The 72,089-nt window shown below is 40.2% G+C and overlaps 1 protein-coding gene across 1 annotated transcript; it reads left to right on the top strand.

Moving 5' to 3' along the window:
* Positions 1-13,119: 13,119 nt before the first annotated feature.
* Positions 13,120-50,212, top strand: BPNT2 (3'(2'), 5'-bisphosphate nucleotidase 2). Its single transcript, XM_027608412.2, has 5 exons — positions 13,120-13,776; positions 30,831-30,993; positions 32,077-32,172; positions 41,972-42,133; positions 44,214-50,212. Exons 1-5 carry the CDS (start codon positions 13,387-13,389, stop codon positions 44,480-44,482), a joined length of 1,080 nt encoding a protein of 359 aa, XP_027464213.1. The 5' UTR covers positions 13,120-13,386; the 3' UTR covers positions 44,483-50,212.
* Positions 50,213-72,089: the final 21,877 nt, after the last annotated feature.

Below are 72,089 nucleotides of genomic sequence, written 5' to 3'. Positions count from 1 at the left end.
ATACATTTTAAAAATAGGCAAAGCCTCCTAAAATAAAAGTTTATTTATGAGAAATCCATAAATACCCCAATAAGTATGTGAAAATTAATAAAGGGAGGGGCGCCTGGGTGGCTCAGTCATTAAGCGTCTGCCTTCAGCTCAGGTCATGATCCCAGGGTCCTGGGATCAAGCCCCACATTGGGCTCCCTGCTCCCCCAGAAGCCTGTTTCTCCTTCTCCCACTCCCCTTGCTTGTGTTCCTTCTCTCGCTGTGTCTCTCTCTGTCAAATAAGTAAATAAATTCTTAAAAAAAAATTAATAAAGGGAAACCTCACTAAGCTAGAGTCCGGACTGGCAGGGGGAGCCCTACCACTCAATGTCAATTATAGGAAGAATTGTCAATTACAGACTCCAACAGAAGAATCCTCAACAGGAAGAGATGTACACTGCATCATTTACAGGAAATGGACTACCCCTGCAACTCAGTCAATAGGGAATAGTCTTTACCCTGAACCCTCACTTTTATTCAAAACAACCCCTCCCAACTTCCTCCTTCTTCTCCATACCACTAACATTTTTTTCCTTTGTTTGTTGGACTTGCCTGTGGTTTTGTTGAATTGCAATTCCCTGCTAGTCCTGAACAAACCCACTTTGCTGGTAAAATAACTGGCTGTTTTATTTTTAAGGTTAACAAGTAAAAGGATTTTACTTTAGGCATTATTATCCTCTCACGATTTTTCTTATGTGTTTATTAATCTTATGATTAGTACTGGACCGTCCAGAAGAAAAAGATAAAGGCCCTGAACATTTTGCATTATTTAAAAATTCAAAATATCTTTACTTTTCCCTGATGACCTGGACCTGTCATCCTCACCTGCCCTTTTTCTTGCTTTGCCACTGCATCTCACAGCTGTGGGATATCATGTTTCTTTCATGGAGTTCTGGGTTTGTAGATTAAGACTTAGTATGCCTCTCAAAATATCTTCCAATATTGAGGTGAATGAAATATTTAGATTCATCAAAGTGTTACAGAGAGTGAGATGGAAAAGGAAAGAAACCTCAGTTCTTTTCACTGCCATAGTAAAAAATTATGGGAAGGGGAAATGAAAGTGAAACAGAGGAAAGTTTTATTAAAGTACACTCCAATGGGGCGCCTTCAGCTCAGGTCATGACCCCAGAGTCCCGGGATTGAACCCCACCTCAGGCTCCCTGCTCACCAGGGAGTCTGATTCTCCCTCCTCCTCTGCCCCTGTTCATGCTCTCTCTCACTCTCTTTCAAATAAATAAAATGTTTAAAAAATAAATAAATAAAAATAAAGTACACTCCAAGGGAGGAACAGCCAGTCGAGAGAGAGAAAAATCCCAGAAACTTTGGGGTGTGGGCTTATTTTTTCTTTTGGGTGGGCCCTAAAGTCCCAACATTTGAGTGACATGTCTAGATTATATAATAATTAGCCAACTCTGCATGTCTTTTCCTAAAATGTATTTAAAATACCTGCGTGGGGTAGGAAATCGCAACATTATTTCTATTCTGGGGACATAGGTCATATAATAAGAACAAGCACACAACAAACTTTTTTTTTTTAAGATTTTACTTATTTATTTGACAGAGAGACACACAACGAGAGAGAGAACACAAGCAAGGGGAGTGGGAGAAGGAGAAGCAGACTTCCCACTGAGCAGGGAACCCGATGCAGGGCTCGATCCCAGGACCCTGGGATCATGACCTGAGCTGAAGGCAGACGCTTATCGACTTGAGCCACCCAAGCACACAACAAACTTAACTCTTCCTCTGTGGGGATGTTGTTAACCTCAAACTGAACGCTAGATGGGTAGAATGGGGTGGTCCCTCTGCAGTCCTGGATGGGAGCTCTCCAGCAGGACATCTCAGGACAGCAGGACATCCATCCTCCTGTTGCTCATGCCTAGCTTCCTACCTAACAAAAGTAGTTATGTTTAAAAACTACAAAACCACGTGCAAAGTCATGACTGACTTTGGTAAAGATGACAATTAGATCCTGCCCACCTCAGTGATAACCATGTCAAACAACTTGCTGGGCAGCACAGATTCCCCCTCCCCCCCGCCCCACTATCCAAAAGCCTAGCGTTCCTACAAAACCTTTCATAAGCCGAAACAGCCATGAAGAGAAGGAATTGCCATGAATGTATATGGAAAATTCTTGTGAGCGCTCCCAGACTCAAAAACTTAACCTCTCTTAGGCTTTGCTGATACCTTAGGACACACCTTGCTAACAGATGAACAAAATAAATGGAGGTGAAGCACAGATGCTCACAGACACAACTCAGAGCTTTGGCGGGTGGATGCTAAGATGCTGAGTGTGGTTCCCGGGGAAAGAGTTTGGCGGGATCAGCCTCCCTGCTTCAGGTGCAGGCGGCCCCCAGAAAGTCAAAACAAATGCTGGAGGCTAGTATCGCTTCTCGCCTTTTCTTGTAAAAGCAAAAGTCCTCTTCAGACTTCCTTGGTTAGCAGAAACAGGTACAAATGGAGTAGGTCTGTCGTAAAAGTCAAGTGGCCTCACATGAACCTTTGAAAGGTGGGGGATACCCTGCATCACCGTAATACACAGTGATACTCAAGCCATTAGTTGAACCCACAACCCTGAGACAAACTCTTGCCTTCTTGGCCATTTCAATTTCCCATTCTTTCTCTCCCTCAGTTTTGTTTTCCATTCTTTTCTCCATATAGTGTATATAAATGTAATGCATGTAAATCTATGTGTTTGAAAGACATCCCTGCTGTTTACTTGTTATGTGCACAAAAAAGAAGATGCACGTCCAAGGAAGCACTTCTAGGAGTTAGGTTAACTTTTTTTTTCTTTTAAGATTTTATTTATTTATTTATTTATTTGAGAGGGAGAGAGACAGAGAGAGCCTGCACACAAGCAGAGGAGGAGCAGAGGGAGAATGAGAAGCAGACTCTCTGCTGAGCAGGGAGTCCGGATGCGGGACGTGTAGATCCTGACCTGAGCTGAAGGCAGACGCTTAACCAACTGAGCCACCCAAGTGCCCCTAGGTTAACTTTTCTACCCCCAGACCTTTGAGGCTGGCCTCAGACCCAGACACCTACAGGGAGAAGAGGGAGGCTCAGGTGGTCTTCATTCTCTGCCCACTCTCTCGAGGCTCAGGGAGGAAAAGCGGTGGCATACAGAAACATTTATATGCTGGTGTCATAATCTGGCACTGCTGTCCTCGGGATGGTGGAAGTCCACATTCTGGCTTTTTCTCTCCAGGGGTACTTTTGGGGTTTCTGTGAAGCCTTCTATCACCAATCCCCTGCTAGGTACCTTCAAGCTCAATTTCGGGGGGATTCCTTGGGGTGAGTGACACGCTCTCCAGTCTGCCTTGGAAGCTTCATCTGCCAGAGGCCTACATCACAGTCACCTTGGTGTGGCCAGCAGGCAGTCCTCGTGGACAGCATCGCCTCAAGAGAGCCCCAGCCTGGCTACTAGCTGGACGACTACTTTGTCTAGGACAGAAAACCCAGCTGTTTGTCTTGCCTGATTCCGAGCCCAAGCCACTCCATGCAGGAAAACCTCTTATCTTTAGACTTTTCTACCCCCTATGCCCTCACAATCAAGGGCACACAGGTGTTTTCTCCAAACAGTTCCACCCAAACCCCTCTCATTCTGTCTGAGGCAGAGGATGGGGCATGGTCAAGGTAAGAACTGCATTCAGCAACTAGCTTTAAATGGATCCTCGCTCATCTTTCCTTTCTGATCATGCTCCTGGTCTATGTGGTGGTAGAAGGGAGGGATTGGCCCTGTTCCTCGGGGGTCCTGACAACAGTTCTGGGGAGATGAGCTGGTAAGCACCTCTCTTGAGAATGTATCATTTCTTCATTGTTCTCAGCTTTTGAATCTCAGTGAAAACTGCAAGACAATGAGAAAACTTATGTCTAGCTTCCCGTTGCATAGGGTTGATGCAATTGAGAACCACCCTTCCCTCTCTTTTTCCCTCCAGGCACAAGGCATCATATAATCAATCAACCACCATACCTGGCCAGGTCTATGCCAGGGACCCAGGAAGTTATAAAGAAAAACTAGATTACAAGCCTTTGAGAACTAATCATCCCAGTAAATAAAAGAAAGGGTGTCCATTTAAAACACAACACATTGAGTCAAGAGCAGACCTGTGCCACCTGGCACAGCCCAGTTAGGCTGGTCAGACCAGGGATAGGGGAGATGCCTCTGAGGGCCCAGACCTTGGAGGGGTATGGAGGGAGGTGATGCCCTCCATGGTCATTGAGTTTTCCTCAACAACCACAGAAGAGTGGCCCGGAGGTGAGAGGCAAGAGTCATGGGAAGGGAGAGGGCACAAGGAGGGGAAGCAGGGGGTAGCCTGTACCTGCAGGATAATCTGGAGAGTGCAGATACAGGATGCCTCCCTGTCTCAGCCACTCCAGGGGCCCACAGGCAATAGAGTTCCTCGTCCTCAGGCTAAGGGCCTTCCTCAGACAGAGATAGCCTAGGAGAGCCAATATGTGCCCAGCAACTGAGGAAAGCGAGCAAAGCATGTACTTTGCAGTGTATGAGAAGTGCAAGTCAAGAATGAGAATTTGAGAGAAATGATCCTTTGGTTGCTGGGCTGTGTTTCTTCAAGCACAAGAGACTAGACCATGTTGATAGCGCATGAGGAATATTATGCAGAAATAATGAGGAAGGCCGTGCAGTGCTAAGCTGAACAGGAAAGGGTAGGAGCACAGAAGAAATTCAGAGACTGAGCTGCTGGGAGAACACTGGGGAGGGAGGAGGGACAACTGCATGGGGCTCAGAGGGTGGTGGAGATTGGGCAAAGCCCAGAAGGGCAGGAGGATGCACCAAAGAAGGGGAAACAGCTTCCAAGACAGAAACATCAGCCCTTACAAAGCGCACACGGTCATTAAGGGAAAGCAAAGGGGTTTGCATCTTTGTTCCCTTTGTAGTCTCAGCCTCAGGAGCCCTGTCCTGGTTATCAAAGCTTTGGCTGAAGTCTGCCCCAAGTGCTCTAGTTAGGATGCAAGCAGAGCACCCTTCCAGATTCTTCAGCATGCATTTGTCTCCTCCTTCTATTTGGCTGGAGCCTTGCTGTGATTGATGTAGACATGTGACTTCACTTTCAAATGTTGCCCTAGTTTTTCTTATCCAGGTCAATCTTTGAAGGACCTTAGGTCACAAATCCAGCCAGACAGGGAACTTTATTCACCCTCATAATTTACATTCATGTGCTGCATGCCCCTTGGAGAGAAATATCAGTTTGCCCCCTCCCCAGTCATCTGAGTTCTAGTTTGACTAGCCAAAGGGCTAGCTTTTCTCCTTCGATTATTCTGTGTTTATTTCTACCTGCACAAGTCAGTGGGAAGAATGAGCTTGCAGATCATGCTAGACAAGAATAGAAGAGATTTCTTATCCTCTTAAGACATTACATCAAGACAATTTTGTTGGAACATGCGGTTATAGTGTGATTAGATGTCAGCTCCCCTCCCCCTGCCCTATTTTGTCTCCAAAGAGGTACATTACTATCACATACAGGATCTATTTCTTGACTTGATTTGTTTGTCCTTCCTTCCCTCCTTCTAAAAAATCAGTGTTTTGAGGTATAATTTATATACAATAGCATTTGCCAATTTTAAGTATTTGTCAATTTGCTGAATTTTGACAACATATAGAGTCAGGGAACCACCCTTACAGTAATAATATAGAATATTTCTGTCACCCCAGATGTTCCCTCAGGTCTTCTTGCTATCAACCCCCTCCTCCTAACCCTGCCCCTGACACACTTGGTCCCTTTCTATATGAAGAGGGATGTGAGCAGCCTAAAAAGAGCATGGTCACATAAATATCCCCTGAGGCTCCTTGTTCTTAATCTACAGAAATTGCATTTTGCTGGTCGTTTCCTAACTGGCATCCCGAAGAATCAGGTATCATTAAAATCTGTCCATCTTTTGCCACTTATTAGAAGCTAGACTCATTGTGTGTGTTGACTTGCTCCATGAATATCATAGATAAATTTGGTCCATGTTTCCAAAGAGATGGCACTGTAATTGACATCTGTCGGGGGCTGACAGAGAGCTGGCTGAGCTTAAAGACAAAGAAATGCACATTGAAATTAAATGTAGTAAACTCTCCCTCTTACCACTCTTCTTATTATCTTTTGGTTAGATTTTAGTAAGATTTTGTGTCTGAGAGATTATTATCCTTATTCTATTGCCCTATGGGAATAGGAAGAGATAAGAAGTAATGAACAAAGCTAATCGAGGAATACCAGAAGGGATAATGGTGGTGTAAATGTGGTGGGGTGAACAAAATGCATTATAAACCACTTGTTGGGCATGCATCAAGTATTCCAAGGGCTGGGATACCAACCTAGAATGAGCTGTGGGTCTTGTCTACCAGGAGCTCATGGTTCAGTAGGGGGGGCAGGCAGGTAATCAGGCAGTGATGAGATGGTGGGATCAGGCAATGACAGGCAATGCCGTTGGCTACTGGAGCACATTCTTCCATCAGGGAAGCCTCCTGGAAACTGTGGTATCCAGGCTTCAAAATCATGAAGAGTATAAAACCTGAGGACTTGTTTCTCGGGGCTGTTCATGGTAATAAGCAATTCATAAAGTAGAAACTGGATACTATTTAAAATTAAGTGGTATCATGCAGAAGCATGCAAGAAGCGAGAAAAATTAAAAATGCAACCCGAATCAGATTATATGCAAATCTAAGGTGATTCAATTGAATTCGAAAAGAGAGAAAAGGAGGGAGGGACGGAGAAGGAAAGAGAGAGAGAAAAAGAGAGACAGAGAAAGACAGAGAGAGAGAGAGTACATGCCACGCCATGGAGCGGTCACTGTGGCAGTGTCTGAAGACGAGGGCTTTGCATTTGAGGGGCTAATACTCTTGCTGCCTTCCGAAGAAAGGATATGTTGCCCATACGTGGGCATTGTGTGGAAATCGTGTTGAACAGGAAGTGGAAAACCAGGGTTTCGATTTGGCTTAGCTCTGGGGGAACTCAGCTTACTCGCCTACAAAATCAAGAGATGGAGCAAAATGATCTCACTAGTGTTTTAACCTCTAGACTTTTCTGATTCGATGTTTACCTGGCAAGTGTTTGTAACTTTGTAATGAGGCATAAGGATGTTAAGATGTTACTTTAGGCACTAATAGATGGTCAATGATGGCTATATCTGCCCATGGCCCTCTGCAAAGGAAAGCAACATCAGGTTATTCTTCAAGTGGCTATGGCTTTTGCCATGTGTGTGGATGTCTAATGAAAGTAACCCTGTTTATCCTGGCTGGAATGACTAGACCAGAGCCAAAGGCACCCAGGAAGATGTATGTGAGAAGTACCACATGACAAGTAACTTGGCGTGAAACGCTGCCAGTATGAGTGACTTAATCGGAGCTTTTCTTGCTGGTGTAAACAGGATGCATGGAAGAAACATGGGTCCCTGGAACTGCTTTTGCATTCTACAGGACTATGAGTCAATCTTGAAGCACCTCATAATCTGAAGAATATTATAGTCATAGAAGCACTGAGACACAGGATGAATCTAAGTTGCTGAGAATGTTCCAGGGGTTCCCCATTACTGCAGATAGTCTTACAGAAACCCTTCTCATCTAGAGCAATCTGGGTGTGTGTAATCTCTGTTAACTACGGAAGTCCCAAGGACAGGCAGAAAGCTCTAAGTGAGGCTCCTGGGTGAAGACAGAAGAGTAAGAGATTTCATTCTGCTTTAAAAGAAGAGGTGCTTCTGGAAGACACTTTGTAGCATAATGCAGTATTAGGTAGAGGAAGCTGCAGAAAAATAAATTTTCTATTTGCTTTGAGACTAAGGTAAAGAAATAAATCGGCAAAATTGGCTTTATGGCTAAATTGATAATGTGGGAATATTGTCTGAGATTTCACCCTACCTGCAGCTAACCAGTTAGCCTACCAGTTTCATGGATGCTGTTGGTAGAAGACGCGAGACTCCCAGCTCAGGGACAAGACAATTGTGGCATTCAGAGTCAGCGCTGGCCCCTGTTTCTCAGGACTCACTTCCCACAGAGTGACACTAAGAGGGTCCTGAGGAGCAGAACTTTGAGCTTAGGGACCTTGAAACTTTTATAATTGGCAGTAAGCCTGCCTGCCATTATCTTTATTTTAATGTGTGGGAAACAAACTTGTTCTTTTCTCTGGAGGAAGACACCATGTCTGTCTGTGCTGTACAAACATCCTTGAAAGGATAGCATTCTTGAAAAGGGAGTCAGTGCCTCTGCTGGAAAGACAAAGAGAAACAGAGACTCACAGACAACTGTCTCTAAACAGTGACTCACTAATAGAATCATGAAATCAATTTAGGGGATTCAAACACACAGAAGAATATTTCATGTAGTAGGATAAGCATTGTTTAGGGAAACTTTTTTAAAAAAAAATTTTTTTTCACCTTTTTTTCATTGACAATAAGTTTGAGACACATCAGCTAAGATATTATTAAATATACTGAGTTCTTACATTCTGGGTGACATGATTTGGCTTGCATTTTACCCAGAATTGTGCAATAGCAACATGTATTATGTTCGGGTTCTTCTGTAATATAAATCATAAACACAATGCCATAAACTACATATTTTAATCATGATTGATAAACACAATTGCTATTTTTCGAGACTAGGAAATTTTAGATACTATATTGTGGGCTTTTTTTTTTTAACTAAATGAAGTTTTAAGAAGATAAATTTTACCTCCAATTGCAGATAGTGGGCAAAATGTGTAGTATGAGTTTGGACCACTCAGGGAATAAAGTATAGTATGGGAAAATTTACATTACTAACTGAATTGATGATTGCCAAGCATTGGATTTAATAAGGAGCACACACATAAATTAACAAATGTTTGACATCTTAACAGCTCCAAAGCAAATATTTATTTCCTCTGACTTGTATGCCTATGAAATGAAAGTTCTGGACAGACAAAATGAATGCTCCTTAATGTATTTGTTAAATTCAAGATTTTTAAAAACACTTTACACAATAGACAAAATTTCATTAAAACTAGTTTTTAGGGGCACCTGGGTGCTCAGTCGTTGAGCATCTGCCTTTGGCTCAGGTCATGATCCCAGGGTCCTGCTCCGCGGGAAGCCTGCTTCTCCCTCTCCCATGCCCCCTGCTTGTGTTCCCTCTCTCGCTGTGTCTCTCTCTGTCAAATAAATAAATAAAATCTTAAAAAAAACAACCACCAGTCTTTAAAAGTCCACTTTCATAAATACCTACTGAATTCATATATGCAAATGTCAAGAGGATAGAAAGATATGTAAAATACCTACCTGACTTCATGTGGATCATATGGATTAGAGTGATTACAATTTCAGAGGGTAGAAATTATATGTAATTTTCTATTTTATATACCTACCATGTTGCCTCTATTTAAAATAAGTATTTGCTGTTATTATTGCTAAGATCAGAGCCACAGTAGAAGATTACGGTGCTAACACATTATTTTATATTAATTGAAAAATTTACCCATTTAAATTGAGTATTTCTAAATCTTTGGGAAAATCAATTTCAAGAAGGGATATAGATCATGTTTTAGAAACAGGCATATGTAATCTTAACATATGAAAGCCATTGTCCCAAGAATCATAGGATCTGCTAAAGAGAGAACTTTAATGGCAGAACCAAGCACCATATCACTGAGTCTATTACAAAATAGAATTATTGTTTTTATAGGCTCAAATCATTTAAAGTAAGAATATACAAATAATATTCTTCTTGGAATATTTTAAACATGAAGAAATGCCATCAGTTCATCGTTTTTTCTTGCTTTCTCAGAAAAGTATTAAACCACTTTTCCCTAGGGTTTGACTAGCCTGAACACTTAATTAATTTCATTGTCCCCCTTAAATGCTCTTTCAAAAGAAAAATCATACAAGAAAACTAGCTGGCAGAGATTTCACACACACACACGCACACGCACGCACACACACACACACACACACACGGTTTCTCCAAGATAAACTCTGGGGTCAGGAGTCATTCAGACAAATCAAAATATTCTCATCATTTAAGATCTTAATAATGTTCTATAAATGGGTATTATTTATTTCACACATAATGGAGAGCATAAAGAAAGGTGGTATTTGTAGGAAGGTAGCAACACCCGGACTTTAAGGAGAGGTCCTTTGTCTGATATAATCAAGATAGGAGTGGGTTGTAGATGTAAATATCTAAATATATAGTCATTTGTCTATCTTTTAATATAAGGCAAAGGGTTTTCTTTGAGTATACTCATTAATTGCACTTTCAAACACATGAGTAATGCATTATCTGAGATGACCAGTTTGGTTTCCCTAAAGTCAAGCAATCTGACTTCAGCATTTGTTTGAGCTTCTATGATCCCTTTTCTTCACAATCAGATACAATTTTTGCTCCAACACTTAATTTGATAGTAATTTTTGTTTTTAATGACTCACCCCTATCAAGTCATTCAAAGGTCTCAGCTTTATACTTATACTCATATTTGACTGTTTTACATAACATTTAACTTATATGTATTTATAATAATAACCACAATGGCAAAATGACATTTAAATAAACAAAACTAACTATTAAGAAGTATTTAAAGTTCTAGTAGTGGTAGTGAAAGGGGACAGTGCTCCAAAAGGTGGCATTTACTAGGTGTAAACACGCAGATGGCAACAAGCAGGGAGTCTGCCAAGCCAGTGAAATGGAAAGTAGTTAAAGAAGTTTCTACTGTGTGTCAATTCTTGCTGCTATTCGTATATATACAGAATATAGGTGGCCCTCATCTTCTTCAACACCTAGAAAAAAAGGTTATTTTTGAAAGTCATTTGCCTCAGTTCACAAACCTATTAGTTTACATTTACTTTCATATAATTTTCATTGGTATGTAGCATTCTTTTTGTTGTTGTTGTTTTGGAGAGAGAGAAAGAGAGTGAGCAGGAGGGGCAGAGGGAGAGAGAATCTCAAGCAGACTTCAAGCAGACTCTGTACTGAGCAGGGACTCCGACACGGGGCTGGGCTTGATCTCAGGACCCTGAGATCATGACCTGAGCAGAAACCTAAAGTCAGATGCTTCACCAACTGCACCCAGGCCCCCCAGTATGTATGCATTCTTTAGAGCCTCTAACAACTTGTTACTGAAAAAGTAAGTTTCTTGCAATCAAATTCCTGTGAAGGTTCTAAGACAACATCACTGTCCTACATGTAATTACATTTTCTCTTCATCACAGTTTCTCTGAATGATTACATGTTATATTTTATCAATATCTATTACTTATTCCTTGTGGTCACCTGGGTACTAGAGCTTTGGAACTATGATATTTATTATTTATTTATTTATTTATTGGAACTATGATCTTTAACCTCACTCATTTGTTTCAGGGCATCTTCTCCTTTGATTCTTTAATCCCTTTCCTGCAGTATAAATGCTAGAGCTTTCAGTATCTCTCTGGGTGTCTCACTGGTGCTTTGTATAATGCCACAATGAATGGGGCCCGATAGTCCTTTTCAAAATCCTTGGAAAATATTATTGTTAATTTTTACAAACCTCATCCATACTTTCTAATGATGCTTTTAATATTTTCACAACTACTCCCCAACCCGTATCTTTTGCTGATCTCAGTATAGTTTGAGGTGGTTCTGTTGAACTTAAGCCTTTCTACTTCAACCCTGATCTTTATATTCATCTCTGGATTTGGTAGCCATAATTATCCTGTGACCTTCACTTTCAGATTTCTTTTGAAAGCAGCTTTGCTTAATTGTGAATTTGTTCTCAAAAGCTGACAAGAACAGTGCCAGTTGCTTAAGATCTGGTTCTGTCAACACTCCAGAGATTGTTCTTTCATTAATCTGTATTTGTACTGGATTTTGTACTGTGATTATTTTTAAGTTACAGATTGCTGCCAGGGAAACCAAGCAATCAATAGCCTTTGTTTATTGCATCTATATAACTATACGCAAATTCTACAGATGTTCTGAACTCTAAGGAAGTGGTGAAGGTCAGCCTGTCTCTAAGGACTTGCTTAGCAAAGGATGTTCAGAATCTATTCTGTATACTTGCAGTTTTTAAGGTCATTAATGTTTATTAAAGCCCACTTAAAACCACTGACTTTTGGCTATGAACTGTAAAGTAGGCTGCATTTTAAGTTGATTTTATATAAATATTCTAACACTTGAGAATGATACTGCACATCTTAATATTCACTGTGAGATGGAAAATAAATTTAATGCTTATTATAATACTTACTAAAATTTAGTAAGTATTCACTATGACTGCTAATTTAAGTGGCATAGAAGGCAGTTATATCCGTTACAGGCTTCTGCAAGTACATTTAGAGGGCCTATATTGACTCAAAGGTTACGTATTCTGGATTGACTGACCATCCTGTGATAATCTTTATATCAAATGGGCTTTCGCAAACCTTTCATCTTCATGTAAAGTACGTGTAAAGTATCCTTAAAAAAAAAAGAAAAGAAATGAGAGAAGCTCCGAGCGTTTTCTTTCATTATGAAAGTCCAGAATCAAGCCATGTTTTTCAGTCGCATAAAGGATGATTTATATTCTGGCAGATGGAAGTATAGGGAAAAATCTATATAAACATACAGATGTAAACGCATGCACATTTAGATAACCACAGAGAGACCAATACACCAAAGAGCCAGGTGAAATTCTCCAGTACCGTTCACTGCCCACCTCTCCCAGGGCAGAGAAGCGATTTAAAGCTACCGGCTCTGTCCACCTACACAAGCGCCGGAGAAAAAAGCATACCGATCTCTCTGAAAAAGGCTTGTAATTTCCTCCGTTCGTCAATAACTTGAGAGTGATGGGACGTCTAGACTAAAATAAAGGCTAGACCTTATGTCAGCCATACACCTTCGTTCGAAGAGAGTTTTAATTTAAAATTGCACGAGTCACTCAGCACCTTCCCTGCATGGAAAATTGCCCCGTCACAATCAAGAATGATTCAAAAACCCAAACACAGCTCCATCCTGACTAAAAGAGGAGCAGCAATCCGGCGGCTCCCCGGGCCCGCAGCCCGCCGCCCCGCCCCCACGGTCACCCAGCCCCGAGGGCGGAGCCTATATCGCCCCACCCCGCCCCGCCCCCCGCGTAACCCGGATACACACCCACCCTCCCCTTTCACCTCGTAGCCGTTGGCTAACGTGGAAGTGGGACCCGCTGGCCAGCTAAGAAGCCGGGACCGCGCTGCCGGGGGCAGTTGGGCGCGCGGCACGACGACGGAGGGCTTCTCGGCGCGGCTCGGGCTTTCCCTGGAGGGAGCAATGGGGCGCGCGGGCTCCGGCGAGCGGACGCCGGTGTAGGACGCGCGGCGCCCGGCCCGGGAGCGAGGCGGCGGCGGCGGCGGGCGCGGGGAGGCCTGTGAGGGCCGCCGCCCCGAGCCCCGGCCTCCCGCGCCATGGCCCCTATGGGCATCCGCCTGTCCCCGCTGGGGGTGGCCGTGTTCTGCCTGCTGGGGCTCGGCGTGCTCTACCACCTGTACTCGGGCTTTCTGGCCGGCCGCTTCAGCCTCTTCGGCCTCGGCGGCGAGCCAGGCGGCGACGGGGCGGCGGGGCCCGCAGCCGCGGCCGATGGGGGCACGGTGGACCTCCGCGAGATGCTGGCCGTGTCCGTGTTGGCCGCTGTTCGCGGCGGCGACGAAGTGAGGCGCGTCCGCGAGAGCAATGTCCTCCACGAGAAGTCCAAGGGGAAGACGCGTGAGGGAGCCGAGGACAAGATGACCAGCGGGGACGTGCTGTCCAACCGCAAGATGTTCTACCTGCTCAAGACCGCCTTCCCTAACGTGCAGGTGGGTGCCACGAGCGCCGGGCGCGCTGGGAGCGGATGAGCGGGGGAGCCTCGGAGCGAGTTCCCAGCTCCTTGACACCTCCGACAGCCCCAGGTCGTGGGGTCCTGACTCCCATTTTGCAGATGTGGAAATTGAGAGGCGAAGTTAGGTGCTCAAGGTCGTACAAACAGCTGGCGGGTGAGATGAGTGAGGTTGCCGGTAGTCTGACTCAGAGCCTTTGCCCTTCTGGCCCCTCCCGGGCTATGTGTTCGTGCTTGTATCTGGGAGCTGGAGCTCTCGGTTCTGGGTGGGCCTTGATACCGAAAGGCTGTGAAAGTTAACTTCATTCCTTACCGCAGGGCCTTTTCTAAAACGAAGGGGTTGGACTAGAACCTACCCCATGGCCTTCTAACCCTCCTTGATGTAATTGCTGGAAGGGTTGTGACTATGGAATACACGTTTTCTGCCGGACCTACCAGGAGCTAATTGAGGGCCAAGAACTGTGGAAGTCTTGTTGGGGAGCTGTTAATATGCAGAGCATTTGTGGGGGATATGCTCATGATTTACTTTAGCTGTAGAATGATCTCTTAATGGCATGTATTTTGGGGGCTCTTTAAAGAAGTGTTTGGAAGTATATTTCCCAGCAACTTCATTTCAGCCGTCTACCTGGTATTTTCTCCAGAGAATGAGAATTGAAGAACCTTTGCCTTTTATTTGGGTAGGTTTCTGGGGGAAGGAATTGACATTTTCTTAGATAAATCCAGAATTTTGAATTTGTTATTAATACTTTTAAAATTCATTTTAGGGGAGCTGCTCTTGAATGAATAAAACTTAAAAAAAAAAAAGTTATAATTCCAGAGGAAGGGCTTAGCATAGTGTAGCAACACTTTATGAGTTATAGCGTTAACTCACCTGACAGTAGATTTTGGCTACTGGGAAGAAAAATTGTTTCCAGTGGAATTCTATTAATTAGATAAACAGTGAAATCTAAACCCCAGCTTCTTGGAAGGTATCTGACCTTTTACTGTTGTTATTGGAAGAGTTGGGAGAATATTGTCATTATAGAATTTACTTATTTTGTGTAACCCTCCCTCTGGTCTGTCATATTATTGCTTTGGTTCTTTTTTTGTCCTCTTTCTGTCATTTTTTTATTACTTTTTTTTTTATTTCCTTAAAAAATTTTTTCTTGCAGGGGAAGGAACATTGGCTTCATATCATGAGGTGCTGGCAATCACCTGTAATTGACAGGAGAATTCTCAAACGAAACACCAAATATTTATTTTTCTTTTGCCCTACCCTACTTTATCATCACAAATAATACTTAACCTTGTGTTTGCATGGATGTTAAGATGTGCTTCTAAAATATTTTCTTTCTCCCAAACACGTGTTCTTTTCAGTGTGTGGAAGGAACAGGAGTTTCAGAGAAGCTGATGGAGAGTAGTTAAAACAGTAGAAATGGTAACCATTTCTTGAGTGTATTTTAGGCACCCAGACAATGGCCACACAGGACTTCATTTGATCACCACAGCAACTTTAAGAAGTAAATTTTATTTATGCCAATTTACAGATGGGAAATCTGAGGCTCATGACACTCCATAGTTTACATAAACTATCTAATTCTTCATTTTAGCTAGATCTTTAGGAGGCTACTTCAAATTTATAGTATAATTTCCTGGGGGAAAACATAAAATTGTAGAAGATTAAAAAGCAATAATAATGAAATATATCAAGCAGAGTTGATTTTTTTTTTAAGGGTAAAAAAAATATTCTTAAGTACCAAAAACATGGAAGTGTGTGTATGTGTGTTCACATGTGAACTCCAGCCCATCCTACCAAACCCTTTGCTTTGGGTAACCTCCACAGGATTCTGCATTTGTTTTCTCACTTGTTAGCAAATGCTGAGGGAATAGCTGCCAAGGGTGGTGAGCTGCATCTTATTAAACATAAAAGCTAGGCTTTCAGAATTGCAGATGTTGAAGGCTTTGCCTTTATGTAAAATAACTTTTTGTTTTCTTGTGATTGTTTGAATGTTCACCATGTATATGTTTAGTGTTGGACTTCTGCTGGAGTAGAGGAGGTTATGTTCATTTATACAGTGTCAAAGTAACGTGGTGTGATGTTGAGCTGCCTCCTTCTTTCACTATGTTGTTAGACTAGAGGCCAAATATTGTCATCTAAGTAGAAACCAGCCCTGGATTCTTTTCTTCCCTCTTGTCCTGCAGCACCCAGAATACAGTCTTAAATGTCTGGTTGTTTTTGAAGCCTTACCTGGATTTTTTATTAAGGAATTTAAGTCAGATGCCACTCAGTTGACTTCCTTATGGAAAATTAACATTGAGAAACCACAGATACTTTCTTCTTTTATCCTGGTGCCCTGTGCAAATAGGGAGAGGTCTCTTATTTTCTCCCACGATTTTCCTGTCTAGAATCAGAGGCTTGAGCTCTCCTGATGTTTACTTCTCAGTACAAGGATATACCAAATGTATATCTCTGTACACTCTGGAGTACTCAAGTGGGAGTGGTTTTATCCTTGGGGGACATTTGGCAAAGTCTGGAGATTTTTGCTTGTCACAACTGGGGGTGGAATGCTGTTGGTATCTAGTAGGTAGACCGTAAAGAGCCCACAATGCACAGGACAGCTCTCCATAACAAAGAATGATCTAGCCTAAGTTTTCAGTTGGTGCCCTGGTTGAGAAGCCTTACTCTGCAGAAGTGAGTGTTATCCTAAGAAAACTCAAGTTTGTCCCTGGATTTCCTTTTGTCTTAAGCCTTTCTTATGTTAGGGATCTAGGGAGAGTCCTTAGGGCAGTCTTTCTCCTCTTCTTAAACACTCTATGATTGATTTTATTGTAAGAAAGTAATAGTATCTGCAGCCATTTGTATGATACTGTCTTTAATTATATCCTTCTGAATAGTGATGAAAATGAAGGCTGACCATAGGTTTTTGGAGTGATTTATAGCCACAGAACATACAAACTTGGATTTATAGTTTCAGTTTAACGCACAGGGAGCTCTCAATGTGAGAGGCTGTATGTCCTCAACTTTACTTGTTCAGAGTTTTTGACTTTGAAAATGATTCATTTTACTTGAAATTAAAGCATGGTATTCCAAGCTGGTCAGAGTCTTGGGTCTATGCTTTCCTTGACCTCTAGGATGGGAGTTACATTCTTCTCTCAACAGGACTGCTCATTGGAAAAGTCTGAGAAGTGCTAATATAGTGCTAAGAACACATACCTTGAGGGGCGCCTGGGTGGCTCAGTCGGTTAAAGGTCTGCTTTCGGCTCAGGTCATGATCCCAGGGTCCTGGGATCGAGCCCCTTGTCGGGCTCCCTGCTCAGCGGGGAGCTTGCTTCTCCCTCTCCCTCTGCCTGCTGCTCCCCCTGCCTGTGTGTGCTCGTGCTCTACCTCTCTCTCTGTCTCTCTCTCTCTTTCGTTCTCTCTCAAATAAATAAAATCTATAAAAAAAAAAGGAACCCTTGCCTTGGCCAGTCACCCACCTGTGTGATCCTGGCCAGTCATTTCACTTCTTTGAGCTGCAGTTTCCTCTTCTTTAAAATCTAGATAACTGGTAATTTGATAATTAGTGCAGACATAAGCATCGCAGACAGAAGAAAACCAAGTTGAAAGGAGCTGGCCCAATAGAAGTGGTAGTATAGTAAATTCGAGTATCCTGATGGGTCTGAATCTGATGCACATTGGGGGAAATGATTGGAGGAAATGAGGAAGGTAAGCAGGGTCTGGATGGTATGCCAAACTCAAAGAGGTTTGGACCTGATCTTTAGTTTAATCCTAAAGTACTAAAGAAGACCAGATTTACCTGACTTTTCTTGAAGCCTGCAATATGCTTTGTTTGGGCTGTGGGCATTTGGAGGTGAGTGAGACCAGTTAGGGGTATATTAAAATAGGCTGTGCAAGAGATGAGGACCAGAACTCAGGCAATGGGAAAGTTATACTCAGCTTGGTTTACTAGCTAACATTTATTTAGTTCTCAGTAAGTAGCAAGCACTGAATTAAGCTTTTAAGCTTTTTATTCCCATTATTAATGTACTCTTGACAACAGTATAGGAAGTCAAGTGCTAATTGCCTCCATTCTGCAGATACAGAAATTGAGACTTGGAGAGGCTAAATAATTTACCAAACTTTAGACAGCTAGAAAATAATTTTAGGCCTGCAGAGAGATTCACTTCATGGTCTTAGTATCATCTCAGGTCTGTTTAATTCTATATATTAAGGCAGTATAGGAGGTATAACTACAGTGTACTTTTAACTAACCTACAGTATTTTGAATGATTAGAAGGCCTCAGGGGTTGATGCTTGGAGAATAGTTTGGAGGGAGTAAACTAGTTAGGAGGTTTTTTCAAGAGAGATGACACATTTTAAATCGGGGGTATGGTTGTAGAGAAGAGAGAATTGGAAAGAGATGAGAGAATTTCTAAGGGTGTTACAGAGCATATCTATATCTGGCTTTCGCGATTGGTGTGTTGGCTGGAGATAAAGAAGAGTGAGGGATGACATGTCCAAGGGGGCAGATCATGAGTGCCATCTTATTGGACTTACGAAGTTAGAGTTGTCTTTGATGTGGCCAAGGGGACATGTTAAGGAGGCAGTTGAATATATGGGTCTGAAGCTCTGATGAGGCATCTGAACTTGAAATATGAATTTGTGAGTCATTATTGTTGTGATATTAATTGAAACCCATGTGGACAGGTTTGCTTATGGAAAGAATATAGTGTGAAAGGGGAAGATCAAGGGCCTAAGGCCCAACAAAGATAGAAAATAATCATTTAATAATAATAGCAGCCAGCTTTTATTAAATGCCTACTCTGTGTTAAGCACTATGCTAAGCTTGTTTGTTTTACCGATTCTATTTCATTAATTCATCCAGAGAACCTAGTAGGAAGTTATATTTATCATCCACTTTTAGCAGCTCAGAAAGATTAGGTGGCTAGCCTAGGTGAGTCACATTCCCAATAAATTGAGGAGCTGGCATGACAGAACATACTCTTAATGATGGTCCTGTATGGTGAACGGTCATGGGTGAACTTTGTGAGAGCTTGCTTGGTGGCTTGATGGAAAGGGAGCAAAATTGAAAAAGATGGGACAGGGGAAAATGGAGATAGTAAAGACAAAGCTTTTAAGAAATTGGACTTCTAAGGAGCTTGGCTGGTCTTATATGGGACTAAGACAAGTTTCTATGGATTTTTTTTTTTTTTTTTGGTGTTTTTAAGATGTGAGACATTAGAACATGTTTAATTAATTATAGGTATATGTTTGAAAGATGGTATTGATAGTGAAACACTTCTGAAAAGGTAGAAGAAGACATCCATTTAGAAAATAGTTACTGCATGTTTGCTATGTGATAGGCACAGTGCGAGGCACTGTATCTAAAATCTTTATGATACTATGATTTATGGAGAAATGCAGTAGTTGGTGCCTTCTTAAAGCATTAACTAAAAGCCTCTTCAACCCCAAAGTACCTGGACTTTGATGTGAATAGCATTAATTGTGTTCTGAAGTCTTGATTTCCTATTCTTCAGTTTCCTGTTGAGGACTGAGACAGATAGGCAGTAGCAATGAGGGAGGGAGAGTAGATTGAACGGAAATGGTGATGGGGAAGAAATGAAAGTACATTGGCAAAGAATAAAGTTGTCAATGCAGAAGTATTTATTCAACACCTACTGTGCCAGACACTGGCTTAGGCAGTGGGATGCGGCTACAGTGTGAAGGAAATTGCGTCCTAGAACTCATAAAACCTAAGTTCTGGTGGGTCAGAATAGATGGTACACATGTGAACAAATAAACTGATTTCAGATACTAATAAGGGTTTTGAAGAAGAAAAATAAAACCATGTCAGGAGAGTGAATGGGGGCTTCTGCTTTGGCCATGGTAGTCAGGGCAGGCCGTTGTAAGTCTGTCATTTGAGCTGAGATCTGAATAAGAAGCACACTATCATGAAGAGATTTGGGAAAAGTGTATACAGCAGAAGAGTACAAGTACAAAGGCCCTGAGGCCAAGGGACCAAAAAAAAACAGGTCTGGAGTGTAGGAAATAAGGATGCAAATAGAGAAAGGGTACTGGGGCCAAATCATCCAGGCCTTACTTTGTAGATGATGGTAAGGTGTCTGGATTTTATTTCTGTGTAATGAGAAACCGTTGGCAGGTTTTAAGCAGGGAGTCACAATACTCTGATTTAGGAAGATGGCAGGTTGCTGGGTTGCAAAGGGAAGGTCCATAAAGGCAGTGATTTTGTCCATTTTGTTCATTATTTTATCCTAGTGCCCAAAACAGTTTAGAATATGTGGTCATTAATAGTTGTTGAATGAATGAATGAATGAATCAGTGAATCCATTATAGGAGGCTGGAGAGATCGAAGGCTATTTTAGAAATCTAAGTGAGAGATAGATAGTGGTTTAAATCAAGATTTGCTTGGTATACAGAATTTCATGTATTTAGAATTGGGAGGTAGAATTTCCAGGACTTACTGGCTGGTGAAATGTGGAAAAGAATTGAGATAGGCTTACTGATCTTGATCTTACCAGTGTTTGCAAGGCTGTTTACAGGATTTAATCCATTTGTAGGTGTGTAATGTTAGTGGCAGGTTACAAATAGCAGTTGTGCAAAAGTAGATGAGGACATTGTGCTGATGTTTTTGTTCTCTTGCTCCATTTGTTTCTTACTAACCTGACTCTGAGGAAAGATGTTTTCAAATACAGTTCTATAATTTGTTAGGTCATACTACATTGAAAGAATATGGAGACGCTGACTTGAACTTTAGGAAAAAATCTTAATCATAAGGCACAGTAGTTGCTTCCTAGACGTGGCACTGCCATTTTTGTAAACTGCAGGGGTTTGTAGTTTGTAAACTACTTTGTAGTTTCTGGTAGTCACATTTGTTAAGTTTATTCTGTGGTGTTTGTATGGTGTTATTCTTAGATTCATTCATCTGATGTAGCTTAGCACTGTTTATTATTAAGTGCATGGGCCCTAAATCCAAAGTACTTTAAATTGATGTCTGCAAGATGGTAGAATAGGAGTTCTCTACTGTCATTCCCTCACAGGACATTGATTTGGGTAGTCATTCACAGACAAGAGTTCCTTTGTAGGAGTCTGGGAGACCAGCAGAGAAGTTCCAGCACACCATTGGGGCCAAAAAAATAAAAAAGAAATTTAAAAAAAAATCTTAAGAATAGATGCATTGATGAGAGTAAGAGGGACATTTTCACTTTGCTTGCATCACCCCTCCATCAAGGTCAATGCCAGGAGAGACCCATGCAGCCTGCAGTTTCACCCACAGGAGTGTGTGAGTGAGTACCTGGCTTTCCCAGCCAAGCAGAACACTGCCCAAGGACCCCACTTTTGTCTCTTGTCACCTATTTTACTAAAGTGATCTGTAAGGCTAAGGGGTTGGGAGAGGCTGTGGGCATGTAAACCAGGGCTCAGAACTCCAAAGGGATGCTATGAATCTCTTCGTAGATACCCATCAGGAAGGCTGCCCATGAGCCACTGAGGATTCCTTACCCTCAGATCCCCTCAACTGGCTCACGGTCACCCTCAACACTCTCTACGCCTTGCCCAAACCCACCCCACTCACCCACATTGGCCTGATTTTAGCGTGTGCTCCTGTAGACGATGAGACTGAGCCTTTGCAAATGGCTGGCAAACAAGTGCAGAAAGCCAGCATAACTGCGGAATTGGGAAAAGGCTCACAAACTTGAGTATTTCAGGGTACCACACTAGAGAAAACAAGCCTGGCCTGGCTTTGTGGGATTGAGACAAAGCATATAATGTTATTGCCCTCCAGGAGGGAACAGAAAGTGTGTAGAAGGCACATCCGTAGAAGAGGTCAGAGAAAGCGTCAGAATTCTACATCAGACTCAAGGTAAGATTGCTCTCTCCCAAAGCCAGTCAGTAAAGACTGGAGGAGACAACTCCTGCTTCACATGTGAAGGCAGCAATGCAAGACTTCAAGGAATACCAAAAAAAGTAAGGAGATACAACATTGCCAAAGGATCGTAATTTTCTAGTAACTAGAACCAAATAGAGATCTACAAATTGTCAATTCAAAATTAGTGTTTTAAGGAAGTTCAGTGAGCTTAAGAGAACACAGACAACTCAAATCAGGAAAACGATGCATGAACAAAAGGAGAGATAACAACAAAGAGAAGTTAAAAAAGCCACTAGAAATTTTAGAACTGAAGAATACAAGAAATGAAAATTCAGTAGAGAGAATCGACAGAAGACTTGATCAAGTAGAAGAAGGAATGCACGAACTCAGAAACAGATCATTTGAAATCATCCAGTCAACAGAGAAAAAAGAAAATACATAAAACAAGTGAAGAAAGCCTGTGTGCATTATGGGGCACCATCAAGTGTAACTATTTACATTTTGGGAGTCCCAGAGAAGGAGAGAGAGAAAAAAGGGCAGAAAGTTTATTTAAAGGAATAGTGGCTGAAAATCAGGGGAGAGAGAGGAACATCTCGCTATGTGAAGCTCATAGGTCCACAAATTCAACTCAGAGGACTTTATTGAGATACATTATAATAAAATGTCAAAAATCAAAGACAGAATTTTGAAAGCAATAGAAAAGAAACTCATCTGATACAAGGGAACCCCCATAAAGCTACCAGCAAATATCTCATCAGAAGCTCTATAGGCCAGGAGAGAGTAGGATGATACATTCAGAGTGCTGAAAGAAAAAAAAAAACCTGCCAACCAGGAACACTTACTTTACCTTGTAGCACTGTCCTTCAGAAATGCAGACTAGATAAAGACTTTCCCAGACAAATAAATGCATCACCACTAGACCTGCCTTAACAAGAAACGTTAAAAGGAGTTTTTCAAGCTGAAATGAAAGGATGCTAAATAGTAATGTGAAAACAAAGTATAAAATTCACTGGTAAGTATATAGTGAAATTCAGAATATTCTAATGTAATAGTGGTGTGTAAATCATTTAACTCTAATACAAAAGTTAAAAGGTGAGTTTTAAAACTATAGCTACAAAAATTTGTTAAGGGATATAGAATATAAAAATATGTTATATCAAAAACATGTTGTGGAGGGAGTGAAAGAGGGAAGAGTTCATATGCAATCAAAGTTAAGTTGTTATCAACTTAAAATACACTGTTACAACTATAAGATATTTTATGTAAGTCTCATGATAACCACAAGGCAAAAACCTCTGATAGACAAAGGATACCACCATGGAAAATCATCAAATCCCAAAGGAAGAGAGAGAGTAAGAAAGGAACAAAGAAACCACAGAAAACCAGGAAGCAATTAACAAGATGACATTAGTAAGTCCACACTTACTAATAATTATTTGAAATGTAGATGAACTAAATTCTCCAATGAAAAAACAGCAGGTAAATGGATTAAAAAAAAAAAAAAAAAAAAGACCCAACTGCATGCTGCCTACAAGAGAAACACATTAGAGACACACATAGGATCAGAGTGAAGGGATGGAAAAAAAAATATTCCATGCAAATGGAAACCCAAAGAGAACAGGATAGCTATACTGCTATTAGACAAAATAGACTTTGAGTAAAAAACTGACAAAGAAGAATTTATGTAATGATAAAAGGGTCAGTTTATCAAGAAGATACAACAGTTGTAAATACATATGTACCCAACATCAGAGTACTAAATATATTGAGCAAATATAGATCTGAGGACAGAAACAGACAGCAATACAATAATAGTAAAGACTTCAATACCTCACTTTCACCAATGGATAGATCATCTAGATAGATCATCAATAAGGAAATAATGAACTTGTACTACACTTCAAACTGATAAAGACACTGTCAGATATATACAGACCATTTCATCCAACAGTAGCAGAATACACATTCTTCTCAAGCTCATATGGAATACTCTCCAGGGTAGATAGCATGTAAGGCCAGAAAACAGGTCCTAATAAATTGAAGATTAAAATCATAATCATAGGGCGCCTGGGTGGCTTAATTGGTTAAGCAACTGCCTTTGGCTCAGGTCATGATCCTGGAGTCCCAGGATCGAGTCCCACATCGGGCTCCCTGCTCGGCGGGGAGTCTGCTTCTCCCTCTGACCCTACCCCCTCTTGTGGTCTCTTTCTCACTCCCTCAAATAAATGAAATAAAATCATAAAAAAAAAAATCATAATCATAAGCCTTTTTTGACCACAGTGGTGTAAAACTAGAAGTCAATGACAACAAAAACTGGAAGATGCATAAATCTATGAAAATTAAACAATATACCCTTGAACAACCAGTGGGTTCAAGAAGAAATCAAAAGGGAAATGAAAAAAAATCTTGAAATTAACAAAAAAGGGGCACCTGGGTGGCTCAGTTGGTTAAGTGTCCGACTCTTGATTTTGGCTCACGTCATGATCTCAAGGTTGTGAGATCGAGTCCTGCACTCAGCTCAGAGCCTGCTTAAGATTCTCTCCCTCTGTCTCCCTCTTTCTCTTTCTCCCTCTGAAAATTAACAAAAATGGAAGTACAACATACCAAAACTTATGGGATGCAGCAAAAGCAGTTCTAAAAGGGAAATTTATAATGATAAATGCTTACATTAAGAAAAACGAAAGATTTCATTATGCCTAATGAGCTAATTTATACCTTAAGGAACTAGAAGAAGAGCAAACTAAGCTCAAAGTTAGCAGAAGGAAGGAAGTAACAAAGGTCAGAGCTGAAATAGAGACTAGAAAAGCAATAGAAAATACCAACCAAGAGCTGGTTTTTTTAAAGATTAGATTGACAAACCTTTAGCTAGTCAGAGATAAAAGGATTCAAATATATAAATTCAGAAATGAAAGCATTAGCATTACACCTGATAATACAAAATGCAAATGATCATGAGAGACTACTATGAATAATTATAGGCCAATAAATTCGATAACCTAGAAGAAATGGATCAGTTCCTGGAAACATACAACCTACTAAGACTGAATCATGAAGAAATAGAATACCTGAACCAACCTATAAGGAGAATGAATCATTAATCAACTTCCCAGTAAAGAAAATCCCAGAACTAGATGTCTTCACTGGTCTACCGAACATTTAAAGGAAAATTAATACCAATCCTTTCAAATTCTTCCCCCAAACTGAAGAGGATGGAATACTTCCAAACTCACTTTATGAAGCCAGCATTACCCTAATATCAAAGCTATGCAGGGACACTACAAGAAAAGAAAATCACAGGCCATTATTCCTCATGAACATAACATGCAAAAATCCTCAAGAGAATACAAGCAAACTGAATTCAACAGACATTAAAAGGATCAAACACCATGATCAAGTGGGATTTATCCCTAGGTTGAAGGATGGTTTCCATATATGCAAATTGATCAGTGTGATATACCACATTAACAGAATGAAAGATAAAAATCACATGATTATCGCAACATAAAAAGCATTTGACAAAATTCAACATTTTTCATGATAAAAACTCAACAAATTAGGTATAGAAATATACCTCAACGTAATAAAGGCCATATATGACAAGCCCACAGCTAACGTGATACCCATTCATGAAAATCTAAAAGCTTTTCTTCTAACATCAGGAAGCAAGGATGCCCACTTAGTACTTCCATTCAACATAATACTGGAAGTCCTAGCCGGAGCAGTTAGGTAAGTAAAAGAAATAAAATGCATCCAAATCAGAAAGGAAGAAATAAAATTGTGTGCAGATGACATGATTTTTACATACAGAAAACTAAAATTAACAAAATACTATTGGAACTAATAATAAAAACCCTGTAAAGTTGTAGGATACAAAATCAACAAACAAAAATCATTATATCATTTCTATGTATTAACAACAATGAACTATTTGAAAGAGGAATTAAGAAAATTCCATTTACAATAGGATCAAAAACAGTAAAATACTTAGGAATAAATTTAACTAAGGAGGTGAAAGATCTGTATACTGAAAACTAAGTCATTGGTAAAAGTAATTTAAGAAGACACAAATAAATGGAAAGGTGTTACATGTCTTGGATTAGAAGAATTAGTGTTGTTAAATTGTCCATGCTGCTCAAAGCAATCTACACATTTAGTGCAATCCCTATCAAAATTCCAATGGCAGTTTTCAGTGAAATAGAATAAATAATCCAGAATTCACATGGAACCACAAAAGACCCAAGTAGCTGAAGCAATTTTAAGCAAGAAGGACAAAGCTGGAGGCATCACATTTCGTGACTTAAAATTATATTACAAAGCTACAGTAATCAAAACAGTATGGTAGTGGCATAAAACATACACATAGACCAAAGGAATAGAGTATAGAGATAAATCCACACATACACATTTAACTAATCTTTGACAAGGCATCAAGAAGATACCACAGGAAGAAGATAGGTTCCTCAATAAAGGTGCTGGGAAAACTGGTTATCTATATGCAAAAGAATAAAACTGGATCCCTATCTTACACCTCTCAACAGAAACTAACTCAAAATGCACAAAAAATTTAAACATAACCACCTGAAACCATAAAGCTCTTTGATACTGGTCTTAGCAATGATTTTTTTGGAAAAGACACTAAAAGTACAGAAATCAAAAGCAAAAATAGGGGCACCTGGGTCGCTCAGTTGGTCAAAGCATCTGACTCTTGATTTCAGCCCAGGTCATGATCTCAGGGTTGTGAGACTGAGCCCTACCTAGCATGGTACCTGCTTAAGATTTTCTCTCTCCCTCTCTGTTGCCCCACCCTCTAAAAAAAAAAAAAGCGAAAATAAGTGAAACAATGTCAGGTTAAAAAGCTTCTGCACAGCAAAGGAAAACAACTAAAGGACAAGGCAACTATGGAATGACAGAAGATATTTGTAAACAATGTATCTGATGAGGGGCTAATATCTAAATTATATAAGGAATTCATTCAATTCAATAACAAAAGAATAAGTAATCCAATTAAAAATGGGCAAAGGACCTGAATATACATTTTTCCAAAGAAGACCTACAAATGACTGTCATTTATATGAAAAGGTGTTCCACATCACTAATCATCAGGGAAATACAAATCAAAACTACAACTGAGATACTACTTCACCTGTTAGGATGCCTATTATTAGACAAGAGGTAAAGGTTGGCAAGCATGTGGAGAAAAGAGAACTTTTACCCCATTGGTGGGAATGTAAATGAGTATAGCCATTATGGAAAGCAGAGTGGAGGTTCCTCAAAAAATTAAAAACAGAACTACCATATGATCCAGCAATCCTACTTCTGGATATATATCTAAATGAAATTAGTATCTGGAGATATTTGCACTCACATGTTCATTGTGGCAATAGTCACAATAGCCAAAATATGGAAATGATTAGTTAAGTGTCTGTCAGTAGGTGAATGGATAAAGAGAAAAGGGTATATATGTATGTATGTGTATATATACACACATATGTGTACACACACACACACACACACTGAAATGTTATTCTGCCATTAAAAAGAAGGAAATCCTACCACTTGGGATAACATGGTTGAGCCTGGAAGGCATTATACTAAGTGAAGTGAGCCACACAGAGAAAGTATTGTGTGGTATCACTAATATGTGGAATCTTAAAAAAAAAAAAAAAAATGTTGAGCTCATAGAAACAGTGATTAAAATGGTGATTGCCAGAGTCTAGGGAATGAGGGAATAGAGATGTTGGTCTAAGGGTGTAAACTTTTAGTTATGACTAAGATGAATAAGTTCTGAGCATCAAATATACAGATGGTTATGGTTAATAATACTGTATCGTATACTTGAAATTTGCTTCAAGAGTAGATTTTTAAGCGTTCTCACCACAAAAGAAAAAAGTAAATAAGTGATGTATTAATTAACTTGATTATGGTAATCATTTTATAGTATATACATATATCAAATCATCGCACTGTACACTTTACATATACATTTGTATGTATGTATATATGTATAGTTTTCTCAGTGAAGCTGGGGGGGAAAAGCCAAATATGTCCCCAGTGCCACAGTCTTAGTATTCTAACATAATAAGTTTAATAGTAAGTCTTGATATCTGGTCAGGAAAGTCCTCCCACCATGATATTTCTATTTTTTTTTCCTTCACCAAAATGGATTGCTCTTTTTCCAAGAGGGGGTTAAAAAACAAATCTGTAGGGTTTTGATGGGAGTTTTCATTAAATCTGTAGATTTACTGATAGGAGAATTGACATCTTTATCATTTTTAACTCATTAACGTTTTTCATACAGATTTATTTTCTCCATAGTGCTTTTGTACATCTTGGGTAGTTTTATTATGTCTGGATAATTTACTTCTTTTGTTTAAGTGGCTTCCATTTTTATGTTAAATACTTTAGTATTTGTCTCTGGTATATAAGAAGTGCAATTGATGTTAAGTATTGATCTTATGTATCTGGAGACTTTGCTGTTATTCTGTAATTTATCTACAAGTTCTTTTGGATTTTCACCAGTTGCATGTTAATGATTTCACTTCTTCCTTTCTATCTCTGTACCTCCCTACATAGGCCACCCTCCTTTAGCTTTCTGCAATGGCTAGGACACTCTGCACATTGTTAACAGAGGTTATGATGGAGGGCAGCTTCCTCTGTGTCATGCCTGCAGTGTCTTTCACCATTGGGTTTCCATTATTGTCAAACCTCATCCTTTCTCCTTGGTTTACTCAGCTCCTTTCTTCTTGGCTTGCTTACTCTGCTCTAGCCCTACTGGCCTCCTTGCTTGCTCTGAATATACCAGGCACACTCCCACCTCAGGGCCTTTGCAATTTTACTCGGTGGGCTGGAAGGTGCTTCCTTTAGATAGATGCCTGCTAGGCTCACTTCCTTTAAATTGTCATTCTAATGCCACCTTTTCCTTAGCTGCCCTATCTTTGAAAACAAATGGCAACTTTTTTGCAGCATATTTTGCATATCATATAATTTGCCCATTGCAAATGTCTAGTTCAGTAGTTTTTAGATTTGCCAAGGTGTGCAACTTTTATCATTAATCAGTTTTAGAACATTTTCATCGCCCTAATAATATACCTGTGCCCATTTGCTGCAATCTCTGTTCCCACCCTTACCCCAGGCAACCACTAATCTTCTGACTCCATAGATTTGCCTGTTAGAGACATTTCACATAAATGGAATCATCTTGGATGTGACCTCTTGTTTCTTGTTTATTTCACTTAGCATAATATTTTGGGGGTTCATCAGTGCTATAGTATGAGTAGTACTTCATTTTTTTTTTTTTGGCTGACTAACATTTCATTGTATGATGTACCACATTTTGTCTATCCATTCATCTGTTGATGGACATTTGGTAGTTTATAATTTTTGGCTAGTATGAATAATCCCAGGCATGGCATCCTATCTTAAAGAATAACCCTTCTTCTACTGTCCTACAGCACACTTCTTCCCTGCTACATTCTATGTTTCCTTGTCACTGTCACAGTTCACATTTTATTTATGTATCTTGCTTATTGTTTATCTCCTTCTCTAGAATTTCTGCTAAGCTCCACAAGGGCAGAGATTTTTGTCTCAAATTGATCACTGTTATACATCAGACCCTGGAACTGGCAATCAGTAAACATTTACGGAATTGGTAAAGGAATAAGTGAATGGATGGATTGGATGTTTACAGTACACCGTATTAAAAATATTTTTTGATTTAATTGGCTTAGTGTTTCTGGAATATTACTATTTTTAACTTTCTCCCTGACAATTTGGGATATGTCAAGGCACTTTCCAGAGATTGCTGGTATTTGTAGGGTTTTCACCATGTGTGACTTTCCACTTACATAGGTGTCAGTGTTACAATCACTCTGACACTCTAGTATGGGGTCTGGGCATGGAATCACATGCAGTATAAACACAGTGATCTGCTGTGGAAAGGGAGCTTGTCTGTCTGTCTTCAGCTCGGTCATGATCCCAGGGTCCTGGGACCCAGTCCTGCATCGGGCTCCCTGCTCAAAGGAAGCCTGCTTCTCCCTCTCCCAACTCCGCCTGCTTGTGTTCCCTCTCTCACTGTCTCTCTCTCTCTTGAAAAATAAATAAAATCTTTGAAAAAAAAAAAAGAAAGGGGGCTTGTCAGAAGAAAGCACAATACCCAAAAGCTTGCTCCAGTCTTCCTACTGGAAATTCACATCTTGGGGACATTTTTTCTTGTGTATGTTATGATTTGGTAGAGGGAGTCTTTTGATAAGGTAGTATTTAAATAAGGTTGACAGTCTGTTATTAACCTCATTCTTAAAATGCAATTAGTTCTTAGATTTGCCTCATTGGTATGTCCTTTTACAAAAGTAAATACAATTCTAACACATTAATTTAAATCATTGTTTTATAAACCAGAATGTATTTTAAGTATTCATTAAGAAGCTCACTGTTGAAAGCAGTGGTTTTCTACTCACCCACACCTTTACATTATCTGTATGGTAAATCAGATTTATTTTATATTTTAATTTTGTTTCTTAGCAAGTAAAAATAGAAAATTTGACTTCAGCATTTTATCCTGTGACATACCTTTGGTTTATAATGAAGAGAAGACTGATCTTTTTTTTGGTCCTTTTGGATTACCCATCTCAGTTTTGTTTACATTTTATAATATACTAGCTTATGATCTATTTCATTATTTCCAGGGTTTTTTTTCTATTGATCAAAGGTATATTTTAGATGATTACTTTTCTAGGATATTGTGTCTCTTAGCATTCATCAGTTCTCTGTTTTGAGGCATATTTCTTTTAAGTCCATTGTCCCTTTTCTCCTCCTCTTATAGTTGATTGTGTTCAGTTCAATGTTCCATAATATTGTCAGTCTATTTTCACACTTTAGATCTACTATTTTTTATAAATATCATTAAGCTTTAAATAGTTTGTTTCTTAGTTTCTCTATATTTTTCTATAATTGGATTCTCTGTCTTAGGCAACAGACAGCTTGAATATTGGATTGGAAAGTACTTGAAGACAAGATGTTGCTGGAATTTCTTTTATATGTTTCCATTTTACAGTGAAATGCTTCAAAATAAAAATGCTGATCTACCTACTTTCAGTTTGTGTGATTTGGTCTGAAATGTTTTTCTCTTTTGTGTTTTTTCAGGTGGCATTTTTTTCTTTCCAAATTTTTTAACTGTCATCTATTTTTGGTGCAGATAAATACTGAGGAACATGTGGATGCAGCTGATCAGGAGGTTATCTTATGGGATCGTAAGATTCCTGAGGACATCCTGAAGGAAATAGCCACCCCTAAAGAGGTACCAGCAGAAAGTGTTACTGTCTGGATCGATCCACTTGATGCTACACAGGAATATACAGGTGACTTTACATTAAAATTGATCTCAAACTTCAGAGTGCCATTATATATTGGAGAACCAGAACAAAGGCAGTTAGTATATACTTGGTGGTAAATAGTTTACCAATCTTACACAACTTTTCCAATTAGATTTTAAGACAGACAACTGGATTAACGCAATGCGATATGAAACCTTTGAACTGGATGAGTTATTCTCAACCTTTACCCCCGACCCCAAAACCAGTATATATTGTGGCATACTCCTATTGGTGATAGCGATTCACTGTATCGCTGATCCTTCAGAGGAGGGACATTTTTAACAGTCACAACGAAATCATTCCTATTAGACACAAATTTATTGAAGTGTTTGTTTATAGATGGAGTTGTATATTGAGGTGTGAGTTCAGGTATTTATTTATATAGCCAGAATACAATATTTACTTGTGATTTGGGGAATTTAGGTTTTATTGCGTATACATCTATCTTTGGAATTCCGAATAGTAAATCTAGGCACCCAGGGGTAATTAAGTAGCAAAACAGAGAATTACTGCCCTCATCTCCATTTTCTTTTTTTTTTTTTTACCTAGTCCTAGCTCAGATTTCATTTCCGTAGCTCCTCTCATGCCTTGTTTCTTACTCAGAGATAACCAATTCCTGCTTTTTCTCTCTTTTGTTGGAGTATATGGTAGTTAATTGCTTATCTATGTGCCCTCCTTCTAGATAGTAAATTCTCTGAATGTAGGGCCTTCTGCTTTTTCATCTTTGTATTCTAGTCCTTAAGCACTGAACTTGACCATAATAGACAGACAGTAGGTAACTATTTGATAGAGAACAGGAGGAAGATACAAGGTGTCTAATAGTAACTGAAATTAGAAAATACTTTGCAGAAGTAGGTAATAGAAATAGGGAATATTGAGGGTTTTTTAGTAAAAATTTTTCCTAAACCAAAATTGGCCTGATCATATAATAGTGATAATATTTAGTGAGTGCATCCCTTGTGCAGGGACTATTCTAAGTATTTGACTTGATTTTCAAATTTAAAACTAAAATTTTAAATTATTTTAATAATTTCTGTTACTGCTTTTTTCTGTTCTTTTTCTTCATAGAGGATCTTCGAAAGTATGTCACTACTATGGTATGTGTGGCCGTGAATGGTAAACCTGTGCTAGGAGTGATACATAAGCCATTTTCTGAATATACAGGTAAGAAATGCTCTAGAACTTTCAAGAGTTAATGTTATTAAAATCATTCATCTATAGTACTTACTGTTCTGTCAGAATCTCAGCTGTAGCTCACTAATTATTAAAGTCAATCCCCTACCATACCTCACTCTTTCATTGGATACAGTGAGGATTTTGTCGTTGGATATGATGCTATATGATGAAGTAGAGCTTTCTAACCTTTCTTTAGGGGATAGAAACTGACTGACAATGAGAGATAATGTCGAGGGATACAGTTGGGCAGAGACTTCCCAGCAGCTGAGTTCCTCTTTGTTTCTCTTGTGCTGTTGCTGAGGATAAGGTCCAGGAGTCTTACACATTGGATTCTATGTGGGTTCTGAGATCCACCATCAAGTGGCCTTAGCCAAATCTGTTGTCACATCAGGAAGTGAGCTTGATATTGTGGTTAAGGGCAATGGCAACTTGGCACCCTCAGCGTCAAAATGGGATGGTGTTATGGTGAAAGTCTTACTAATCAGGCTAATTCTACTATAGCCCTGGACACTCTTCAGAGTTCCATTTGACCCTTGTCTACCCACCTTCTTGATGTAGTCATGTTTATTAGCTTTGTGCAGATGGCAAGTCAGATCTTTGATCGTCACGTTGGGAGTTGGGAGTGTGGAAGACCATGCCAAAGAGCTTCCCATGCAGCTCAGGATGACCTCGCCCAAAGCCTTGCCAGTGCTAGTGGATACTGGCATGACATTTTGGCATCACCACAACCATTAGGCTGTAGTTTGCCGGAGAGGCTAGCCATGGTCTTCTGAATAGCAATGATAGTGTGGCCTGTGGTTACAAGTCCAGAATGATGCCATGAGTTATCAGGGTGGAGAAGTTGAGGGCAAGAGTTAGTGATGTAAGAAGTATCACTGACAGTCTGAAGGGACTCATCATACTTTTAATTAGTCATTCCCATCAGAAACACGGTACAAGGATTATGGCCTTTTGGTTCCACTGTTTTCTAAGACGATGAGGTTCTTGATGGTGACAGGATCCATTTTGCCAGTGCCAGCGTTGAAAGCAGCCCTCATGACAAGGTGCTGTGGGTTAAATCATGCCCCCCTCAATTCCTGTTCACCCCTGTATTAGCTTCCTAGGGTTGCCATAAAAACAGAAAGAGAAAACCCACAAACTGTGTGTCTTTAAGCAACAGATATGTAGTCTAACACAGTTTTGGAGGCTAGAAGTCCAGAGTCAAAGTGTTGGCAGAGACATGTGCTCACTGAAACCTATAAGGGAGAATTCTTCCATGTTTTTCTCTTAATTTCTAATAGTTTGATAGCAGTCTGTTGTATTCCTTGGTTTGTGAACACATCACTCCAGTCTCTGCCTTCAGCACCTCATGGCATTCTGCTTATGTATCTGTGTCTCTGTGTCACTTCTCTTCTTATAAAGACACCAGTCATATTAGAAAGAGCCCACCCTACTCCACCATGGCCTCATTTAGCTAAATACATCTACAGTAAACCCATTTCCAAATAAGGTCAGACTCTACTCTGCTGGGGATTAGGACTTCAGCATATCTTTTGGGGGACTATAAACCCATAACAATCAACTTCAGAATGTGACCTTATTTGAAAGTCAGGTCTTTACAGATGTAATTAAGGTAATTATCAGGGTAAGATCATCCTGAATTAGGGTAGGTCCTTAAGTCGGTGAGAGTATCCTTGTAAGAAACCGGGATTACAGAGACACACGGAGGGTAAGAGGATGGGATGGTAGAGGCACAGACTGGAGATGCGCATAAGCCAGGGAACACCAAAGATTGCTGGCAGCTGTTGGAAGCTAGAAGAGAGGCATGGAATAAATTCTCCCTTAGAGTTTCCAGAAGGAATAAACCCTACCAATACTAGTATCTGGATTTTGGACTGCCAATACATTTCATAAACTGTGAAATGTGTGAGTCTCCAGACTGTGAGAAAATAAATTTCTCTCCTCCTAAGCCCCACTGTGTTTATGGTAATTTGTCATGACAGCCCTAGGAAATGAATAACACCCAGCATCCCTACAGCTCTGTTGTTTACTCCACCCTTCTCACTGTGTCTCAGTGGTGTGGCCGACACTGCAGAAAAAGGCTGGCTGTCAAGTGGACATAGTGGAGACAAGGTTAAGTTTTGCTTACTCTTAAAACTTATTTGCTTTGCAGAATACTTTGTATCCCAAATTCCGGCTCCTCTGAGATAGGCTGAACATATATATACTTGAGTGTTGGCTCTGCATTTCAAGACCTAATCTGTTTTGTGTTAATCTGACCTTATGTCTTTTCATAATTCAGGTAGTTTTTACAGTAGACAATTTGATGAGCTGTAAAAGATTTAAGTCATTATTGAGACAGTCTGCCTTAAAATTAATTATATAGTTGATTTATGGTTTGTGGATTGCTTTCACATGTTTCCTTTAATCCTTCTGAATAAGTGAGGATATAGGTTAGGCTACTAATTTAGGCTGCTGTACTACATTGCACCAAAATACCAGAAGTTGAACAAAATAGCTGATTTCTCTCTTCTCTAACAGCCTGTATACAAACAGACCAGGCATGCAGCGTATTCTGTCTTGTTGCTTCGCTGTGCTAAATTTTGATGCCCCCTTCTGCATGCCTGAGGATGGCTCTCTGCTTCAACCACATTTAACTAGTGAAGAGAGGATCAAAGGGGAGACATGGAGGACATTTTCCACTAAGGGTTTGACCTATAAGTTGCACGCATCACTTCAGCTCACATCCCATTGACCAAAATGTAGCTTGAACCCAGCCACAGGGGAGGCTAAGAAATGTGGTCTTTATTTCACTGGCCATCCAAGCACCCAGTTCAGGGGTTCTGTCACTTAGGGAGAAGAGGGCAAGTGGTTATTGGAGCATAACTTAACCCAGCAGTGTTGCTACACTTAGTATAACACATCAGGGAGGGGTACGCGTACTAACACTCCCACTTACAGATGAGAAAATGAGCCTCAGAAGTTGGATACATTCCTCAAGGTCATCCAGCTAAATTAGGAGGAAGCAACCTCAGGAATTTTATGCAAATCAGTACATCACACCACTTTCATAATAACTCCACAGTTCCCAACATTTGTATAGTGGTTAACTATTTGCAGTAAACTAAGTTATCTCATTTGAACCTTGTGATAACTGTGAGACAAAGATAAGTGTTGTTATTTTTGTTTTTTATAAAGATGAGAAAAGGGGCTTAGCAAAGTTCTTAGGAAAGCAACACAGTTCAAAATGTTACAGCAAGAGCTAACCACTCCTTATTAATATCTCACATTTGTGTATTTTCACAGTTCATGAAATGTATTGGCATAAATTCATTTCAGCTTCAAAATAACTGTGGAGGGGCGCCTGGGTGGCTCAGTCAGTTAAGCGACTGCCTGCGGCTCGGGCCATGATCCCAGGGTTCTGGGATCAAGCCCCGCATTGGGCTCCCTCCTTGGCGGGGGGCCTGCTTCTCCCTTTCCCTCTGCCACTTACACTGCTAGTGCTCTTCTGCTCGCATTCTGTCAAATAAATAATTAAAATCTTTCGAAAAAAATAACTCTGGAAAGACTATAAAAGAGGAATTATAGTGACCTTCAATTAAAGAAAGAGAAAACAGGCATATAAAGATTAAGTATACGGCTTAAGTCTTTGAAGTCCTCTCTCACTTTTTTTTCTTTCTTTTCTTTTTTTTTTAATTGAAGTATAGTTGACTCATTCTTCGACATGGTTCCTCATTGCCTGTCTATATCAGTTAGGGTTACATTTATCTATATACAAAATAAATCTGATTACAGTAGTTAAACAAGTATAGGTTTTATTTTTCTCACCTAATAAGATGGGCAAAGGGCAGGGGGTTTCAGTTTATGATACTGTTAAGCACCTAACTCCTCTTTCTGCTTTTTTGTCTTAGAAGGTAGTTTTTTGTTTTCATGCTTACATAGATGGGTGCTTCCAGTTTCCATGGCTCTCTTCCAGGTTGGAAGAAAGGGGAAAGAAGGAGGGACAAAAGATCTATCCCAGATATTCTTTGTGTTAGGAAAGAGTAACTTGAAGCCCTCTGCTCCATCTCATTGGCCAAATGTCACATGGCCCCCTTAGCCTGAAACAGCCTGATACTCCAGAGAGAATTAGAATCGTAATAAAGGAAGTGAAGAGGAAGTTGATACTGGATAGGCAGAGATTCACATTCTTTGGGCCCTAATTTCCACATCTGTTCCTTTTAGGGGTGGGGAGAATAAGGATCATAAAATGCCCATTAAAAAAAAAAAAATTTATTCCATAAGACTACCATCCCCTCCACCTCTCCCCCTAGAGTCTTACCTCCTCTAAAATAAAAAAGGCAAAAGTTTCTAACTTAGGAACAGCTTGTGTTCCAAAATGGTTTCTGTAAGTTGTAAGAAAATGCCCTGTTCTTCTGTGATGCCGCTGAGTTGCCCAGTATGCTGGAACGAAGGTGCTTGCTAGTCAGCAAACATTCTAAAAGAATCAATAAGTCCTTAATTAGGTGTGGGTTGACCTTCTGTTCCTGGATTGAAGGTTTGTTTGGCTTGTGTTCTCTTTTTGGACTGTTATTTTCAGATCCAGACTGTATATTGATATTGGCAGAGTACCAACCATCAGGTATTAAATGCTTACCAGAATTTAACTACACTTGACTATAATGGGAGCTAGATAGTATTGTTGGCATCAGGGAGAGCAAAACTGATCAGAATTCTTATCAGACTTAATTAGAAGTAATTCACTGAGTTGGAAATTCTAAGAAGCAACAGGTACTTAAATAGTATTTTAACAAAGTAATGTATAAATGTGTAAGTGTAATATATCCATGCAGTGGAAATTTGTAGCTAAGTTATAATGTCTGAAATGTGTAGCAAAGTACCACTTTTTCTTACCCACTGGACTTTTTTTAGCATATCCTCAGAATAAACACATTCTTAGCTGCTATTTTACCTTTTCATGATTACCTCATCATCATCAGTCATTTATTTAAGCATCTACCGAATTTTTTTAAAATGCTTGAAATAATTTGTCCATGTACGTGTTAGGACAGAATTTGTTGAAATTCTGTAACATGAAATATATTTTTAAAATACTAAATTACTAATTCTTATCTAAAATTATTCTGGTACTATCTACCGAGATACGCTCTTTATTCTCTTACACAATACTGACCTCTAGAGATGTAGCACTGTAAATTCACTTCTTAGTGAAACCATGTTTTTTCTGATCATTTCTAAAAAGAATTGAGTTTTTTTTCTTTTTGTCATTTTTTAACTTTTATTGTGAATAATTTCAAGCAAACATAAAATTGTACAGAATTTTCATGTGCTCTTTCATCAGGATTTAACAGTTGAACATTTCTGTATATTTGCTTCCTTCTTTTTTTTCACGTACTTTAAAGAAAATTGCAAGGATCATGACATTTTACCCCTGTGTAATTCACTATGCATCTCTTAATATACTATTAATGTAATACTATTATTTTGAATATAATAATAAAATTAACATTTATTCCCTAATTGATCCTGTATTCACACCTCCCCCAGTTGTTTCTAAAGTGGATTTTACAACTGGTTACTTCAAACCAAGATCCGGTCAAGTCACATACATTTTTTTGGTTGTTCTGTTAAGTTCTCTTAATCTAGAACACCCTCCAGCCCTCTTCTTCCCCATGCCATTGACTTGTTGAGATCAAGTTAGTTGTTACATAATGTCCTGCTTTTGAGACTCTTCTGATTATTTCCTCAGAGTGTCATTTAACTTTACTTTTCATCTTCTTTTTCTTATAAAGTGCAAATTAGATCTGAAGCCTTGATTGGATTAAGGTTAAGGATTTTTGTCAAGAACACGTTGTAGATATTCTTTATGTACTTACTGCTATATCATTTTATATGACATATAAATATCTAGTCTTATTATTAGTGATGCTGTAAGATGGTTAAAATGGTCATGACCAGATCTCTGTTACAAATTATTTTGATTCTCTTGCTACCAACAGGTAGTCTGGAGAAATATTTTGCCACCATTTGAGATCAGGATTCTATTAAACATTTCACATAATAGTTTTAAGATCTATTAAAGATGTGAAATGGGATTTTCTAATTCTGTTGTATTTTCTACATATATTAGCTAGAATTCTTCTACTGAGAAGTTTCTTCATCAACTGGAGTTACTTGTTTATCCTGAAAGGTAGTTACTATTAGAAAGACAAAATACATGTTTAACTTTTTTTCTTCACCAATTTCTAAGTACGGACTTTGGGTAAAAACTACCTCCAGGGGGAATGAAATGTTATTTTTTCAGGGAAGAGCAGGCTTTTGCCTTTATTTTTTTGGTATCCTTAAGGTCTCATGGATTTTTGTATATTCAGTGCTATTCAAACTACAGGTATTATTTTTCAAATTAAATTTCTTTTTTTCATTGCCCACTTTTACTAACACCTTTATATATGCCTTTTTGTTTAATTGCCATTATATGGTCCTGTGCTGGAGGTCTCGTCTGTTGGTTCTCCCCTATGAGCAACAGTGAGATCAGCTTATTTTAGCCTCCCTGACTACCATCCCATTTTAGTCAGTCATACCTTTTTTTGATATGTGTCTTTCTGCTCTTCAGCTCTTCAGATTAGATGGTATCCTTTGACTGTCAACCAGTCAGCTGTGAGATAACATTTACACACTTTTATTCTTCCACCTATTTTCCTATCCTTGGTTTCATCTTAAATCCATAGTTAAATTTATTCAGTATTGACCAACAGTGCTTTTGCTAAGAGTTCTTCAGTCATCCTTTGGTTGGATAAAGCTTGTCCTCTGAAAGATTACCTCAGGAGAGCTAGCTCATCCAGGTCATGTGACCTGAGTTCTTACATGTTAAAAGCTTTTTCTGTAGCCTTGATTCTTTAAAGACTGTCAGCTACTTAACACTCTTTGGTTTAGCCCTCTGTCCTTGGGCTGCTCTAATAAATTACCAGAAACTAGAGGGCTTAAAACAACAGAAATTTATTTTCTCACAGTTCTGAGGGCCAGAAATCCAACATCATGTTGTTGGCAGTGTCGTGCTCCCTCTGAAAGCTCAAGGGAAGAATCTTTCCTTGCCTCTTCCAGCTTCTGGTGGCTCCAGGCGTTCATTGACATCCCTTGGTTTGTAGACACATAATTCCAGTTCGTGCCTCCAATTCTCATTCTCTCGGTCTGTTTTTCTCTGTCTCCTGTTTTTATAAGGATACCAATCATTGAATTTAGGGCCCAGTCTAATCCAGTTTGACCTCAACTTGAACTACATCTGCAAAGACCCTGTATCCAAATGAGGTCATATTCTGAAGGTTCCCAGGAGACAGGCATTTTAGTAGGACACTATTTCACTCACTGTACACTCTTTTTTTCTTGGTTAACTTGTAGAAACTGTTGAACTGGTATAATACCTGTGTGGGTGCATGTTGAATCTTGTTGGCAGAAAAGCTGATAATCCGATTTTCTTTCCTTTGTAAGTAGCTCGGTATTTTTGCCTGGAACACCAAAGAGCTTTATCTTGAAAGTCTAATAATAGAACTATGATATATCTCAGATTCAGAGTTGGGATTCTGGGCAGATACCTACATAGTATGTCTCTCAGTGTGGATATTCAAGTCCTCTTTTATTTCAGGAACTTTTTTTTTGAATCAAAGTTTTAAAGATTAGTTCTATTTCATTGTTTTTGTTTTTCTTTTTCAGAGACTCCTAATGTATGTATATTGACTCTTCTCTTCTGACTTCTGTATCTATTACCTCTTCTCTGGTCCCCTTTATGTGTTTGCTTGTTTCACTTATTTTTTGCTTTTCTCATTGCTTACTGTGCTTTTCGACCAATCTGTTGTCTTTCTGTGTATCCTGTGATCTACAACTAAGTCTTAAGTGATTTTGTCTTGTTGTTGTTGTTTGCATTCTTTCCTGTATTATATGAGTTCCCATTTCATATCTTCCTATTTATCTTTCCTGAGTTGCTTTTTTGTTCCATAGTGTTCTTTTGTTGTTGTTGTTGCTTATTTATTATTAATCGTCTTTGAATGTTGTGTTACAGTTTTACTCTGCTTTATAGAAATTTTCAAGTAGCCTGAAGTGTTTTAACCTTCATTCATTGTATTTTCTTCTTATACTTTTCAGTGGACATTGCAGTTGTACATATTTCTTACTCACATTTGGGCCGGCCACCATGCAGTTGGTGGGAAGGTGGTGGCAGAAGAGGAGTTTGGGTGGTTCTCAGTTCAGGAAATTTCTTTTCTGTTAGGGCAAGGAAGGCATTATCTTTATTATCAGGCATCTTTTTTGTTTTCACTTTTCTTCTGTCTTGTTGGGTCCTGTCTTGTTTCAGTAAGGCCCCTATCTTCAACCCCTTCTTTTTCTTCAGTTCTGTTTGTTGTCTTCCAGTTGTCTCTCATGGGGAGACTTTCTGAAAGATGTTCTGTGTCATCTGGTCTGTTGTCAGGACTTCACTTTGGCTCTGTGTCTTCTCTAGGCCTCCTCTTGTTGCTGCTCTGTTGCCACATCTCAGGCCTACATGCAGTCGTTTCCATTTTAGATGGGACCCTTTCCTTCTGGGGAGAAATCCTGGCTGTTATTCCCTGAGTTCTACCACCACTAAGAGGCCTCCAGCCTCTTGGCACTTCTGTGAAGCTCCTGCCATATTCTCCATACTGAGGTCAGCTATGGCACTTCTTCTACTGGTCTCAGTATTTACTTCCCTTCTTTCTCATAAATTTGTGTTTGTGACTATTCTTCGTCTCCTTCTTATTCTTTAGCTATTGATTAAGGGTGTTATTTGTTCTCCTTGTTGCAATGTGTGGTTTTTAGAAAGAAGTGTGAGAGGAGTCCAAGAGACTGCCATCCTTAGCTCAGAACCTGGACATTTTGTTCATTTTTTTGATTTTTTCCTGCAGCCAGGAGTACATAATAATGCATCTGCTTTTGTTGCTAGCCATGGTGGACTGTGTTTTACCCCATAGTGAGTGACTGCTAGAGCAACAGTCTAATTTGATAATTCTGAGTAAGTTTATTTTCTTGTATAGCTTGGTAGTCAGCGAAGAAAACTTCCAAACCAAGAAAAACATTTCAAGCCATTTCTAGGGTCTCCTCATCTTCTTAGAAATTTCTGTTCTATTTTGAAATCTAGGGCATTTTCTTTTTATATCCTCTGATAAAGCAGATGTGTAAATCTAACTCACCTCTTTAACTGTTTTATGTTTATCATTGAAACCATGAATATATCAGAAATAGATAGGAGGAGAAATAGTAAGGAGGAGGAAAAAATAGTAGGAGGAAAACCTATTTTAAATTTTGAATTATCCAGGGTAGCTAGTTGTGTTTATGTCCTAAGTTGTCACAGGTTGAGTTCCCCAGAAGCCAGACTTTTGAGATGGAGATTAGCATGTAGGATGTTTAGGAAAGAGTGCTCTTGGGATCAAAGTTGTGTAAGAGAGGGAAGGAAGCCAGATTAGGTATAGAGAGATGTTGAGTTGCAGTATAATCCCAGTGAGAACTCAGCACCTCACTGGGAGCTCTGGAGCCCTGGGAGTTCTTAAGCCAAGTTTTTAGAAGTCATTATCTCTGGTTGAGCAGGATTATGTGGCCTTTTTAAGCTTTGTCTTAATATTTGCCTATTTTAATGCAAAAAAATGTTAAATATTACTCTCATTCTCAGAAAAAAAAAGCATTTTTGTTTTGGGGACAAACAAGTAATTCTGCGGAAAAAGGTATTTTGTCAATCAACTCTTGGTCCTTTGAGTTCCCGTTTCAAAAGGCTTCAGTGCTGTTAATGGATATCATATTTGCTTTTCAGCTTGGGCAATGGTAGACGGTGGGTCCAACGTGAAAGCCCGCATTTCCTACAATGAGAAGACCCCAAGGATCGTTGTGTCACGCTCGCATTCAGGAATGGTCAAACAGGTTGCTCTTCAGACTTTTGGAAACCAGACTACAATTATCCCAGCTGGTGGTGCTGGTACGTTCCTATTCCCCTGTGGTGTCTGGGGACAGTGTCCCCAGCATGGTCAGGCTTATGTCGGGAGAAAGATTTGGTTGTCCTGTGCTTGGGAAAAAAGTGAGAATAGACAGTGTACTTTGCAGACAGGTATGGTCTCCTACTTGGTTATCTCGAGGGTGGGATTTCAGCCACACATGCCTTCTTGTTAGAAATGACTTCACAGGGACGCCTGGGTGGCTCAGTCGGGTGAGCGTCTGCCTTCGGCTGGGGTCGTGATCCCGGAGTCCTGGGATCGAGCCCTGCATCGGCCTCCCTGCTCCATGGGGAACCTGCTTCTCCCTCTCCCTCTGCCTACCATTCCCCGTGGTTGTGCTCTCTCTCTCTCTCTCGAATAGATAAATAAAACTCTTTAAAAAAAAAAAGAAAGAAAAGAAAGAGGGGCACCTGGTGGCTCAGTCGTTGAGCATCTGTCTTCGGCTCAGGTCATGATCTCAGGCTCCTGGGATCCAGCCCCACATCGGGCTCCCTGCTCAGCGGGAAGCCTGCTTCTCTCTCTCCCACTCCCCCTGCTTGTGTTCCCTCTCTCACTGTGTCTCTCTGTCAAATGAATAAATAAAATCTTAAAAGAAAAGAAAAGGAAAGAAAGAAACAGCCTCACAGTAGGGACAATAGTCTCACAACAGTGACTGCTGTTCTTTGAATATTACAAAAGCATTTTCATGTCAGTGATGTACCATCAGTAGTGGTTTTATATGTGATCTCTTTTCAAAGTAATTGTGCACTTAGCCTAACTGTAGGAATAGCAGGGAGAGAAGGGAAGATCAAGCACATTATGATGCTTCCTATGGCAGAAAGATGTCAGGAATCCTCATAAGTGTTACTAGGATGGCTAATCCCTGGGCACTTTTAACACCTCTGAGCTCTTCAGCTTGCATGTCTGGGATGAGCCAGAGTCTGGTAGCCACCCAGCTTACTGTATATTCTGTACTATTTTATTACCTGTTGTTGATCAGGGGTCAGCTCACTTTTTCTAAAAGGCCAGATAGTAAACATTTTAGGCTTTATGAGCCACGTGTAGACTCTACTGCTTACTATTCTTGGATTTTTGGTTTGTCACCACCCTTTAAAAATACAGAAAACCATTCATAGCTTGAGGGTTGTACAAAAACAGTGCATGGCCTGAATTTGGCTCACAGACCTTTTGCTCACCCTTGTTTTGAGCGCTTTTTAATATGACAGAAGTGTTTTAATTCAAATAAATAAAAAATTATGGTGAGAAACAAGTGTTTGAAAACCTTTACATGATTACAACAATGTACCTTACTTAATATGATATTTTCCTATAAGCCCTCTGTTAATGTTGGTTAGGAAGGTAATGTTCAGAATATCCAGTATGAATGGGATAAATCAGATTCTAGACCTGGTTTCTTCTGTTTTATTATTTTTTTAATTTTTAAAAATTCTGCCTCATTACAGAAAAGTCTTAAGATTGTGTTATTTTGTCTTCTTTCAAATCCAGTGTTCCTAGATAATTCAGATGAAACCCGTGGGTATATAGCTTCAGTATAGTATTCCAGAGGAAAGGATACACAGTGACTTTATCATTCCATAGAAAACAACCACAAAGTAGATTTAAATTTAAAAGATTATAGAAGTGTATTTGGTTACACTTGAGAATAGCTTCATAAGTTCCTTTACAGTATATTTTTTTGCTCATTTGGGTTCAATGTCTGCACTGTTAACTTCCTTGAAAAAAGAACAAAACTATTTTTAAATAATTTTAGATTTTGCAATTGCAAAGATAGTATAGAGAACTCCTGCCTATCCTGTGCTGTTATTTTTCACAATATACTCATAAAAAGTAAGCTACTTGTCGGGGGATGGATTAGCCTGGTGATGGGTATTAAGGAGGGCACATATTGCATGGAGCACTAGGTGTTATACGGAAACAATGGATCGTGGATCACCACATCAAAAACTAATGATGTATGGTGACTAACATAATAAAATAAAATTAATAAAAAAAAAAGAAATAAAAAGTAAGCTACTTTCTTTAAATCTTTTGAATAGTAACCTAAATTCTGTGTTTCTCTTTTAGGTTATAAAGTTTTAGCACTCTTGGATGTGCCTGATAAGAGTCAAGAAAAAGCTGATCTATATATCCATGTGACATACATCAAAAAATGGGATATATGTGCTGGCAATGCCATCTTAAAAGCCCTTGGGGGGCATATGACTACCCTCAGTGGTGAAGAAATCAGTTACACTGGTTCCGACGGCATTGAAGGAGGCCTCCTTGCTAGCATCAGAATGAACCACCAGGCTCTAGTCAGAAAACTCCCAGATCTAGAGAAAGGACATAAATAAGCAAAGGTGATCACAGGTCACAGCTCTTCCTGAGTTGAACAGTCAGCCTGAAACGCTGGGGGCTTCAAAGCATCGGTGGAGACTGCATGGTTAAGGCCATCCCGAACTTTTTAAAGTATTTATGAAGCATCAGAGACTTATTTTCCCTGTAATAGGATGCAAGATCAGGGAAAGTGGGTTGCTTCGTGTCTCAAGTATTGTCTTTATTTTTGAGACTATTTTCGTACAGTTGTCATACACAAGGCCGCATATATATATATATATATATACACACACACATACATACACACACACACATATATATATATTTGTGAATTAAAATCTATAGCTGAGTCTACATTGTTATGAGTCACCATTTTCACACAACATCATGAATCTTCACTATTTGTTAGTACTTTCATACAGAATTGGGCTGAAGAAAGGATTGATTTTGTGTAGATTTAATACTACTTTACAACTGTATCTCATTGAAAATAAAGTAATTGGGGATTTTTACCCCTAATTCAGATGGAAAGCACAAGAAGCCACACATTCATTAATATGCAACAAATGCTCTATTTATCTGTTGTTACTAAATATTTCTTAATGGATTAAAATAGAAAAAGCTTGTTTTTTTTCTTTGAAATTTTAATAACAGGTTCACCAGCTAGTTGAGAATATAGCTATATGATGATTGCGTTGTAATAGTAGTTTCTGTGTATGTGTTTTTGTTTTGTTTTTTGCTTTTTGTTTTTGTACAGAAAAGTGTATTTGTACCCATGGGTTCAATATTTCTGCCATCTTACTGTTGATTTTTGTTTGTTCTGTGGACATTGCATGGTCCCATCCTTTCCCTCCTAACCAGCATTTAGTCTTTAACATGTAAGGTTTGGATTAAAGTTTCAGGGTTAGCACTAAGATTTTGGTACATTTTCTCCTTAGGGATAAATTATGCACTATAAGAATATAAATTATTCTGTTAATTGAGTCATTTGATATTACACAAATTGAGCTAGCTTTCGTTTTCAAAGGTTTTGTTTTAGTACTTTTTAAAAAACTTTGCCAGGTTTGTATGTAGAGATTCTCTCCTTATCAAGAATGATTTATGGTTGCTTTTTACCATTAATAAATGGATCTAATCTAATCTCAAAGTAGTAGCTTTTAAGATACTTTAAAGTTTCCGTTCAGATTAAAATAACAAAGGTTAATGTTACCTTTTGAGTAATTTTTGTTTTAATTCAGTAGGCAAAATCTGGAAGAAAGGCAGTGGCATATTCCCTGTGTCACTGTAATTAGAACCTTTGTGAACTTTCATCGGGATGTTGGATTTCTCTCAGTGTGTTATCTGGAAACTTCGTGTAAACAATACTGTTATTTCATGTGACTTTGATGTCCTTGTATTTTATAACATACTGATTAGAGGGGGAGGGGATTGCTCATTTGTTTTCTTCTTTTCTTTCTTCAAAACAACTTTCCATTTCTTTTCCTGTCATGGAGGTAAAGTTGACCAAAGAATGGACATGCTCACCTGGTGGAATGTGCATACAACTTTAGGTCCGCCTTTTACGTGGTCTCCAGGGTCCTTTCATTCCTCCTTAGGGAACTAAATTTAGTACAAAGCACATGTTTATTCCCAGTCTCTAGCAACTGTTCACAAACCTGATAGTGTAGTGGGCCTCGATAGGTTCAGTGAAATTCATACAAAGTTTTGGTAGTTGGAACACTTGATATTTAAACAGGACTTAGGGGTTCAGAACAGAATATTGGAGACCTCATCTTTTTACTTTTCAATGAAATGAGAATATTTTTTCCTCAGGAGAGATGGCGGAGGCATACACTATTTCCAGAGTCCATAGTATAAGCGTTTGTTTTAATTGTAATGTGTCAAACATGGGGCAAGAAGACTGGCATATTAAGAAATGGCATTTAATTGGAGGTGTTTTTTTTTCAAGATTACATGGAAACTTTCTAATTTAATGGAGATGAAACTAGATCATATTAGCAAGCATGATTGCTTTGGTTTTATTTTTAATTCCATTAATCTGCATGTAGATAATGAATTTGCGAAGGGTTTGTGTTATGTGCAAAAATTAAGATATTGGCTGACAGTTAAATGCGTTATTTTTATAATCTGTTGGGTATAGTCTAGTTACTAATGGTTTTTAAGTGCTTTTATAGAAAATTCATTTTTAATTTTTTTGTTTCTAAAAGTCAATATACATTACAGAACTAATATAAGTACAAAGAACAATATTTATATTTATTTATGTGAGACATTATTGTGCCAGAACAACCAGTAAAACACCATGAATAAGTGAGGTGTGTAGTATCTCCCAGAATTACTTCTAAAATGCAGCAAAATAAAGTTGAACTTTTAGCGAGCCTCACCTCCCCAACTCCTGGTCTTCCCTTTCCTTTATCTTTGCTATCATTTAGAGCACAATACTCCCTTAAACTTTTGAGTTTTACACATCACATTTAGTAAAAGTAGTGGCATCAATAACTTCAGTATTTATTAGCTGTCCCCTTGCTCTGCCCTTCATCTCTACCTCATTCCCTGGCTCCCCAGCCCATTGATGTTCTTCTATCTCTGCCCCTCTTTCTGGACCATACTCTTCCCCCAAAACTTAACCCCTAAATTCTCTCTTAGACCTACTTCTCTCAAGATTGGCTGCCGAGATCTTATGGTAGAACTGAGTTAAGTTCCTGGTCAGGTAGATGAAGCCAGGCAAGAGTTCTGGTTGACCGTTATTTCTCAAAAGACTGTTCTCAAAAGGTAAAGGAAAATCACCTTCAAAACCACAAAGATTTACACAGTCAAGTCTAATCCAGTGTTTCTGTCTTTACAAACCATTTCTTTAGATCCTTTCTTCATAGGAACGAAAATGCAGAAAATACAAGAATTAGGTATATAAGCCTGCTTAAGAAAACTTGCTTTTTCTGTTAGCTTTCATACTTGTGTCCCTATCTCAGTTGAGATTACAAAGGGCCTACAAGGATCATATTTGTTTGGTAGTCAGTTGTCCTCTTTCCTTTAATGTTTTTTCTTGATCTAAATCAACATTCAAATGAATTGTTTATGGCTGTATGATTAAGCTAACAAGTGTTTTGGTTCATGTGTTTTAAGTAACAATTGTGCAAATTCTGTTTGCTGAGTGCTCCCTTTGAATATTGTGCTAATTGGGTCAGAGGAAATAAGGGGAAGGGCCGTGGCTAAGAAGAGGGTAGGAGGGAAGAAAGCTCCAGGGAAGGGTAGCAGAGGGAGGATGCAGAGCAAACATCTGCCTTGAGCCCTAGGATCAGGAACTCTGTCCTTGTCTCAGATGTTCAAAAATTGGATCTCACCCAGCCTTTGAAGGTGACAACGATCTCTGATAGCAAAGCATAAGTAAAGAAAGCTGGGGTGCCACCACCCGCAGTTCAAAAGAAAATATCCAGCTTGCCTCTCCTTGATAACACCTTGAAAATGGCCTTATGGAGACAATCTTTGGCAGGTTAAAAATAGAATCTACTTGGGTTATTCTAGCTGCAACTATTTATCTTGGCTATGTGTTGACTGGTCCTGGATAGAAACTGATTTTTCATTTTTGATCTTTGTTGAATTTGAGGTATATTATTTTCAGTATATGCCTACAAAAAGTCTGTCTTGTAACTGTTGTATAAAATCAACCTAGTCTATGGTTTCATTTTTATCCTAAAAGTTGTGCCTTAACAATAGGGCATTGTATGTTAATAAGGGAAAATAAAATCTTTTTTTGATAGATGGGGAAAATAGGAAATTTTTGCCATTAAAATTTAAGTTCTTTTAACATTTTTAATATTAGAGTTGGGGAAAATTCATTAAAAATACAATTGATATAAACTTATTTTTGCATAACCTAGCATTTACAACTAAAGTACATTTTTATAAGAACTGGCATCTTGATGTATATAGGTCTGAAATGATACTTCATCCTTTGGTTTTTAATTTGAATTAATACAAGACCAGGATAAGGTACATTTAAAAAATTTTTTTTCTTTTAAATCATTTTAGTGTGCTATTATATCTGTTATACTAGTCTTCTGAGTTACTTTGGTTTTTAAAAACAGCTATTCATGGTACCATATCAATAATTTATTAATGCTAAAAAATACTGTGTGTTATGTGACTTAACAAACCAGAACAGTTCCTGGATTGAAGAGGGGAGGGGGAGAATTGGGGGTTCTGATTAGCAGTTACCAAGAGGGCAAGAAGAATTGAACTTTGTATTTCAAAAGGAGGTTTTGGTTTTATGAGGTGCTGTTTATGTAAGTTGTTTATTTTTATTTTATCAAAGCCTGGCAGGTATTAGCATTCCAGTTTACGATTGGTTTCTGTTTTTAAAAGTTATTTTTAAAATTGGATGGTGAATTAATTCTGTGGGAAAACGAGATTTATAAGTAGGGTTTTTTTTTTTTTTTTTGAGATAATAGAAGCCAAACTTCTAGAAGTTAGGGCTGATGAATATTAAAGCAATGTTACATAATTGTGTTTGTAAGTGTTCCCTAAAGTATTATCATTAAGGTAATTTGTGTAAATTACAAAAGCAGAAACTGTGATGTTTGATTAGTAGTATGTTCCGTTAAAATTCCTCTTGAAGTATGTTCTACACATAGTAAGTTGTTATTCAGGAAAGACTTGCTCATCCTGTATTTTTTTAAATAGGAAATACAGCATGCCAAGGCATCATTAGATCAGTTAGCCTAGAAAGACTTAAATCTCTGTCCCCAAATTATCTCTTCTAAGCTCTCTTCATCATCTATGCTGAGTTGAGGAGGTAACGTTTAAGGACTTTAATTTATGTGTAAAAATATGGACTTCCAATTTCCCTATAACATTACGTCCTCCACTGGCAGGAGCAAAAGCTAGTCTTAGAATCTAACGAGAGACTGTTCTGCCATGATGAACTCTGTGGCTCCAGATGGATTTTTCCCCCCCATTTGATGATGTTACTTAAGCTACTAGATGTATATACACATGGGGTTGAGTTTACACGAAACTATGAAATGGTGTTTCCTGTTCATGTCCCTGCCTCTTCAAACTTTGTTTTTTTAATAGACCTCACTTCCTGTCGATCACTTTCTTGTAATGGGCTAACATTGATGAGAGGAATTAAAATAAAAAAAATACTTTTGAATACTCCTGCCCTATTCACACACACAAAGCTGTGGAGGAGTTAGTCTGCTTCCTGTTGCCAAGTCATACTTGGACACCAGACTTTTCTTCCCTTGGCATGTTGTATCCTGCTTCCCTCACCCACAGCACAAAATTAAGGGGGTTCTGACTTTAACCTCTACTGAGAAGTAAGTTCTCCATGTTTTTAGAGCAGTTATTTTGTACCACACTCATTTTTATATGTGCTGTTGTAAACTTCTTAAGGACAGGGATTGTGTCTTGGTGATTTTTGTATTTCCACCTCAGCCCCAGCAGCTAGCCCAGTGTCTTGAATAAATTAGGGGCTCAATGTATGTTGCACTAAATTGAATAAAGGAGTACTACTAGCATAAGCGTTTTTCATGCCCAGGTTGTGTAAGTTGATTGTTTTGTTGACTCTGCAAATATTTATGATTATCACCCCATGCACACTGAATTATTTTTAACTACCCCATGGACATTTAGCTCTAGAAAATGTGATTGCTTCCAATGAAATGACTATCCCAAACTCTCTGCCCCTGGATATACTTTGCCAAACTGAAATTTGAATTTTCTGAATAAATTCGTCATGTCTGAAAGAGATGGTGTGCTGCATCTGCTTTTTCCCCTCTTTTTTTTTTTTAAGTAGGGTAATATATACATACATACATTTACCATTTTAACCATTTGTAAGTGCACAATTCAGTGGCATTAAATACATTCACAATGTTGGACAACTGTCACCACAATGCTTTTGAAGAATCTGTTCATCATCCCAAACACAAACTCTACCCATTGAGTCTCTCCCCATTCCCCCTTCACCTCAGCCCTTGGAACTCTTCTGCTTTCTCTTATGAATGCATCTGCTTTTGAACAAATTTTCTGAAATTCTCTCACCATGTACAGAAAAGGCGTCTGTTTGAGAAGGGGTGCACAAGGCAAAAATAGTTGTAACAGAATTACATCTTGCATTCTTTTTTAGATTTGTTTAAGACGGAGGATAGAAAAAGAGCAAAAGAAGCGAAGACAAGGACAAATTTATAGAAAGGCAGTAATAGAAACAGTATGATGAGAAAGATCTCCAAGGCTTTTGTTTTCCTCGTCTTATAAAAAGATGTCATCAGCCCCATATTATGAATTTGATTATTTCATATCCTGGACTTCTGCATCAGCAGACGTATATTATTTGTTCATAAAAATAAAAGAGAATTCTATTCTACATCCTAATAGAAATTAGGATATAGACCATTATTTTAAAAACTGTTTCTAAAGTCTGAGTACTTTGAAAGCACAGAAACTTTAACTTGAAGTACAGTTGACACATTACATTAGTTTCAGGTGTGCAACCCTGATTCTACAACCCTATACATTGTGTTATGCTCTCCACAAGGGTAGCTACTGTCTACCGTCACCGTGTGCTACTATCATACCAGTGACTACACCGTCTATGCTGTACCTTTTAGCCTGGTGACTTATTCATACCCTAACTGGAAGCCTGTGCCACCCACTCTTCCCTATTTTGCCCATTCTCCCACCTCTTTCCCTCCCAATTACCAATCTGTCTTCTGTATTTATGGGATGGGTCTGTTCCTGCTTTTTGTTTGTTCGTTTGTTTTTCAGATTCCACATATAAGTAAAATCATATGGTATTTCTCTTTTGCTGTCTGACTTATTTCAGTTAGGATAATACACTCTAGGTCCATTCATGTCACAAAAGGCAAGATCGCAACTTTATTTTTAAGGCTGAGTAATATTCCATGGTATACAATACCACATCTTCTTTATCCCTTCATCTATCAATGGACACGGGTTGCTTCTGTATCTTGGCTATTGTAAATAATCCTGCAATAAACAAAGGGCTTCATATATCTTTTTGAATTAGAGTGTTCTTTTTCTTTGGGTAAATACAAAGTAGTGGAATTACTGGCTTATGTGTATTTCTAATTAAAAAATTTTTTTCAAGATTTTTATTTGAGAGAGAGAGCGTGCACAAGAGCACAGAAAGAGAGGGTGAGAGGGAGAAGCAGACTCCCCGCTGAGCAGAGAGCCCCATGCGGGGCTCGATCCCCAAACCCTGAGATCATGACCTGAGCTGAAGGCAGACACTTAACTGACTGAACCACCCAGCCATCCTTGTGGTATTTCAACTTTTAAATTTCTGGGGAATTTTCATACCTTTTCCCACAATTGTACCAATTTACATTCCCACCAACAGTGCACAAGGGTTCCTTTTTCTCCATATCCTCACAAACAGCTGTTACTTCTTGTCCTTTTGATATTAGCCATTCTGACAGGTATAAAGTGGTCTCTCATTGTTTTGATTTGCATTTCCCTGATCATTAGTGATGTTGAGCAGCTTTTCATGTGTCTGTTGGCCATCTGTATGTCTTCTTTGTAATAATGTTTTTTTCAGTTCCTCTGCCCATTTTTTTTTTTAAGAAACCCTGAACATTAGAGCTGGAAGATCCTTTTTTTAATTTTAAATTCTTGTATAGTTAACATACAGTGCTGTATTAGTGTCAGGCGTACAATATAGTGATTCAACACTTCCATACATCACCCAGTGCTCATCACAAGTGATCGCCTCAATCCCCATCACCTATAGCGCCCACCCCCCACCAGCCTCCCCTCTGGTAACCATCTGTTTGTTCTCTGTAGTTAAGAGTCTATTTTTTGGTTTGTGTCTTTTCGTTGTTTATTTGTCTTTTCTTAAATTCCACATATAAGTGAAATCACATGGCATTTGTCTTTCTCTGACTGACTTGTTTCGCTTAGCATCATACTCTCTAGCTCCATCCATGTTGTTGCAAATGGCAAGACTTCATTCTTTTTTTATGGCTGGGTAATATTCCATTGTAAATATATACCACTTCTTTATTCATTCATCTATTGATGGATACTTGGGCTGCTTCCATAATTTGGGGATTGTAAATAATGCTGCTATAAATATAGGGCTGTGTGTATCCCTTGAATTAGTGTTTTTGTGTTTTGGGGGTAAATACCCAATAGTGCAATTATTGCACTATTATTAGGATAGTTCTATTTTTAACTTTTTGAGGACACTCCATACTGTTTTCCACAATGGCTACCCTAGTTTTTATTCCCACTACCAGTGCTAAAAAGGTTCCTTTTTCTCCACATCTTCACCAACACTTGTTTCTTGGGTTTTTTATTTTTGCCATTCTGACAGGTGTGAGGTGATATGGCATCATTGTTTTGATTTGCATTTCCCTGATGAGAAGGGATGTTGAGCATCTTTTCATGTGTCTGTTGGCCAACTGGATGTCCTCTTTGGAGAAATGTCTGTTCATGTTTTCTGCCCATTTTTAATCAGATTATTTGTTTTTTTCAACTTTGAGTTATATAATTTATTTATATATTTTGGATATTAACCCCTTATTAGGTATGCCATTTGCAAATATCTTCTTCCATTCAGCAGGTTGCCTTTTTGTTTTGTTGGTTTCTTTCTTTGTGCAAAAGCTTTTTAGTTTGATGTTGTCCCAATAGTTTATTTTTGCTTTTGTTTTCCTTGCCTGAGGAGACATATGTAGAAAAATGTTATTAAAGACAATGTCTGAGAGATTACTGCCTATGTTTTCTCCTAGGAGTTGTATGGTTTCAGGTCTCACATTTAGGTCTTTTGTCCATTCTGAGTTTGTTTTTGTGTATGGTGTAAGAAAGTAGTCCAGTTTCATTCTTTTGTATCTGGCTGTCTAGTCTTACCCAGCACCTTTTGTTGAAGAGACTGTTTTTTCCCCATTGCATATTCTTGCCTCCTTTGTCATAGATTAATTGACCATAGAGTGTGGGTTTCTTTCTGGACTCTCTATTCTGTTCCATTGATCTATGGGTCTCTTTTTTGTGCCATCACCATACTGTTTTGATTGTTATAGCTTTGTGGTATATCTTGAAATCTGAGATTAGTACAGAAACATTTTTAAATGTCTCAGCTCTTTAATAACTTCAAGGATTACTTTCTTTCTCCCTTTTAACTTTTGGGTGGATTTTTTTTTTTTAACTTTTTATTTATTTATTTATTTGAGAGAGAGTGAGCACACAAGTGGGGGAGGGGTAGAGGGAGAGAGAAAAGCAGACTCCCTGCTGAGCAGGGAGCCCAAAATGGGGCTAGATCCCAGGACCCTGAGATCATGACCTGAGCTGAAGGCAGGTGCTTAACTGACTGAGCCACCCAGGTACCCCTTTGGGAAGCTCTTATTAGGAATATCATTTCAGAGTTTCCAAAGCACTTCAACATGGATTCAAGTTTTCCCAGAAGAGGAGTGATCCTATGAGTGCCAAGTACCACCTGATATTTCAGAGATTATATATGGTTTTTATTTTTTGCAATTTCTGAGAATTTTAACTTGTCTTGCTCAGTTTGGAACTCAGACCATGGAGGAAAAACAACAACAAAAAAACGTGACTCACAGTGAATTCACTGATGAAGTCCAGCACCTCACATGGTCTCCATTTACTCTCTAGAACTTCTATGCCTTCCTCCCAGCCAGTGCTATTTACCAGCCAATCGTGCTTTGGGGATTAACATGAGAACATTGGGAAACGAAGGAGTCGATCTTGTTGGACAGAGAGCAGAGTGGTTTCTTTCCCAAACAAGATTTCTGATCATAAAACAAGATTTCCACAGCTCTGGTGGGAGTTCTTCCCAGATAAGTACTGGGTCAGATCTTATTTCACAGTAGGAATGCAAACAGCACATTTGTGAAAGTTTTCCTTTCTGTTTTCAGTGAATTTAGTTCTCTAGCTGGATTAAGATCTTTGGTTACATCAAATCTCCAATTGGCAGCCGACCAGACCTAATTTTTCAAAGAGAACATTGTCATGGAAAATATTTTAAAAAGTGGATGTAATTTTGTCCAAAACAGCTGTTAGTAGGTAAGCAGCGGAGTGTCATGGGGCAGGAGGAAAATGATCTTTCTCGAATACACTTTATTCTCTGGAGAAGTGATAAAACATTCTTTGGTGTGTCAAATGGTTGTTTTGGACTGCAAGCCAAAGGTCCTGGAAACCTCAGCAGATTAAATATCTCAACAAAAGGAAACACTTAAAATTGTAAACTATGTCAGACAACAAAATGACACTGCACTAACAGTAAGAGCTGAATTTCCGGTAGTGATAAGTCACCCTCAGCCCCGGACCCCTGGAAAGTGATGGGGTAGATCTGCGAAACTTGTGGCCCATGTTTCATGCAACAGTTGGGTTATCGAGCAGCGTGAGAGACAGAAGTTGGGAACCCCCGGCGACGAGAGCATTGAGTAGGGAAGGTCACTGCCGGAACCCTGGTGCAGTGGCGCCTGCATTTGAACACCCTTCTGTCTCTCATTAGCTCTCATAGGGTCTTGAGCAAGGCAGTCAAACATGAAGGGGCATAACAGCAAATGAGGTAAAATACAGAACAATCGGAGAATAGTTATGCAAGCCCTAAAGGATACACACTTCCCCCACCTGGCCCCCTCAGTTTTTTTTATGATTGTCTGATCTGAAGGCTTCTGCTCCATGCTGTATTTATTTGGCAAGACTCTCTTGCTCTCTAGAAACAAAAATTAACTCAAATTAACCCAAGCAGAAAGTGATTTATTGGCTCAAGTGTCTGAGAAAGACAAAGTTAGGGATGAGAAGATGGACCGTTTAGATGATGTGGTCATTTCTCTCCCTCTCCCTTGGCTCTCTCTATCTGCTAGTGTGTTGTGCCCATCCACTTCTACAGACTGTCTTGCTCCACACAGTGGGGAACGTGGCTGTCAGGGAGCCCAGACCTACATTATTCCAGCAGTCCCCACATGCATGCAAAAGTCTTCTATACTAACTTCACAGGAACGTCCTGGAAGGGACGGTGGTAGGTTTGATTGGGACACATGCCCTCACCCGTCCTAAACTCTCTGTCCAAGGGACAAGCCAGGGTCTGTTAAGAAAAGGAAGAAAATCTGACAGAGGAAACAGTGGCTACTAAAATCTCATCAAGAATTTATCTGTGAGGATGAGGTGAAGGAACTCCACTCATCCTCAGCCAGTGCCCGTCTGCGAAGAGCAGCTGACCACTGTTGTCCCCTCAGATCTCTCACTTGTTCTTTCCTGATTGGAGGCCCAGGTCTTAACAACACCCCATCTCTGCAGCAGCAGGCTGTGTCCTCTATTGCCTAAAGCCTTACAGGCCAATTTCCTGGCACCTTGTTCTTATGTGAGGGATTGGGCTGGGGAGAGACAGAAGATACACAGACTGGCCTGCACCCTTTTGTTTATGCTCAGAATTTATATCCCTCTCAAGATCTCTGATCCTTCTTCTTCTGTAGATTTCCTGGAGTGGAGGCAAAAAGTCGTTACTACTATGTTGGTCTGAGTAGTTGTGCCCCCTGCTGGTATGTAGAAACCGGTGTGGAGATCAGTGGACCAGGCAGAATGCAAGTGGAAAACAGTGAACACTGCAGGTTTGAGTGTGCTGAGTACTGGGTGCCCAGAGGCTGGATTCCCCATCTTTCCTGCTTTATCCCTAGTGTTGGCATGAAGGGTTGGCCTCATTCTGGCAAGAGGAGAATGTGAATCCCAAGTCCTCTTGTGGGCTTTCAATATGGCGGATGAACTCAGATGAAGTATTAGGAAAGACTGAGGTTGTAAAAAAAATGAAATACTCCAGATTTGTCAGATCTAATAATTCTTAATCTAACACACAAAGAGTAAGCATGAAAGAACCCTGTGAAATGGGTAACAGACGAAGACAGGAATGCCCTGGGGTCAACATCAGCCCTCCTTTGGGAAGACTTGAGTCCAGGGTGAAGCACTGTGGGAACAGAGATGATATTTCTGATAAGAGCCAACCACAAGAGTTAAGACGGAACCAGAAAACAGTCCTTTAGGGGTTAAGACATTGAAGGTTCTATGCTTTCAAAGCACTAACATTTAGAAGTGATTTTTTAAAAATGGCCTACATCCTAAGAATTCTTTATTATAATGGGCAAATAAAAAGGCATTTTAAAAAACTTGGTTATAAATTTGTTTATTTAATATTCTTGACTTCTGTGTTAGCAATTTCTAAGACTGTAAAAATTCCAGGGAGGTACTCCTTATCCTTAGAAATAAATATTTCGGGGTGCCTGGGTGGCTCAGTTGGTTAAGCGACTGCCTTCGGCTCAGGTCATGATCCTGGAGTCCCGGGATCGAGTCCCGCATCGGGCTCCCTGCTCAGCAGGGAGTCTGCTTCTCCCTCTGACCCTCTTCCCTCTCGTGCTCTCTCTCTATCTCATTCTCTCTCTCAAATAAATAAATAAAATCTATAAAAAAAATAAAAAAAATAAAAAAATTAAACCCCCCCCCCAAAAAAAAGAAATAAATATTTCGTTCAATTCTGAACTCAGTTGTTCTATGCCAACCTGAACCCACAGCCCTGATTAGCTGGAGTCTTTGCCCTGACTCTTCTGGTCCAGGGAATAAAATTACACCAGCATTAGTTTGCTTTGGGTTGCCATGACAAAGTTCCACAGACTAGGTGTCTTCAAGAACAGAAATGTACTGTCTCGTGGTTCTGGAGGCCAAAAGTCCAAAACCAATGTGTCAGCAGAGTTGGTCCCTCCTGAGAGATGTGAACGGAAGTCTGTTCCCTAGCTCTCCCCTAGTTTCTGCTGTTTGCTGGCAATCTTTGGCATTCCTTGGCTTGTAGAACATCACTCTGATCTCTACCTTCAACTTCACATGGCATTCTCCTTGTGTGTGTCCGAATTTCTCCCTTTTATAAGGACGCCAGCCATATTGGATTAAGGGCCCACCCTGCTCTAATATCACCTCATCATAACTAATTACATCTGCAAAGACATTATTTCCAAATAAGGTCAACATCATGAGATATTAGGAATTTTGGTGGACAGGCAATGCACCTCATAATAATACACCTAGGAAAAACTGGGATAATGGTAAAAATGAGATAGAGATTATGTAGAAGTACTCTAAAACCGTGGAAGTAACATTTCTAGTGCCAGAAAGAGTTTTCCATGATCATAATCCTTTATGAATTTTTTGATTACTTTTTAAGGAATTAAAAGTATTTCAAAGGATCTGACATATTCAGCTTTTGAAAAGTTTAAGCTTCAATTGGCGTTTAAATGCTTTGAGATACTCAATTTATTAAATTCATAGACCTTGGTGTATTTTTTTTATGTAAGGAGTATGAGCATATTTAGATGAATATTTAATCCAAAACGAGAAATTGAATATTAGAAAAATAGTAGTGAGCGTGCCTCTTCAGGAAAGAGAGTCCAGCAGATACTCATGATTCTGTTAGTAGGAGGCTGCAGCAAAGAATCTGATATGGAGTATTCTGAAACTCACAACTGTCTCTGCCCATTTCCTAGCCTCTCAGTAAAGACAAGAGCCACACTACAGAATGCCACGTTCTAGACTGAGCATCGCAGGTGCTGGGTTTGGGAGGTGGGTTGTGAGGGACTTTAAATGCTTAGCAAAGACTAATTTTCAAATATCTTTTAACTGCAGAATCTGTGTGTGAAAATAATATCTTACATGTAAAGTTAGTCTATAAAGGAGATTGCAGCCAACATTCTCCACTGTCACCGGAGCAGTGTTTCGTTGAATGTTGTCTTTGTATCACTCACCTCAGCATCACTTGGAGATGCTTAAAGTTGTAGATTCATGGGCCTGTGGTACACTCCCAGATCTTGTGGTTTAGCTTTGGGGCCCAGGAATCTGCATTTGAACACACTTCCAAGGATTTCTCATATATGCACTAAAGTTTGAGAGTTGCTTCTTTCTTTAGCTTAATATTATGCTCTGGCACAAATTTGGCTTAATCCATGTTAAACAAGGAATATGGGTTCAAATCCTACTTGGTCTACTTCTTAGTTCCTTTATCTGGGCTCAGTAGTACCAATGTGCACCCTGGTTTCACTACTTCAAATATTGTTGCGAGTGTCCAACTAAACAATGCACATTAAGCCCTTAGCACAGAGCTCAGCAATGCTGAGTGCTCACTAGGTATTTATCACTATTAATTCTACCATCATCCTTATCACCACCATGCCTGTTCTTACCATGACTTCTACTGCCTTGAGTTGGGTGGGATAGCTCAGGAGAATTCATCATCACTACTAAATAAACAAATTCCTGCTTCTAGTCCCCCTGGAAGTTTCTGCACTGGCCCTGGAAGACAGATTGCAAACCACCCCATGCAGTTTGGATGCCTATCCAAAGGTCCCTTTTTAGTCTGTCGCTCACATTCTAACCACAGATGTTTTCTCCCACAACCCTCTTTCCCAGTTGGGGGGTCTTGGTTGTTCCAGTTGTTCTAGCCCACCGGTTCTCACCCATTAAAGTCCATGTGAATCACCTGGGACTCTCGCTGAAGTGCTGACTCTGGATGGGTTGGGTGTGGGGTGGGTGGAGAGGCCGAATTTCCAAAATGCTCCCAGGGGTCCACTCTGCTGCCCATACAGGAAGCACACCCAAGAGACTTGAGGCTCAAGAAAATGGTGTGTCTCTGTGTGGTTCTCCCTGGATCCCCCACAGTAGGTGTTGCTCCTGCCACAGAGCCCGTATCTCAGGCTGCATCACCTGAGAGACCCTGCTGCCCGCCCTCAGCTTCACGGGCTCCAGAGAAAGATTCCCAAAGCGGGTAGTACTGTCCCAACTCCCAGGATACATGAACTTCCATTTTATGCATGTCATATGTGTCATTTTCAGATGAATAGGAACTTGACTTTATTTATATAGATATTATTATTGTTGTTATTTTACAAAGTAGAAGATCTGGAGAGATATTTGGGGGTTTTTTGTTGTTTTTGTTTTTGTTTTTTAAAGATTTTATTTATTTTCTTGATAGAGAGAGACACAGCGAGAGAGGGAACACAAGCAGGGAGAGTGGGAGAGGGAGAAGCAGGCTTCCCACCAAGCAGGGAGCCCGATGTGGGGCTTGATCCCAGGACCCTGGAATCACGCCTGGAGCCGAAGGCAGACGCCTAACAGACTGAGCCACCTAGGCGCCCCCTGGAGAGATATTTGAACTTACCATTGGCTTCCCCCTGAGTGTCGCATGAGCTAAAAAAAACCCTTAAATAACACTCTCCATCTTTACAGTTAGAGAGGGCTCCCGGCTGACTTTCAAAATTGAGAAGAAAAATAAGAAGGAAATTCCTCTAAGGATATTATGAAATCGCTATTGGCTTCTTTTGTTCATAAAGGAATTCGTGATATGGGTCATTTAAAATAAAAATAAATAAACCTCCTGACAGTGCCCACTTCCTCCTTTTGTCTTGGCTCTAAATCAGGTTTCTAGAGAGTGAAGTATCAAGCTCTACCACACAGGGGAAGCAGAGCATCACTCTTTCTACACTGACGAGCAAGAAAAGCCTTGTTTCGAGTTTGGGTCTGAATTTCCAAAATCTTCAAGTCAGAATTGAAAACAACAGAAATTGTCTCGCTAGTCATAACCCTCTTCGGCTGGTTGAACTTCCCAGGTATAACTTTCTAACTTGAGAGTTTGCTTGAAGAATCATGTTTGAGGTAAACACTGTTTTTAGGGGGAGCAGCTGGTGTGTCTTTGCGAGGACTGTCTGGCCCTACCTGTCTTGCGACGGGGCAGTTAAGAGGGGGGAGATGGTGCAGCGGGAGTGGAGCACTGATTAATTTCATTCCAGTCCAGGAGATCAGAATGCCCACAGCTTTTAGCAAAATTCGACAGGATATCTCAATCAGGGGGGCAGAGGGGGAGAGAAACAAGAAGCCTTTGAGGAAACAAACGGATTTGGAAGACTGCTGTGTCTAAGCAGCAAAAGCAGTAGGCAATCTTAAAGAATCGCTTTAAACTGAAAAACCACTTCACCTGGAGGAATCATTTTGGAAACATTTGGATCATTTGAACTGCTATTGACAATGCGAGATGTTTCAGAAGCGGATAGGGCTAATTTTTATTTTTTATTGGGTAGTATGAGGCTGGCCTTTGAAAAGGCTGACAGTTTTGGACATCCTTCTATTTTGTCTCTATGCAAACTGACCAAATCTTACTCCTCTGCGTTCTCAGGTAGAAAATTGGGCAGAAGAGTGATGCTTTGGGGCTCCATAAAACATGCATGGATGCAGGTTCCATGTTCTGTCATTCAGCTGTGGCCTCGGGTCACGCAGAAAAGGCTACATTTTGCAGGAAGGCAGGAATTCTCGGTGTGTTCCCTTCCTCTCCTTCTAGGCTGGAAGGTGGAACACGAAGGAGGGTTTTTAAGGCAAATGCTGGGCGCTGAATGGCAGTGATGGCATCCTCCCCCGGTGGTGTATATGTTCACTTAGGATAGAGTCGTCCTGTCAGCTGACCTGCCCGCAGGGTGTGGGGCTGGGTGGGCAAGGCGCTCTGTCAGCCTCAGCCCTGTCATGTGGGTGGGTGAACATGGGGCTACAGTTCACCAGAGCCGAGGTGATGTGCAGCCAGAGGGTGCTGGACCACGGGTGCAGCCAGAGGGGTTGCCTGTGGGTAAATCCGGTGAGTTCCTCAACTCCGTGACATTTCATCAGCCCAGACTTGGCTTCGGAGCTGCAGACCCATAAACACAGCTGCCTATCCGAGACACCCCCTTGAAGGTGTATCTTCCCATTAACATTGTGGCTTCCTGAGGGCTCCCCACTCCAGCTCCATAGCCCTTCAGGATTCTTCCCTTTTTCCTCATTCTCTCCTATAAGTGATTGGCAACTTTGCTTTCTACTTTCAACATGCTCCTTGATCCTGTTGACCTCTCTCCATCTCTGTTACTACCACCAAGTCCCATAACAATTGAGTGCAAATCCAGGAAGACAGTCCTCTCTGGCTGCCCCCTCTCCAATCCATCTTCCACCCAAAACTCTGTGGGGTCCTTGGAAATGTAAATCATAGCCTTTGCTGGACCTACTTAAAACCCTTTAATTTAAGCCCATTGCTCTTGTAATGCAAATGTCTCACAATGACCACTCCTAAAAGGCCCTAGGCCCTGAACTGGTTTGCCTGGGACTTAATTGGTTTTAGGGAAGTCCTGTGTCCCAGGACACCCCTTATCCCCACAGACCAGGATGGCCAGTCACCCAAAACTCTGATGACTTCATCTTCTCCCTACTTCTCCAGGTGCATCCCACTTCACTTTGCTACATACTCTCTAGGTTTTGAGCCACGCTGACCTCCACGTTGCCCCTCCAGTAGACTGAGCTCTTCTTGACCTCAGGCTGCTATCCCTGCTCTTTCTCATGTGACTTTTGTCCCCCAGCCATCACATGCTGGCTTTGTCATCTCCATGGTCCTTTATGGAACCCCTGCCCCATAAGCGGATCTCACTCTCTATGTGCCTGCTTTAGGCAATGCCCCCTTGGAAGGGACACTTCTAGCAATTAGAGCCTTTTTGTTCTTTATTCACCTGGCAGAGTGCCCAAGACATAATCCTTGCTCAGTAAATATTTGCTGAAGGAATTTTTACAAACATGAGCACCTCAGGTATCTTTCCGTTAGGCCTAATTAATCCTCCTTTTCATTTCACTCTGCATTCTCAACCTTGTCTTCGCAGCTACGTTCAGGGGCTGTAGAACTGAAATGTGCTGAAGCTTAGGGCACAACCCCATTCAAGAGCCCCACCTGCAGAAATTCTGATCTCTGAGGCCACGATCCTGTGCTTCAGACACCCCCTGCCACATACACATTATGGGGGTGGTCTGTAGGCTGCATTTTGAGTGGTTCTGAGTCTTGCCTTTTGAAAAACTCCCTTCTTCACCTGCTATTCCATTCCAGGCTTATTTCCCACTTAATAGCCACCCCCCGCATGCCATTTGAGTCTCTAAACTCTCTCCATTCGACATTCAATTTAACAAATACCTCCTAGTTCTTGGGGAGAAACATATCCTTTTACTTCATTTATGTCTACTATTTCTTTTTCTTTTCTTTTTTTAACCTAGGAACCAGACTAAATAGCACCATTTATGAAGCCTTCCTTAAGTCCCCTCACAGAATTACTTGCTCTGTATTCTGTGCTACCAACAATATATTTCTGTATTTTAAGACAAGAATGAGGAATTTTGTCTGATCACTGTACCTCCTCCAAGAGACTATATTCTCCTTGAAGGCCAGTATCCATTGTATCCATTCATATGGTTCCTAATTTTAGCAAATGGTGGGTGCTCAACAAACATGTAGAATGGATGGATGAATGGGTCAGCATTGTGCTCACTGTCAAGCTTAGAGAGAAAAACACATAACCCAACAGCCACAGTACTATGGAGTAAGTTTGTTTGTTTGTTTGTTTTTTAGATTTTATTTATTTGACAGAGAGAGACACAGCTAGAGAGGGAACACAAGCAGAGGCAGAGGCAGAGGGAGAAGCAGACTCCCCGCTGAGCAGGGAGCCCGATGAAGGGCTCGATTCCAGAACCCTGAGATTATGACCTGAGCCAAAGGCAGACGCTTAATGACTGAGCCACCCAGGTGCCCCAGGAGTAAGTGTTACACAGAGAAGCAATTAGTTGTGCTGGGTTTGGTGGAGGTTTTGGGAAATCCACAAAGAGAAGGTAACGGTTTGGTGAGTTTGGGGATGAAAGGGTTTGTGAACCTGGTGGGAAACAGGACTGGGTAAGCCAGGAGGGGGCACAACATGAGAGAAATTTCAGTCAACGACAGGCCTGAGCAACAGCAAATACTCCTGTAGGGTATGAGGGGCTTTAGGAGCAGGCCTGTAGAAGGAACTGGGGAAGGCTGGGCAGGGTAACTATAAGCAAGGGACAGGGCAGGGGGAGGGGGCGGGGGGGGGGAGGCGGGATATAGGACAATGGCTTAATTAAATCTTTGTTCCACAGAGATAACTGGTGGCTAAGTAGAGAATTGAGGATAAGGAGCCTGAAGGCAGTAAAGCCAGTTAAAAGGCCTTTAGTAGAAGACAACAAATGAAGGCTGAAACTCAGGTGGGGCAGTGAGCATGAAGATGAGGATTGTGGTAGGCAGAATCATGACCCCCAGAAATGTCCGTGTCCAGAATCCCAGAACCTGTGAGTTACCTCACATGCCAGAGGGGAACTAAGTTTGCAGATGAGATTAAGTTTGCTCACCTGCTGGCTTTGAGATGGGGAGTTTCTCCTGGGCTATTGGGGGTGGGACCCAATGCAATCCCAAGCATCCTTAAAAACAGAAAGGGGGGATGCAGAAGAGAGAGACCCAGAGAAATGGCAGCAGGAGAAGGACTCAGCCTAATGTCCCTGCTGGCTTTGGAGATGGAGGAAGGGGACCAGGAACCCAGGAGTGCAGGTGGTCTCTAGAAGCCTGACAAACCAAGGAAGCAGGTGGTCACCAGAAACCTTCAGAAAGGAGGCCTAATGTCACTCAGATTTTAGCCCAGTGAGACTTGTCAGAATTCTGCATTCTGGAACTGTGAGATAACACGTATGGGTCATTTAAATAATCAAGTTTGTGGTAATTTGTTATAGCAACAATATGTTAATTCATACAAGGAGTTTATGTGGGAGACATACAAAGGCAGAATTGAAGAGGAAACTAGTTCGTTGTTATTCTCTAGCTACTCTTTAGTCTTCGGTTGCGTGAATCAATGAGATCTTCTGTTAGAGCAGCACTTAGCGGGGAGATGCAAGTGGCGGGAAGAGATGCAGATGGGGCCCTCAGATGCCCAGGGAGACAGAGGCATGTGAATGGTTGCAGGATTGCCAGGTTGGTGCAGGTAACTGAGCAAGGAAGGGAGGAGGAAGAGCAACGTGTGAGGCGAGAACGGGTTCTGGTTCGGACGTTGCAATCAAGATGCCAGGGGCCATCCAAGGAGAGCCAGCTATGCGGTAACCAGTTGCAAACATAGGTTAAGAGCCCAGGGAAGTCAAGGCTGTAACCACATGACAGTGTTACAGTAGGCCCCTGCCACCTTGGCGTGGAGTGAGGGTGCTCGTGGAGGCGCTTAGCGTGGGAAGTAGAGGGCGCAATCTTTGGGGCGAGCCATACAAGGTGGATGTGGAAACAACCAGAGACAAAAGCAAAAAGAAACAGAGAGACAAAACGAGGTCAGAGAAAGGAGGCAATCTGGAGAGCTCGGTATCACGGGAGCAAAAGACCAATCCTGTTCAATGTGGTAGAAAGGTCAAGTAGCGCAGGGTGGCTTCTAGTGTTGATGTGAGCACTGTGGGAAGAGGTGGCTGTCTTTGAGCTCTGCCTCCATCACAAGTAGTTGTGTGACTGGAGGCAGAGACCTCCCTGGGTCTTGGTTTCCTCACCTGTAAAGTGAGACCCTGCATTCGTTTCCTAGGGTAACTATAACAAATTACCACAAACCGTGTGGTGTAAAGCAACACAGATTTACTCTCTCCCAGTTCTGGAGGCCAGAAGTCCAAGATGAAGGTGCTGCCTGGGCCTTCACCTTCCGGAAGCTGTAGAGGAGAATCTGTTCTTGCCTCTTGAAGCTTTTAGCAGCTGCCAGCATTCCTTGGCTTGTGTCTGTATCACTCCAATCCCTGCTGTGGGGTCCCACTGCCTTCTCTTCCTCTGTCTAATATTCCTCTACCTCCCTCTAATGAACACACTTGTCATTGGATTTAGGGGCCACCCTGAAAATCCAGGTTTGAACCTCTCAAAATCCTTAACTTAACCACAGTTTTGGACCACAGGAGGTAATATTCACTTTTTTAAAAACCATATTCACAGTTTCTGAGGACGAGGGCATACCTTTTTGGGGGACCGCGATTCAACTCATGACCAATAAATGGGTAGACACTCAGGTCAAATGTGCTGAAATTTAATGATTCACCAATAGACCGATAACATAGGAAACTCTACTATTATTTAGCACAAGTCTAGAATAATTGACAGACTAAAGAAGAATGTATTTGCAACAAGAATAACTTATATACGGGTTGCATTAGTTTTTCTCCGGACTGTCACATGCCTTATTGTGGTTGGTGTGTCTGTGACCCACACATGCTGGGGAGTCCTTTGGTGGGCTGTACACTTTTTCACTTAACTCAACAGATTTCACTTATCTCTCTACAGCCTAGTCTGCAGTTTCTTTGCAGAGCAAAGTTTGGTAACCATCAATTTGTAAGGTAAAAATTTTGACTTTAAAGCATTAAGACATTTTATTTAATTTATTTGAAATACATTAAATACACTGCAAATGCTGATGGGTAGGAAAGAGAACCCCCTACGTAAGTAAATACTTTGAAAAATGGATAATTTATGAGTATATTCGTGTCTCGGAACAAAATTTACATATAAAGTGGTTTTCTAAGTTGCCCTGAAATACTTTTGAGCTTTTAGCATTTCCTTTGCTTACAGTTTTAGATTGCTTTGTAAGCTCTTATTCCACAGCAAGTACAAAGGTACGCATTAGGCCTGTTAACCAGAGTTCTTTCCAATTCTGATTTAGAGGAGTATCAAAAACAAATGAAGTTTTCTCCCTGCTGTACTTAAGAGAAACCAAGTTGCACTTTTATTTGGATTTGTACCACACCAGACAAGACAACGTCTTTGTCCCTCTCAACTCCCTCCCGCCTTTGGGGGCATTGAGAATACTTGTTTTTCTATTTAACCTTCGTCTGTTCTAGTCTGCCTTCCCTTTAGCCAAGATTATGTATTTCTCAAGGAAACGAGATGTGAAGAAGAAAACCCCGAACATTCTAAGAGTCTTCAAGCACCTTGTAGCCCACATACTGCAGTTAGTAAATGTTTGTTTCTGAAATATGAGAACAGGATGAACTTTCCACTAGCATTTTTGACAGTTTTCCAACTGGTCTCTCTTTTAGAAACTAGACTTTTCTATCCACTGTGTTCCTTATTTGGGGAATCTTTTCCCTACTCTGTAGAAAATAGGAAGCCAAATCTTTAGAGTCTCAAAACCACTCAAAGGCTAAGAAGTAGGTTGAAATCTCTTAAAGCTGAACACTAGAAAAAAAAAAATCAAAATAAAACATATACACAAAACCCTGCATAACTGTTCAGTATAAATTGTAATTAGCTTAACATTCCTTAAAAAGGCCATTTTCAGAAAAAAAGCAAGGTCTATCTGCAAAGGACTCACGTCAAAACCAGGGAAGGGCCAAGTGAACTGTGAAAGCATATTGAGAGAGGCCTGTACTTGTTGCAAGGGTGATGCCTCCTGCCCAGTAGTAGCAAGAATACCATACCGAGGGCCCCTGGGTGGCTCAGTCGGTTAAGCGACTGCCTTCGGCTCAGGTCATGATCCCAGGGTCCTGGGAGCGAGCCCTCCATCGGGCTGCCTGCTCGGTGGGAAGCCTGCTTCTCCCCCTACCCCCTCCACCCTCTTGTGCTTGCTCTCTCTCTCTCAAATAAATGAATAAAATCTTCAGAAAAAAAAAAAAAGAATACCAGATGGAGCGTAGCATACCTGCCACAACCAGCTCCGCAATGCCTGAGATTTGCTCTTGGTCTCCTCATTCCTCCATTTAAGTCCTGGTCTCCCAGATCTAGCTTATACATATGATCTGGGCTGTGCTTACCAGTCCACCTTCTTACAGCTTTCTCCCCCGGCCTCTCACAGTCCACCCCGGTGTCTTCTCTGTGGACACCACACTCAGCCTTTGATTGCTGGGCTCTGTCCCGGGTTTCCTTCACCCACCTCCCACCCACAGACAGCCTGCTGTGAGGCAGGCGCCTCTCATTGCTTGTATGTGCCGTTTCTTCTTTTTGGAATGAGTCCCCACTGCTCTTCAATGTGGCTGGCCAACCGCTAGCCCTCTTCTTCCTCATTTCCTCCCCCCTCCCTGCTTCTTCTTCTCCTTCCTTCCCTCTCCCCCTCTCCTTCCCTCGCCGCCTCCTTTTTCTTCCTCCTCCTCCTCTTTCTTCTCCTCTTCCTTCTTCTTTTTCTTCTTTTTCTGCTTCATCTCCTTCTCCTTCGTCCCAACTTAAGTGATGTCACATCTCTTTAAACGGCTTCCCTGAATAACACCTCTTCCCTTAGGGTTTAACTACCCTTTCCTTTGTGCTCAAATAGCACTCTCTTCCATACGACCTATCAGAACCCACTATTCTTCTGCCAATCTCTCACTAATCTTCTCGAGGACACACTGTCATCCGTATCAGCGGCTCAATAAATATTTTTTGAGAAAAGAAATGGAAGAAATATTTGAGGCTTGCCATGTGGTTTTGATGAGCTAGAAAGACCATAAAACTTGTTTTTACTAAAGAAAGAGCTTTCTTATCTGGTACGTTCTATATGATTTCATGGACTTGTCAGGGCAAACGTCTAACGTTCGTTATTTCTTTGGTCAGGGCAAATGTCTAACATTCGTTATTTCTTTGTCACTGAACTTAATTTAGCTCAGAAGCCTCCATTTTCTTTCACGGCAAAACTCTTAATCTTGCCACCTTGAGATATCTCAATCCACTTCTGGTTTAAAGGTCTCTCTGGGGTAAATTCTCTGTTAAATCCACAGGCTTTCTCTCCCCTCTCCCCTACTTCTTTGTGTGTGGCCCCAGGGTTGAGGGAGGAATCCCTGGGTTCCCGGTTAAGGTAGCTCCTGAAAGGAAAGTAAACCTTGCCACTGCTCTCCACGTAGGCAACTGTGGGGACCTCTCCAGGGAGCTTGCTAGTCTCTCTCTGGGCTTGGCCCTATCTCAGCATGCAGTTTGTGTTGTTTTTCTAAGGCTCAGCCTTTTCCTCTCTGGACCCTGACTGGAACTCCCAACTCTATAGTTTCTGCTACGGGGATCTTGGGCTTCTATTAAAATACCCTTTTGGTGAGTTCTCTAGCTGTCAGTTCTTAGCCATCTTCCCTGGTGACCTAGGCTTGTGGGTACCATTTAAAACATCCCTTCATCCCAGGGGAGCCCACAGAAACCCAGAGAGGTATGGATGGTTCTCTCAGGCTCTACCCACCCCCCCACCCTTCCCCTTTCACCTTAGTTCCAGACTCCTTCGGAGTGGTTAGGGAATGAACTGCTAGGAGGGGCCCAGGCCTTGGGAGTTTCTGGCCTCGGGTGAGCATATGAGTCCCCCTACTTCTACTTTGAGCTTTCTGTGGGGCAGGCTCTTAAGCTCCCGATGTGAACTCAGCTTGTCTCTGGCTTAAATTTCAGAATTTGTCTTTCAGGGCTTGGTTTCTCTGTGTCACTTCCAGCATATCTGGGGTTTGAACAAAAGGCTTACACTGTTCCAAAAGGGTCTGGGAGAGGATATTGACTCTTGGACAGAGAATAGAATTTCTCCCCACGTACTGTACAATCTTCCATTTGAGATTGATTTCTTGTCAAGGCCAGGGAGGAATCCCTTTCTCTCTCCTTCTCTGCTCCCAAGAGCAGAATATATGAGGCTTAGATCCTGAAGTTTTGGTGAGGAAATTTATGTTGGAAGCATCTGGTACACAGAGCTGTTGAGGTTATGTTATTTTACTTCATCATAGTGACAGAAATGACAGGTATTAACAGTTGAGTAGTAACATTTTCTTTTTAAAACTGAAAAGCTATCTCCATCCCACTGAAAATAAATCATATAGGCTGACCCGTTTCTTCTATGTTTTTTAAAAGAGTTTTAAATTTTCACTAATAATATCTTTAGATGAGAATATTGCTAAAAAAAACAAAAAACAAAACAAAACAAACAACAACAAAAAAACAACCCAAACTGACCCTTACTCAATTTCTTCTGTTATATACTCATGGATTTATGTCATTTTAAGCTTTTCTATTTCTAAACTAATGATTACTTCCTCAAGCCCTTATAGGTCAGGCCCTGGTGTTTCTCATTAAAATATGATACACATAAAACAGAGTTCTTTTAAAAAAAAATCACATTCACTCAGCAATTAGCTTTGGAGAAAAAAAGAGAATATATGAGTATAATTTGCCACTTAGGAAAACAAGAATTTTTTTTTAAAGATTTTATTTATTTGACAGAGAGAAAGACAGCCAGAGAGAGGGAACACAAGCAGGGGGGAGTGGGAGAGGGAGAAGCAGGCTCCTGGCTGAGCAGGAAGCCCGAAGTGGGACTCCATCCCAGGACCCTGGGATCATGACCTGAGCCGAAGGCAGACGCTTAACGACTGAGCCACCCAGGCGCCCCAAGAATAGTTCTTAATTGAAGATCAACAGACTTTAATGCTTATTTATTCAATAAGCAAATAGCATAATTGGGAACAGAGCATCAGTTGCTCAGAATGGACTAAGAGACCCCCTCATATGGGCTGGAGCAACATGCTGTGTTTAGTGGCAATATTTATGCTGCATATTTTCTGTGAGCACACATGCTAAGGTTAGATTCTCTAATTCCCAAGTTTCTTGTGGGAGTAAATTAGCTGCATAAAGCTAGGCTTAACCCCATGAAAGAACTCAAAATATCCTTTTTATTTCCTCCCGATTCCTTGAAGCAATGGATGAAATTGCCAAAATATCTTATGTGACAAGATCAGCCTGACCCTGATATACATGCTGAGCCACAGATAGATCTCCTCAGAGTAATAAAAATGTTTCTAGCCTCACAGTGAGTAAGGAAAGGGTTAAGGTATAGGCAGGGAGAGATAGGGGGCCCCTAACTAGGCTTTGAGACTCTTCCTGGCAGGCTGAAGCACTAGCCAGAGTGAACCAGAGATGAGGGACTAGAGCAGACCACCTGGCGGGGATATTGGGGAGTACTTTTCTTTGACGGCTACAGTGTAATCAGAAAATGACCAAGCCTCAAAGAAATAAGTCATTAAAGGTGTTATCCATAGTTCTTGCTCAAACCAAGATGGCACAAGAATCTCAAGGTCACAAGCTCCCTGGTCAAGTTTTCAATAAAGGACCAGCCTAAAAACCCTCAGTGGCAACCCATTCGGGACCACTCTCACTCTAGAGAGCTCTTCCTTTCCTTTCTGCTCTCACCTTTACTGAATAAACTTTCACTCTATTCACCCTTTTGTGTCCACAAGATTCATTCCTCCACTCCGTGAGACAAGAACTCTGTGATCCTGCAACAACAGGACTATAGTTGGGAGAAGGTGAGGTAAGGCAAGTGGAATCATTTGGCACTGTCCTGGGAACAGAGTAAAAGTGAATATGGAGCTGTTTGAAATGAGTGGCTGGGAAAGGTTGGGAGCCTCCCCAAAACAAGGGACAAGCTCACCAGGCTCCCCCAGACCCACTTGGGTGGGATCTTCAGTAACATCACAAACCACCTGAAAATGAAGAAGTTGTCATGGCTGAATTTCAGCAAAGAGTGCTAAACAGTCGATTTCAGGTAATTTATAGTCAGGCTGGAGAATGTACGTCAATAAATCTTTGCAATTGGTTTAAAATTTTCCAGAAAGAAGCAAGTACCTGGAACATGTATGAAAATTGGTGAAAACAAATAAACAAAACAGTTCCATTCCCAATAGTTGGAAAAATATCAAATATATATGGATGAATTTAACAAAGAACTTAAAAGATATTTATGAAAAAAACAAAGCTTTACTAACGAACATGAAGGAGGAAAATTGAATGAATAAAAAAGACATACTGCAGGGTGCCTGGGTGGCTCAGTTGTTAAGTATCTGCCTTTGGCTCAGGTCATGATCCCAGGGTCCTGGGATCGAGCCCCACATCAGGCTCCCTGCTCAGCGGGAAGCCTTCTTCTCCTTCTCCCACTCCCCCTGCTTGTGTTCCCTCTCTCTGTCAAATAAATAAATAAAATCTTAAAAAAAAAAAGACACACTGCTTTCTTGAATGTGAAAACTTAATGCCAGAAAAATGTGTTTGGAATCCATCTTAGTCAATATACTTATTGCAGATTGGATTACATTCTAAAACAAAATTTTGTTAAAATATAAAAATGATTTTGGGCGCCTGGGTGGCTCAGATGGTTAAGCGTCTGCCTTCGGCTCAGGTCATGATCCCAGGGTCCTGGGATCGAGTCCCGCATCTGGCTCCCTGCTCCTTGGGAGCCTGCTTCTCCCTCTGCCTCTCTCTCTCTCTCTCTCTCTCTCTGTCTCTCATGAATAAATAAATAAAAAGTTTAAAAAATATATATATATAAATGATTTTAAGGTGAGTCTGAAAGAAAAGACCATGTAATTTTAAAGAAAGAAGAAAATGGGGCAGGAAATCATTTTCCTTTCATTTAAAAACATTTTATAAAATATTAAATAATAAAGCAATGGGACAGATCCATGAATTCAAATAGATATAGAGTCAAACATAAATAAAATTTAGGAAAAAATAAACTGGCTTTTCAGATTAGTGAAAAATTCAATAATTAATGTTGGAAGATTCGCAGCATATTTAGAAAAAATAATAGTTTGAGAGCTCCAGTTTCTAATGTAAACTAAAAACTTAAAAATCTTTAAGTATGCTATGTTTAAATTTAAAAAATAAACAAATAGTACGAGAGATATATAAGTACTTTTAAATGAACGAATATAAACAAAGAGATAAATTTAAAAATTCTTTTACATGAAAATGCACCATAGGGGCGCCTGGGTGGCTCAGTTGTTAAGCATCTACCTTTGGCTCAGGTCAGGATCCCAAGGTCCTGGGATCGAGCCCTGCATCGGGCTTCCTGC

Source organism: Zalophus californianus, chromosome 4 (genome assembly GCF_009762305.2).
Source record: "Zalophus californianus isolate mZalCal1 chromosome 4, mZalCal1.pri.v2, whole genome shotgun sequence".
Taxonomy (NCBI): domain Eukaryota; kingdom Metazoa; phylum Chordata; class Mammalia; order Carnivora; family Otariidae; genus Zalophus; species Zalophus californianus.
The sequence above is the reverse complement of the archived record's forward strand: the minus strand, read 5'-3'. Positions and strand labels throughout refer to the sequence as shown.

Bases quoted from the DNA above. Each gene is read 5' to 3' on its own strand.
- BPNT2 (XM_027608412.2), top strand. From the start codon at position 13,387: ATGGCCCCTATGGGCATCCGCCTGTCCCCGCTGGGGGTGGCCGTGTTC. The intron at 30,994-32,076 runs GTGACTTTACAT...TTTTCTTCATAG, and splicing joins TGCTACACAGGAATATACAG to AGGATCTTCGAAAGTATGTC. The intron at 42,134-44,213 runs GTACGTTCCTAT...TTTCTCTTTTAG, and splicing joins TATCCCAGCTGGTGGTGCTG to GTTATAAAGTTTTAGCACTC.